We start from the raw sequence: 71,340 nt of genomic DNA, 5'->3' as shown, positions 1-71,340 counted from the left end.
CAGAATGAGTATTTTCATATCCTTTGCATAGGACGGTCTCAGTCCTAATTTTCCTAAGGAATGGGCTTTGTAAAACAAGCGAGAGGCTTTAGAAGCAACCAATGAGGATTTTGGTTGGGCCTGAGCGTCTGAAACGCTATTTGAAGCAAGTTGGTGATTGCAGCATCACCTGAGGAGCCATCACCGTGATGGACGCCATCCATGGTGTCATGGATAGGGACTGTGCCAGCCCTAGGCTGGTGGTGGACAGCGGCGGTCACACTTAGTCCAAGAATCAACCTTTGATTCATGCTTCATTTCGCTCAAGAGAATGGATTTCCGTGTGAAGTCTTTTGTAGACGGATCATCATATCATGACTAGGATGACCTATCATGTCGTGACAAAACCAATATGTGTCTAAATCCAAGAGATCTTCTCTCATAACTTTATTGGATTTAATAGCTCGAATAGTGACATAAAGTCCACTAGAGAGACACATAAACTTCTCTAAGATGCGCCTTTATTCGCAATCATTAGAGGTATTGTGAAGGAACTCATTTCTGTTCTTTACATGCGTTTTCGCATGGAATCCGTTGGCTATTCATAGATGCGATTCGCCCTAGGAGCGTAAGGAGTTTTGCGACAGTAATCAAGGTGCCTTTTGACAAGGGGAACTTGGGCTATTCCATGTCCTTGAATCAATACTGATGGCCCAGCCATCGTAGTCACAAAGTCATATGCTCAGAATCAAAATGGAGTCATAAAGAAAAGAAATCAACTTTTATTAATAAGCCAAACGGAATTGCATCATTGTTTCTTTGACCAAGGAAAATCTAATCCAATAAACTAGCTAATGCAAAACAATAGCGGTCATCCAACTTCTTTCGGTAATTCCAATGAAAATGTGACCAGTTGAGTAGAGAGATGTCGGTGGAGAAAAGCTCGCTTAAGTACCACTTATCTCAAAACCTTCATAGAAATCACATTTACATTGAGTACGCCTACTTTGAAGAACGACTAATACCATTGGCATCTACTACAAAAATAATATGGCAATTGCCTACATCTTGGAAAATAAAAAGACTTAATCAAAATCGCCAGTTTCTGGGTCTTGATCCTTGTAGTCTTCCACCCTTAAATCGAGATCGCCATCTTGATCTTCTTGTTCCATGTAATTTGCCTCCCTTGCTTCACGATACGTCTTGTATGCGTTTGCAACGTTCTGGGGTGTTGTACATGCCTTTGCCCAATGTTCAGTTGATCCACATCGAAAACAAACATCATTATGGTCAGGCTCCCTTGATCGAGGCGCCTTTGGGGCACGATTTAGACGACCATTGCTCTTGGTGGCGTTACCACCATGGTCGGAGGCTCCGCCTCTCTCTTTCTTCACACGTTGACCTCCATGGTTCCATGCACTCCTCTCTTGGTGATTTCCTTCCTCTTTAGGGCGAGAATATGGACCAGAACGTCCAGAATTGTCCCTACTCTTAGGGTTTCGCTCCTCGTGTCCTCCCTTGGGGGCGCGACTATAATTAGACTCCGAAATAGGCTTGTTTCCCACGGATCTAGCATTATAGTTCTTCACAAGGATATTGTCGTGCTTCTCAGCTACGTTCATGGCGCCAATGAGCTCATGAAACCTTGTGATACGTCCTGCATTTACATCAATCCGATAATTCTTTGAAATCATCAGGGTAGAGACGAGGAAGGTAGAGAGAGTCTTCTCGATCAATATCGTATCAGTTATGGTTTTGTCACAAAACTCCATCAAAGACTTGATACGAAGAGCTTCCGAGTTATAATCAAGCACAGACTTGAAATCACAGAAGCGGAGGCTATGCCATCTCACTTCTAAATCAGGAAGCAGGGAGTCACGAACGTTGCCAAATCGCTGCTCAAGTTCTACCCATAGCTTTCTTGGGTCCTCCTCATTGAGGTATTCACTTTGGAGCGCGTCATTCATGTGCCTTGTCATGAGAATTATGGCTTTAGCTCGATTTGCTTCAAAAGAAGTCGCTTGCTCAATGGAGAGCACGTTCTGACTAGGCTCTTGGATGGTTTCCAGAAGTCCATCTGCCTTAAGATGTTGGCGCACATCTCGGACCCATCTATGGTATCCTGCTCCAGTTTTCTCCAGTGGAACAAAGTTCAACTTATTCAGGTTACTCATCCTGAAAAACAACACAAGATTAGGGTTAGTTTCGGAGTGAAAAAGGCTACCACGAAAAACTATAAAATTATTGAGCGTAGTCGCTTCCAAGAAAATCCGATTCCAAGAGGGGTTTTAGATTAGATCGAAACAATGATGGATGTGGTCGATCGTTTTTCTTCTCAACAAACTCTAAGTTTGGAGGACTCTACAAGCTCCAAGCTTGGAGTAAGCACGAACCCCCACAGTTCGGCTATTGGTCTCCCTTATGAAGAAGAAGGGAGGTTGGAAGTCCTCGAGAAAAAGAAGAAAAGAATAAAGAAAAACTTCAAAAACGGGAACTTTTAGAAAAGTTTACCTTGAAAAGTTGCCGGAAATCTTGACCTAAAAACTTGGTAGGAATAGTCGCCGAAAAAAGGTTGACCGGCATTGACCGGTGTTGCTGACGTGGCAGCGGTTGCTGACGTGGCAGGCTGACCGGACGCTGACTGTGGGCTGGACCTTTTTTGCTTCTGGGCTTCAGTTTGCTTCCTTCTGGGCCGAGGCTGGTCAAGTTTCTGGGCTGTGGGCTGCACCTCAGCTTCTGGGCCTAGGGCTGCGTCTGTTCCTGGGCTCGGTGATGAATATGCAGAAATCTGGCAGATGTTGACCGGCTAGGAACGTCAGAGGATTTACTGGTCGGTTCAGGGTCTTGATGGCCGGTTCCGGGATTCTGGGGTAAGGCTCCAGCTTTTGTCGAAAGATCACGGTGAAAAGTGGACGGAAAGAATGGGAACCAGGCAGGAATCCAAACGGATTCTTCTTGGGGCCAGTTCAGTCACTTCCAACGGCCGGTTCAGGTAGATTCCGGCCGGTTCTGGGGGTGGCGCCGCCGGTTCTGAGTTCCTGGAGTCTGTGGCTTCAAGGTGGATTGGTAGAGATTTCTGGGATTTGAGGGCTACGATTTTAAGGTTTCAGGGTTAGGGCTTTGTGCTGATAACGTGTTGTAGAGAAACTGAAATTGAGAGGAATTTGCTGTGTATTCTCATTGATAATAGGGGCCTCTTTATATAGAGGATTACAATGCATAGAGTCTGAATCATACAAGGAAAGATAATCTCTAGATTCTTCTAATTAAACCCTATTACCATTAGGTCAAGTAACCTAGAGTTTGGGCCAAACACAACTTAGAGTTTTACTTGAACAACTCATATAATTTGCAAACAAACTAATATCTTTATAATAAAACTTAGTCATTTCAATTATTTAATTATTCTATAAATCTTAATTACATGTCTATTTCATAATCAGACAACATAAATCTCTTATCCAATAAAAAAAAAATAAAACACAAGGGATTGAGTTTTAACAATTAATAACAAGAAAATAACATGAACTATTATGTTTTTTTTTCCTCTCTTTTAGCTATGCAAAAAAAAAAAAAAAAAAAAAAAAAACTGAATATTAATCTTTTTTCTTAATGTTAATTTTTTTTCTCTCCATTTTCTGTACCTCAAGATTAATTATTTAAATATTTTTTTAGTTTTTTTTAATTGCTAGCTCTTTTTTTTTTTTTGGCAAATATAATGGATAGACTTTTGAATTGGAAAGTCAAGAGAAAATAAATAAAATATTTTTTGGTATAATTATTGTCCTTAATAGTCATTTTATAGTAGGTTATATATGTCATTTAACAATTCATATCAAGTGAATAGATTTGGAGGTCCCAATATTGGTGGCGTGCAAATATAAAAATTGGAGGTTCAAAAATTGAAGGTATGAATAGAACTAAAAAAATTATCCTAAAAGATAATATAAATTATTAACTAAATCAATTTTATCCGCGACATAACACAAAGACTAATAAGACTTCTACCATAAAAAAAATGACAAGAGAGCTGATAGAGGGACAAAAAAGTAGGGGGAGTATATGAGGTGAAACGGCGATTATGATATGAATTTGGTTAGGCTATTGCCCTTGAGTTTGGACTGAAGCTCTAAGCAATTATGTGATGAAATAATTTAGCAACAGACAATTAAAGAGTTTTTTTTTTTTTTTGGTTACAAGGAGGCCTGAAAACAGAGAGAACAGGCAAATCCCACGAGGTTTAACACCAACCCTGCTGTATCTATTCCATCAAGATTATCCAGAATAGTATTGGTAGCATGAATGGGAGGGATTTCAAAGTATTCGTAATAATTGCGGCTAATGGATGAACTTTTCAAAGTATTCGTAATAATTCGTAATAATTGCGGCTAATGGATGAACTTTTCAAAGTATTCGTAATAATTTATTCGCAATAATTGCGGCTAATGGATGAACTTTTGCATCAGATGCATCGAACAGGAACAGGGCTACGTGACATTGTCTATAATAAGCCATCAGACTCAACCTCTAATTTGATATGGGACATTCCGAGGCTAATTTAACGCCAAAGTACAAGCCCCCAGGTTTCAGCATCACCAATTCCATCAACCAAGAATGTTAAGTTCTTTCAAATCAACTGAGAGTTATATTCCCTAGATGTAGTAGGTCGGATCAATTGTGTACTCGAAAATTGGCTGAAATCTCATGAGTAACGACATCTAGAATGGTTTTTGGACTACAGATGATTTGATGATACACAAATCCAACTACCAGAAACTTCTACTTGCAACACAAATTAGACCTACTTTGTTTGAATCTATGAGCTGCCTGCAGATACTGGTACACTAGAATTGCCAATGAAGAGTACATCTATGTTGACGCACTACCCAAAATAAGAAGCCACCAAGGAAATTGTTATTGTTATTCCATGACGATGGTTTGTTCAGTGTACAAGGTGTATGAGGCTTTCAGAAGTATACAATAACACACACAGCCTCCAATTTTGATTCTATTACATGAAAGAAAATGGTCATGCCTTGCTATCAATTGTCATTGGAACTGGGTCGTGCTTGTGCATTTTTGCAAATATATTGCCATAGAACTGTGCATCCTTCTTGTTGTACTCTCTAATTTTCTCCTTCAGAAGCTTGTACTCCTGTTTCACGTCCTTGTTGTTTGGGTCTATCTCAAGGGCCTTCTTAATGTCCAGCTCTGCCAAGTCCAAATCAACAAGCTGGATATAGGCTTGTGCCCTTCTGTACAAGGCTTTCACATTCCGACTGTCAAGTTCCAGGACCTGCATTTCACAATTTCCACACGTTTAGGAATTTAGAGGTTTAAGTAAAAAAACCCCTGCACTATCTGTAAATGGCAAAGCACACCACTATCAAGTTCATATATCAGCAAAGATTACCTTTGTACAGAGCTTTTCAGCATCTTTGTACTGTTTAAGCTTAAGCTTGCATGCAGCATCATTCAGATTGCAGGTAATCTTCAGTACCTTCGCCTGCTGCTTCTCTTCATCACTGAAGCTTGAGTCATAATCTATATATCTCACAGCCTGGCACCAAAAAGGGAATCTTGTAATCTGATCCGAATGATAAAACTGGTAGTTATTACCAGAACCGGTAGACAACATTATGCATACATACCTTTTCATATCTCTTTGAGGCCCTTTCATATTTGGCAGCCTTAAAGAGAGCGTTGCCTTCTTCCTTCTTCTTACTAGCCGCTTCAATTTTTTCTTGTGTGTTCATGTCCCAAGATTCCTTCTCCTGCAACCATTGAAGTAAGGTTTAGTCCGGTGTTTTCACATCCAGGACCTCCAAACTATGTAGGAAACATCTATCTTACCTTCACAAAGGAGACCAGCTCCACCTCATAATACACAGTTGAATTTGCAGGGACAATGGCCAATTCTTGTGCAGAATCAGATGACCCAAAAGCATATTCAGGTTGAATGGTGACCAGAGCCACCTCCCCTTTCTTCATGCTCTGCACCGCTCTATCAAGTCCATCAATAACTTGCTCTGCACAAGTAATTTCATTTTCAATTGCCATATTTTAACTCAAAATCGGTTCTAAAATGCATTCACAATCAAGACTAGTTGTTACCTTCATCTGTCTTGAATTCAAATGGCTCATTATCATGTCCCTTCTTCATAAAGATAGTGCCATCCTGTAACTTCCCAACAAGTTTCACTGATAGAGACAAGAACAAATACAAAGACTTTTTGAGTCCTACAAACATCAAGAAATCTAGCATAACTCACATTTTTAATATATTCTTCCACAATTTACCTTGAACTACCGCCCCATCATTAGGACGCTCATATCCCTCTCCCTCCTTTAAGGCCTTTTTTAGGACCTTCTTGTCCTTTGTAACATCTGAAACTGTCTTCCACGAGACCAACTCTAGGGTTATCCCAAGGGTAGCATTTGGAGGCACTGCACCTTCTTCACCAGCAGCTGGTCTTCCGGCCTCACCAAATCCATCTGTCACAATAACGCAGTTGAGATATGGCAACAAATAAACAACCAATAATAAGCAAGAATAGTAGAGCAGTACTCACATTGTGGTTTTACGGTCAAATGGACCTTTTCATTTTTCTTCATTGTTTTCACAGCTTTTGCCAAGGCTGGGCAGAAATAGCCTGCAAGCAGAGAACCAGACTAATTACACAAAGAAACAATTCACGTAACACAAGGAAATGCGTCACTGGCAGGCTAGGAAACATACCATCTTCAACAGTAAACTCCACCCCGTCAGATTTTGAAACAAGAGTCCCATCTTCAAGGCGAGCCTCATACTTAACTGAGATGACAAGAAAAAGAATCCAATGAGTTCCAATTCATTCATCAACATGTGGATTAACAAGAGAGAAAACATCATGGATAGACAATGTACCAAATACTTCATCAAGGTCTTTCGGATTCTCCCATTTCTCCCCTTCAGTAAGAATTTTCTTTATAACTCCGCCATCCTTGCATATGTCCTTGACACTAGTCCAGGAAAGCAACTCCACATCAAACTGGAGTGTGGCATTGGGAGGAATAGTTGGAGGGGATCCAGACTCGCCATAAGCCAACTCAGGTGGTATGGTGAAAATTGCATTCTCACCCTTCTTCATGGTCTTAATACCCTCATCCCATCCCTTGATCACTTGTCCTGCAATCAGTAAGCATTAACAGACCAAAGGATTCAATCATGAATGAAATATCTCACAACTTGTCCTGCAATCAGTAAGCATTAACAGACCAAATTGAATTGCAGACCCATCATCAGGCAAGACTTATCGAAAATGGTAACGAATTACTGACCTTGTCCAAGGCTGAACTTGAAAGGCGTCCCCCGATCACGGCTGGAATCAAACTTGGTGCCATCAAGCAAAGTCCCAGTGTAATGAACTGTAAAAACAACACCAACCCATCAATCACCACCAACAAACCCAAACAACAGAAACACTCGTCTGGCGAACCCACACGTACCTTCAACCTCGTCGCCGGAGCCAGGCGTCTCCCACCCTTCACCTTGCTTGAGCAGCTTCTTCTTCAGCCCATTTTTCCCAATCTCCTTCTCTTCGCCGACCTTGAGCGGGCCTGGGCTGATCGCGTCGTCGTCGTCGTCTTCCTCAGGGAGGTCCATGTCAACGTCTTCGGGGTTGGCGCCGGTTGGGAAATCAAAGTCGTCTTCCATGGCAAAACGGGAATTTAAGAGAGCGAGGATTTGAGAGAAATGAAACGCAGAGATCAGTGGATATTGGATTGGATTTGTTGGTGGGGAGAAAAAGAGTGTGAGAATGGGTTTTTATAGGCGGGAGAGTGAGTGTCTGGAGAGTTCTGAAACAAGAGAGAGTCCGGATGGTTCCAGAAATCTCTCCATTTTTGACGCACGCTCTTTTTATAGGTTCTCTCTGCCTTGGACAAAATCCAACTTCCCTTACCTTTTTTTAAATACTAAAATGGAACAATAAAATCTCTTCAACTATATTTTTTTACCTTTTTTTTTTTTTTTTTTAGCCAAGAAGTCCATGAAAATAAATAAGGAAATAATTCTTGGTCTTAAAATATGAAAATATCATCTTTGTCTTAGTATCGTTTGATATTTTGTAAGTAGGAAATTGTGAGTGCGACTCACGAAATACTAATAGTTGTATTTCTCTGTTGTTGATGTAATCAAAAAATTAAAAGATCATCTTTGTTATCCTTCGGTCTACTTGTAATGCTAGGTTCATGATTTCAGCTAGAGTCCATTACTTAAAACCTATTTTGACACGAATTGCAGGCTTCAAACCATGTATTGATAAGTTTGCCAAATCCGCATCAAACTTCTAGATGTCTTGTTTCATAATTTCCCGGCCTACGTTGGCGAGTGATGAGATAGTAGTTTTCCCTTCGTCTCAATTCAGGCAAAACCTGCTCTGCTACCACCTAACGCAATGCAAGCTATACATAAAAAGATAGACGAGCGTCTAACCATGCAAGACTAATAGGTGAGATCTTTTGAATTGTTATTGAATTGTTGATACAACCGCAATGAAAATAAATCTGAACTTCAAATGACTTGGGATTTTTCTATTTAGATTAAACTTTAATTTGCGTTGTCTTTGAGTAATATGTGTCGTTCTCTAGCATTACATTTACCAAAGTGTGGTCGTTAGGTCGTTTCTGGGTTTGGAGATCATATGTAAAGAAGATATAGAGCAATGGCCAGTAGCTTATAGTGAGAACGATGTACGTCCCTGACGATAGTGTCCTTGATGTAGACTACAGGTACTGCTTGTTAGATTGGTTTTATTGGTCACTCTCCTCTATCCAAGTTTGTAGGATTAAATATTGAGATCAATGACGTCTCTCTCGCTCTACCTAAAATCCCAAATGCATAAAACTATTAAAAATGAGGAAAAGACGATGAAAAGGAAGGACTCCTGGATGCCATTCTGGTAAAAAGGTAAACCACCAACATGAACACTGTAGCATCAACACCAACATCAAATCCACGCACAATTTTTGGTCTTTTTTCTTTTTATTTTATTCATTGAAATGCTTTTCTCACCTATGGAGAAGAAGAAACAAACTGTCTGGGTATCCTAAAGAGATCCACTCCTTCAAACGGAGAAGTCCACTCCCCGGAACCAGCAGCTGATGCATCAGCATTAGCACCTCCATCCTGCAAACCCACAAGGGTAACACCATTCATGTTCGAGGAAGCCGGTCTCATTGCAGATTGAGCACCCAAACCAGTAGTTTTTGAATCATAAAAGTTGGTATTGCCCTTCATAGCAGAAGGCATCCCTGTCCACAACCCATTAGGTCTGGTAGAGGGCGTCACACCTCTATCCAAACTCCAGTCTATGTTGGTGTAATCTAAGTGCCTAAATGAGCCACCGCCAGCACTCCAATCTACTGGAGAAGATGCCCCTGATGAGCCAGCTGACCCCAACCCGGAGAATAGTCCGAGGGAGGAAGCAGCAGCAAGTGTTTGAGATGCACCTGCTCTATTCCACAAATTATTCCCTCGAATTGTTCCAGGAGAATCCCCAGGGCCACCAGGAATAAAATGCTGATGTTGCTGTTGCTGTTGTTGCTGCTGCTGTTGCTGCTGTTGATACTGAAACTGGTGGTACATCTGATTTGAGCCCAAATTGCTAGTGCTGAGGCTTGTACTGCTTGGAATCTGAGGCAAAAACCCGCTCGACCTCATAAGTTCGACACTAGTAGAAGGATACCAATTGGTGGCAGTTCCAGGAGGTGATGAGCTCATGCTAGTAGCGGGAACCTGCTTCGTATTGACAGATTGAGGACGCTGCATCATGATAACTGGTTCCCTCACTGTTCCAGGCTGAAGGTTCTTTAACTCACCTCCAACAGCTACATAACGTGCCTCCGTCTTGACCGGTGGAGATGATGCCTGCAAAGGGGACGCCAAAGAATAGGAAACTGAAGGATTTGATCCGGCACTTGACCACCTTCTATCAGCTGGAACTGGAGTCGGTTGGCCTTTCGCCCACTCCAACTTTGGCTGTCCTCTCTTCAAAGGCTGCAGAGGTTTGTTTGCAGAATCTACAGGCCCTCCAACTGTAGCTCCTTGTTTAGTGTAGTTAAAGTCCTTATCATCCCTTCTTTGTTGTATTGTAGGAGGATTAGATTTTACTTGTGGCCTCAAGTTCTGATTAACAGTGACTGGAACCTTGCCATTACTAGCAGTTGGAGGATCACCAGTTTCTTCTGGCTTAGGTGAAATCGAAGGTGGGTCTTGCTTTGCTACTCTTAAGCTTTCAGCAGCCTTATGAAGATCACCGTCACAGGCTACAATAGCTCTTTCAACCTCCTGTTTCGAGCACTTAAACCTTACTTCCAGATCTGCAATCTGAGCAAGCTCTTCTGATATGTCAATTTTCAAATTACTCCCACCAACGTTTTGATCTCTTGGCTTACCTGAATCTGAAGCATCTTCCAAAAGCCATGATACTGATTCCTCTACTCGGCCTTCATTCTGTATGAGAGCCTCTGTTGCCTCGTCATGTTCAAAACCCATTGCCACCAGCTGTTGAGCAAGTGCCTCAAGTTTTCTCGACATAAGATAACCACTACATCGTTCATGCAACTCTTGGGCTCGCCGCTCTTTCTGACGCTGATGCTTCCTCTCATTCTTCTGACGGATTTTCTCTCGCTTGTCGTTGTCAGCTCCCGGTACTGTTTCTGGCTTAACAGGAGGATTAGATGTTTTATCTTTATGTTCTTCCGACTCACCAGACCAGCTACCATTATTTGAAACAGAATCATACTCAGCTCCAGCAGCCACCGAGCCCCCAGAATGGTCATCTGTTTCATCTATATTCCGAAATCGACTATTACTATGAACAGCCGATGCAGACGATGTTGGTGACAATTCAAGGGTATGGAATGTCCCTAGAAGCGGATTGTATGCACTAGCCGGAATCCCACTCCCTGCATTAGCAGCCCCTGACGAAGGCTTTAAAGCAGGCACCGGGGCTTCTTTCCCCGACTTCTTGTCCTTTGATTTGGATTTTGAAGTCGCTGGAGACATCTTCTCGAAATTCAAAACCAAAGAAAATTGAATAATTCCTGCAGCGTTTAGATATAGCATTTATCTATTCAGTACAACACAAATTTGAATTCGCACCATATATTAAACCCTAAAGCAGCATTTCGATACCGAACTATCTATAGTGTATAGAATCGCAAACATAAACATGTGAATTACACAATTTTAAGGCCCATTGTCCAATTTCTTGAACATTTAGGCACAATTAAAACCAAAATGACAGATTCTCATGCGCAATTCAAGAACACAGGGCCAGAAAAAACGAAATACAAAACTGGGCGAGACAACCGAATCAAACCCATGAAATTCCTCCTTAATTCGAATTGGCATAGATATTCCAGTCATGAACAAATCTTGATTTACACGGGTCAAATCGAAAAAACAAAATCTTGACCCAAAAACAATCAACTAAGCCAAAAAAAAAACTCGATTTCTTCCGCCGAAACGTTACAGACCCAAATCAGAGAAGAGAGGAAGTAATTCAATCCCATCAAGAATTGAAACGACAGAACAAAAAAGGAATTAGAAGAATTGAGGCGCCTACCTGTGTTGGGTGATCGCTGTGGATCTCACGGCCGGTTCGGTTTTGGGTGTAGAAGATTGAAATGAATGCAAGCACACAAAGGCAATTGTGCTGTTGAATGATTGAAGGCGAATCAGGGACGATAGAGAAAGAGAGAGAGAGAGAGAGAGAGCGCAGCGGTTTGGACGAGATGAGTTAGGGTTCGGATTTTTGGTTTTTTATTTTTATTTTTATTTTTTTGGCGATAGTTAGGGTTAAGAGATTTGAGGACTTTTAAACTTTGGGAATGATTTCGAATTCCACATCCGCACCCCCGTTTCGGACATTTTTATTTTTATTTTTTTTTTATTTTCTTTTTAATTAAAAAAAAAATCTATTTAGTATCTTATTTTTTTTGTTACAACAAAGCTATTTAAGTAATATAATCTAGCTGGATTTGTCCCAAAATAATCCAAACACCAAACTGACATTTATTATATCTTTTCCAAGTCAGAAAATTGAAGACTTTGATAATCATGAAGACAAAATTCATCTCTCTTATGCAAAATGACTTTGCCTGCGCGAAATATCTATGATAATGAGATTGCAGAATTTGAAACAGTACAATGTATAAGACAGAAATCGGGTTCCAAGGAAGCAAGTCTAATCCTGAAATTGTACACCACCAAGGCGTATGATTGGATTGAGTGGGATTTTTTGGAGGCAGTACTACTTAAGGTAGGCTTTTATGAGATTTGGGTAAGGCTGATTCTGCAGTGTATTAAATCTACATCATAGGAAGGGCAACCAACTGGTTTCTTCAAACCTACTTGGGATCTAAGGTAGGGTGATCCCTTGTCGCCCTACTTGTTTGTGTCGTGCTCGGAGGGATTGTCTAGTTTGTTATCTTATGCAGATATGGTTGGAACATTCATGGAATTCAAGTTGTAATCGAGATCTTATCTAAACACCACCAAACATGTTGTGGTGGCACCATGTGCATCAAAGCAAGAGTTGGATGGAAGGAGAACTAGCTAGCTATGGGTATCTAGTAAATAGAAATTTAAGTTTACTGGGGCACAGAAAAAGAAATAATAATATCAAAACATACAAAATGTTTAAATATAATTTCTATCTAATTACAATGGTAATTGTGCTCACCCAAGAGCCTAAGACCCAAGTGAGGCCCAACCTTCAGCTGTTATGCTCTTGAGATGTAGATTGTTTCTTTTCATGAGCGTCATTTAGGCTGACCAACAATGGCAGGGAGAGACAAAAATGAAATGTATAAGAAGCTTCAGGAATGGCTTAATACTTAGTGGGGTGGTAGAGTAAATTCCTTTCCAAAGCTGGGAAGGCAACTTAATTTGATCAAAGCAATAGCCCAATCAATCCCTACATATACTATGAGTATCTTTCGCTTACCCAAAGGAGTTTAGAAAGCTTTCTAGTAAAAAATTACCTGATCTTGGTGGGGAAAATGGGGAGATAAAAGGGGAATTCATTAGTGCAGTTAGGAGAAATTGTGTAGTAGCAGAAAATGGGATCGAGGTCTGGGTTTCACTGATCTGGAAGTCTTCAATCAAGCACTGCTAGCAAATCATTTTGGAGATTAATGCATCAACCTCATTCTCTAGTTGGTAGATTATTGAGAGAAAAATATTTTCCTCAATCAGACTGGATGAGTGCTTAGGTTGGTGACACGCTAAAAACAAGCGCGCAATTTAACCCTGCAAAATGTAGTTGTCAGTATAGAATAAGTAGGGATCGTTCAAGTCGGGGATTGAGGATACACCTGTAATTGCATAAACAAATAAAGAATTAATATAATTATAAAGTATTATTTACAAAAATAAAACAAAGAATAGAAATATATACTAGTTGTTTTGAGTGGAGTTTGTGGTGGTGGTAGTGTGGCTCCATAAGTGCTGTACTCGGCTTGGGCGTGTAAGACTGCTTCATTCATGACGTGGTCATATGTGGCGTTTGGACAATTGCAGTTAAGGCTAGGTGGTATAAAAAACTTGCCTTGAGGAGTCCTTGCTTGAAGGCCGCCAGCGCCATTGTTTTGTCAAGATCCCGACATCTTGATGTGGCGGTCCGCCATCTTGTTACAAATGACTTCAACGACTCGTCAATACCTTGGTTGATGCTGAATAGTTGACTGGAGTTGTGATACCCGTCTGTCATGAGGATGAATCGTGATAGAAACGCATTTGACAGAGCTGAGAATGAGTCTATGGAACAAGGCGGGCACTCGAAAAACTAACTTATTGCCTCTCTATCCAACGTTTCGCTGAATAGGTGACAAAGAGTTGCGTCATCAAACCCTTTGTTATTGGTTACCTTTTTGAACATATCCATGTGCACGAATGGATCTGTTGAGCCGCCAAATTGGGCTATCTTGGGAGTTTTTGCATATGTGAGCCTGACGGTTTGCAAAATTCCAGTGGTAAATGGGTCTGGTCGTGCCGCAAAGAGTGGATTCTGCGTTGGCGGTAGGGTGCCTGTTTCAGCTCTAAATAACCTTTCTTCTAGTTCCTGCATTTTTTCTATATCAAGGTGGTGGCGTCAACAGTAGGCCTAGGGATAGGTTGATTTGGCGCCATTATTTGTTGTCGGGGCGCTGGTATGTTTCTTGTTCCCCTCTGCTGGCCGGCGCTGAACGAGTTATCATATTGCGGATGTGAGTCCGCTACCTGCTCTTGCACCAATTGTGGCGGTGGTGCCGACCCTAATCCCGCCAGCTCAGTTGGGTTTAGAGCGACACCCATTGGGATTATTAGTATTGGTGTTGCTCTTGTCCCTGTGCTTGGACTGAGCCTTGCGCTTTGTGAGTGCTCACTTTGGGTTGGTCGTGCGTTTGTTCCTAGCGCCTTTTTTAGCTCGTCAAATTTTGACAATAGCGTCGCCACTTGATTTTGAGCTTCCGCCTTTTCTTTTCTCTCTTTTTCCCGCTCTCTATTTGCGTTGTGTAAATCTGCCAAGGCTATCCAACATAGCGGCGAGATCTCGGCCTTGTGTTTGGCGGCTCATGCCGGTTTGATTTTCCACAACAGATTGTGTTGGGAGCACCTCGGGGGTGTTGAGGTTTTGACCGTCAGCGTTGATTGGTGTGGTGAACAATTCGCGGTTGACGGCGGTTGTTGGATTGGTAGGGTTTGGCTGAGGGTTGACGGGTCGATTTGCTTGATCCTCAATGTCATCGCCGCTACCGCTAGCCATGGTAGATTATGGGGGATGACTCTTAGTTCAAAGATTCCCACAGACGGCGCCAATGTTAATGCTCAGAATACCGCCACTTGATGTCGGCTTCCGGTAACTAAGACTTAGAGTCAAATCTTTCGATTATCCGATATATGATGATGTTGTGGAATCCCGCTATCTGTCAAGAGAAATACAGAGGCGTCAAAAGGGGAGACTGCGGTTGGCGGTCTTCGCTCCTCCGATGCTAAAGTTAGACAATGTATTTATATTGACAAAGTAGCGGTTTGTGGCTATTAAATGCGTAATGAATGAAGAGAGAGAAGTAGACCTTTTATAGGTGAAATAGTGAGTTGCCTCACTCTTGTTTTTGATGTGGGACTGATATACATCAGTTTGCTGAGTTTTGGTCCTTTCTACAGAGATGACTTTGGGTGGCGCGTGTCGGGGCTTCGAGGTGTATTTCGGCCTGGTGCTGGCTTGTCGGTGAAGGTTGTCTTGCTGTGTTCCTAGGGGTCATACAGTTAAAGTCACTCCGGCAAAGTGATATGATTAAGTATGAGTGCTGATTATGGCCGGCATATGTCATGTACGTATGTACACTAGTAAACACAAATAAAGGGGTTTTAGGATTATAAAATCGAAAATTAAAATAAATAAAATAAAGAAAATGTAAAAAAACATATACAAGGGTCGAATGCAAGGAACAAAGATAAAACCACAACCATATGCAAGAAATCCAGTTACAATTCTTATAGTTGATTATCTATGTCATGAGAAAGAAGTTGACTATGTGAAACGTTAAAAAGTAAACGATTTCCCATATTTTACTTTCCTTCAATATTTAATCTAAGTGAAAGCACCTAAATTAAACATATTAAACATGCAATCATAGTCTAGAAAACTAGCTAATCAAGAACACATTCAACGCATGAAGAACAAAGAAAGAATGTCAACCAAAGTGCACAACCTAGTATGAAAAAGTTCATTTATTTGCAATCCTCCTTAATTGATTTCGACTTTTGTCCAAAGCCTTTACTACTTATGATTTAGGTTCACAAAACTATTAGGTGAATTGTTTACTAAATCAAGCTCCAATTACATGCATATATCCTAAGTTGGCCACCAAAGAACACATACATATAAAAGTTTTCTATAATCCAAAATCAATTAAGCAATCTCACATAAGCAACATAGAAATCAACATATAGAAATCACAATTTTATTATCAAAACATATAAACGGGCTTTAAACTTTGCCCATAATGTCATGTTAGCTAGATTCATAGTTTATGAAATCAAACAAAGAAAACAAAAGAAAATGATGAAATACACCGTGAAAGATGAATGACAAAGCCTTGAGAAGAAGAATTTGAAGATCCTTGAAAGCAAGCAATCTTCTAGGGATGACACAAGGGTGGATGACGGCTAGGATCTTGATATATTGCATGGCTTCTTCTCCTCCTTGCTTGAAGACATAGACTATGAAGACTAGAGAATGGAACAGATTTTTGGTGTGTGAAAAGAATGAAAGAATTGGTGAAGTCGTGAATGAAACGTCCCAATGATGCTCCTATTTATAGGAGACGGCAGTTTAGTCTCCAAGCCTTCAAAATTCATCATTTTATTTTCTAGGATTTATCTGATTGATCCACACAGCTTCAACCAATCAGATAAATCCATGTCAGCAATCATGCATCATCCAACCAATGAGAAGCCTTCAAAATAGCACTTTGATTCTAGGGAAATTATTGTTGCCAAAATTACATGATTATTTTCTGATTTATCTCCTTAATTTTGGCTAAGGATGGAGTGTGGAGCTCAAGGAATGTATCTGGACCTATTTTCAACCTTTTTGTTTGTTGTAATCCCTTGAAATTCTCCAGGATAAGTTCAAAACGTCACCTTCTTGAATCTTCTTTTATTTTCACGGGAAATCATGTATTTATCCCCCAAAAATACTTCTTTTCACGTGCCAAAAGCCCTAAAGTAATTAGGTTACTTCAATTGCCGAAAATCCCAAAATATTCTAGAAGTAATGGCTTCCTAATACTATTTAGTTTTCATTAATTTCATCAATCTTTTGTGTACCGAGAGTTTGAATCCAAGTTTGGCCAATACAACAAAAGTTCATGGATTAAAATTAAACGCGATTGATGGTTGCTGGAGGTGAAATCCGAATTGGAGAAGTCAACACCAGCAACTCGCAATGTGCTCAGTAGGATTTGCTGGGAAAATGAGCAACAATATAGAAAAAGACGTCATAAACTATGAAGTGATCGACGCTAGTGACAATGCATTAGACCCAAAACCAGAAACCTTGAGATATGGAGCTACCATGTTGAAAAAAAATGGATCGGAAGGAAAAAAAATGGATCACATTCCAGAGGGACATGAAAATTAAGCTCGAGAAACCACTACTCATTAGTAGCTTTACTGCCATTGACGGAAGAGGTGCTAACTGTGATGCCCTGGAAATTCGTAATTATTTTCTGAGGATTTTCCGAAATTAATTTTATGGTTATTGGACGGTTTCGTGGCTCGTGGACGGAGCGGAAATGTTTCGGATGAATTTTTATTCGAAAAGTGTGGACTTAGGGGGGTTCAAGGTTGAATTTTAATACATTGAGATTCTCCGAAAACTTCCTTCACGAAAGTTATAGAGCGCATCGATATGAGTTCCTAGATATGTGGAACGTGGAAATCGGAGTTCGTATGAGAAAGTTATGAGCGTTTGAATACTATTTTCATTTGGGCTTCCATTTCCGGAAACCAGAAAACTCTCCGTTCTCTCACCTCACCCACGACTGACCCGAACCCGGTATTCCGACCCTGTCGGAACTACTTTTTCCGGCGGCCTCTACCGGTGAAACTCTCCAGATCAGTTCGCCTCCTTGCTCCGGTCGTCCCTCTGGCATCCTCTTGCGGCGATTCTCGGTGGTGGCGGCGCTAGAAGGCGGCAAAAAATTGTGCAGTCGGACCCGATCGGTTCTCCGATCTCCGTCGTCGGCAAGGCTTCAAACAAAGCTTGGGGAGCTCGCAGCAACCTCCTTGATCGATCATTGGTGGTTGTTTGGATCGATTCACGTGAAACTTGGTTCAACTCGGATTGAACAGTAATCCACGGCTTGCGAGGTAGTTTTCGACCCTTTATGCTTAATTTCTGACTTCGTGCTAGTTATGGAAATGGTTAAGCATGCTGAGATGAACATCTTTGATGTTGGAAGTTTTGTGAAATATTGAGTTTTGGCCGGCGGCGGTGCGCCACCGCCTATGGCGGCGTTCCGATCATGTAAGGGACTGTTTCTTGTATTATATATCATCTACTCGTCGATACGAGTGTTTTGATATATAATATGCAATTTTTGGAGATCGTATGAATATATTGTGATTTTTACAGTTTCGGATCGTTTGATGATTCGATCCGTGAGGATTTGAGCGTCCGATCGACTTGTGATTTTGACATATCGATCGTATAAGTATTCCGGAGACATTGGGTGGTCTTGGATGTGGTTTCGCCTTAATTGGCGTCACTTTGGGAATTTTGGTTCGATTAGGGTTTCGAACGTTATTCCTTGTGTTTCATTGACTGAATCAAGGCTGTACTTTCATTAGGTACTTGACGAAGTATTCTTGGACGGTTAGTTGGTGGTTAGGCTATTTTGTTCTGTATTGAAGACGCAGCGGGAATTTCGAGGTGAGTAATCTCACAAGGTTCATTTACGAACGGAATTACCTTTATTGTTTTGAGAGTTATTGATTTAACTGCAAACTATAGTTGGTATTAGTAGGCATTCCTGAGCGGATGACTACGTATATATATATTTACGTGAAATATATATGGGTTGGTGGATTTTGTTGATTTATGAAAACAATATGCATGAATGATGCTTTTTATTTTTTTGTGTTGTGGCTTTTCGGAAAACAAATGATTGTGGAAATGTTGATTTCGATTTGTTTTGAAAAGTGTTGAGATTTGTGTAACATTTTGGGTCCAGTGCGACTCCTTTAATGTTTTATTCCAAGGGACTGAAAAGTTCGAGGAATGAAGGTCTATGACCTTGGGCAGAATATCAGGTAATCACGTCTTTGGCCGGACGAGTGGTTACGTTTTCAGTTAGAGCTCTAGTTTGTCTGCCATTGAAATTTATGGGGTAACGGTGCGAGGTTATATCTAAACTCATGAATTTGTGTTTTTAGGGAACAAGGTGTGAGTTGCTTCCTTATTAACGGTTTTTAAGGGTGTTTGGACCCAAAATGAGCATTTTGGCTTGACAAGGCACGTCTTGGAGAAATTGAGCCAATGTCAGTGGCTCAAGCTATATATTGTCGACAAGTTCGAAATATATATATTTAGAGGCTAAATAAAGCCTACTATGGAATCATGAAAAGTCAACTATAGCACATTTTCCTACTTCGGTTAGGAGAAACCGAGCTAAACAAGGAAGGAGGGGTGGCAGACTGACCAAATGAATTCGAAATGAGTTGAAACTCTGTAGATCCATTCTAGACAGCCCAAGAATCATTTCTTATGAAGAGTGCCAGAGCTAGCTTTGAGTGGAAGGCCTTCAAATAATCAGTCTAATTTTCTGCAGAAGCAAAACTGGAAAACTGGACCTGTAAGAGGTCCAGCAGCATTTCCGGCCCAACCACATGGAAATAAATTCTGAAATTTTACCACAACAATCTACATTCATGGTGGATCATTTCATATGAAGAAGTCATGGTCAAAATCTGAATGCTTGGTGGAGATATAGCTGCAGTAAAATTGGTGCAGTGATCACACTCTAAGTCCTAGTCTCCTCAGGAGCCGACTATCAGTGCCACCAAACCCTCTGTCAAAGTGCTTCGGTCCTAGTCTCCTCAGGAGCCGACTGTAGTACCGCGACCACAACGGTTACGGAACCAGCCAAGCAAGGGTAACGCCCTAGCAACCCAGCCAAGCTAAAGTCACGCTTTAGCAAGTACTTCTCTCTACTTCCCGGTGATTTCGCTCTGTTTAACCTACAACGTTAAGTATCGACTTGGTGACACAAGACAAAGTCCTCCAGCACGAGGCACAAAGAATCCTGCGACGAGGTTGGTGCTCTCCTCGTCTACAGTCGCTCAAAAGAAGTCAGGTCAAGGGACACCCCAACGACCGCACCCGAACGGTGCTGGCACGCCCGCGCAGAAAAGAGACTGTTGACCAGCTGCAACAAAATTGGAGCCAAACATTTTGGCACGCCCAGTGGGACATCATGGTGAAAGTGGTCACAATCATGGCCAACTTAATTATCAATTAAGTTGTGGTCTAGAGAAGCCAATCTGTGGCTTTATGAATCAATTCAACTTGAAGATCTTCATATATGCTTCAAGGCCAGCAAGTGGCTTTGAGACTTGTGAGGAAGGATTTGGTGACCCCAAATTCAATCTCAATGCGGAGCCAATATACGATGAGTATGACGATAATTATAATTTAATTATTGGTTCAAAAAATCATATGCAGGAGTTTAAGTTCTTTGAGGCTCTTGATCATGAGAATTTAGGCCAACAAGTGGTCATCTATAATAGCCAATCTGTGGCTAATTCTACAAAGACCATGGTCTATGACATGGTTGTTGGCGACAAAGCTGATCTTGGGACATTTTCATCTCCAAAAGTGCAATTGAAGATCATGCTTCGCCAACCAACAAAGATACTTGGGGGGCAAGATTACTCCTCCTACGAGCCAAATTTCTTCCAAGTTTTTGACGCGAAGTATCTTTGTTCTTTTTCTACAAGCTCTCAGAAGAGAAGTTTTCATGCTAGAAATTTTGATACATCGGAGCTTGGAGTGAAGCATAGATGGCCTCCCCCGTGACCTTTTAGAGGTTAGCCAAGCGTGTCGTTGCTAGCTCCTTTCTTTGTTTTTTAATTTCCTGTCAATTTTCAGTTTTTTACTTTTATTTTCGTCATTTATCAAAAAAAAAAAAAAAAATAGAAAAAGAAAAATACAAAAAGAGTTTCAAATTTGTGTGTCGCGGAGGATGCAAAAATTGTGTTCTTGCCTAAACAATGGCTTGAACTTTCTGATATACTTAGAGGGCATTGGTTTTGGCCTGGGCACATATACAAGAGGCATTTAATATGCCTAATATGGAATCAGTCAAGTAATTTCAATCAAGCCAATAAAAGTGGATTTGGAGCAACAACATTATAAGAGCAGTGCTGATTCAAGACCTCTTCAGTCAAGACGAAGACCTTTGACTTCGAGGTCTGGGGGGCAATGTTTGGACCCAAAATGAGCATTTTGGCTTGACAAGGCACGTCTTGGAGAAATTGAGCCAATGTCAGTGGCTCAAGCTATATATTGTCGACAAGTTTGAAATATATATATTTAGAGGCTAAATAAAGCCTACTATGGAATCATGAAAAGTCAACTATAGCACATTTTCCTACTTCGGTTAGGAGAAACCGAGCTAAACAAGGAAGGAGGGGTGGCAGACTGACCAAATGAATTCGAAATGAGCTGAAACTCTGCAGATCCATTCTAGACAGCCCAAGAATCATTTCTTATGAAGAGTGCCAGAGCTAGCTTTGAGTGGAAGGCCTTCAAATAATCAGTCTAATTTTCTGCAGAAGCAAAACTGGAAAACTGGACCTGTAAGAGGTCCAGCAGCATTTCCGGCCCAACCACATGGAAATAAATTCTGAAATTTTACCACAACAATCTACATTCATGGTGGATCATTTCATATGAAGAAGTCATGGTCAAAATCTGAATGCTTGGTGGAGATATAGCTGCAGAAAAATTGGTGCAGTAAGTGCTTAAACCTAACATTCCATTAGTGTTTAAGTGCTTGAACCTAACAATTCCATAAACTCATAAGTGCTCCATAAACTCATAAGTGCTCCATCATGATCCCATTAAGTGCTCCATTATGATTTGTTTAAATGCCAAATAGTGTTGCTTGGTAGCCTATAAATAGAGGCTACAACATAAAACACTCATTCATACATCAAAACATCTCTAAGATGATCTAAGTTCTCTCTAGAGCAAACCTCTCTAAGAGCAACTCCTTTCCTTCTCTTTCTCTTATCGGTGATCACACTCTAAGTCCTAGTCTCCTCAAGAGCTGACTATCAGTGCCACCAAACCCTCTGTCAACGTACTTCGGTCCTAGTCTCCTCAGGAGCCGATTGTAGTACCGCGACCACAACGGTTACAGAACTAGCCAAGCAAGGGTAACGCCCTCGCAACCCAGCGAAGCTAAAGTCACGCTTTAGCAAGTTCTCCCCACTTCCCGGTGATTTTCGCTCTGCTCGATCTACGACGTCGAGTATCGATTTGGTGACGCAGAAGATTAGCAAAAGTCCTCACCACGAGGCATAAAGAATCCCACGACGAGGTTGGTGCTCTCCTCGTCCACAGTCGTTTGAAAGAAGTCAGGTCAAGGGACACCCCCGACGACCGCACCCGACGGTGCTGGCACGCCCGCGCAGAAAAGAGACTGTTGACCAGCTGCAACAAAATTGGAGCCAAACAAAGGGGACAAGGTGTGAGTTGCTTTCCTTATTAAAAATTGATAGAAATCAAGGTGTGAGTTGCTTTCTATGTTACATTTGATAGAAACCAAGGAGTGAGTTGCTTTCTATGTTACATGCTTTTAAGGAAAACAAGGTGTGAGTTGCTTTCCTTATTTCGTGATTTGAATTGGAAATCAAGGTGTGAGTTGCTTTCCTTATTTTGTGGATTTGAAAGAAAACAAGGTGTGAGTTGCTTTCTTTAGTTGGTATTTAAAAAATCAAGGTGTGAGTTGTTTTCCTTAGTTTTGGCGTGAGTTGTTTGGTGGTGGTTATGAGTTACTCATACGGGCTTGCAAAAGCTTACCGGGTTTGTTGTGTGACAACCCGGTACACTATTCAACGGTGTAGGGGTTAATCCTGCATGTTAGGATAATCGGGGTTGAAGTGGAGGTAGCGCATTTGCATCTTTACGGTAGGAAGCCATTTTTGTGACTTTACCGTTGATAAGGACTTCCGTTGTATAGTTAACTCTGAGCAGCATTTAAGTTTTATTTTGTTGTTGACAATTTAATTTGTAAGCTTATGTAATATATGACTCTGTGGAGCGGGTCAATATTGACACAGTGGGTTCAGGGCATCAATATGTAATTGGTTTAAAAGGGAAAAAGTTTACAGGTATTTTGTATTGATGGCTGAACAATCACGCATATATAATTATGGGATTGTATATCAATTTTTATTTGTGTTAAAAATTAGGGGCGTGACACTAACATCCATATTGCTGATTTGCTGGTAACGCTTGCTTGAAGGTATTTAGGGAAACTAATTTGATTATTCATGGCCTTCGGATCCACCATTGCAAGTCACAACCATCGAGTTTAGTTATGGGTCCAAATGGATTAATATTACTAGGTGGGGTTGATGGAGATGCATTAAGGTTGGTTACCGCATCAAATACATTGTATGAGTGTGAGGATGGTCTTCTCGATGTCACTCGTGGATCAACCAATGTCACCATCACCAACAATTGGTTTAGAGACCAGGACAAGGTAATGCTCCTTGGTCACGATGATGGATACTTTCAGGATAAGAACATGAAAGTAACTGTTGTCTACAATTATTTTGGATCAAAATGCAACCAAAGAATGCCAAGGTATGTAACCAATTCTTTTGCTTTGTAATAAAATACAAGTATTCTTAAGGAAATTGATTTTTTTTTTTTAAGAAGCAAAAGGAATCACATTGTTGCAGGATTCGCCGTGGTTATGCACATGTAGTGAACAACATATACAAAGAATGGTCACAATATGCCATTGGGGGAAGTATGAATCCTAGTGTTAAGAGTGAAGCCAACCTCTTCATTGTTCCAAAATAAAACAAAGAGGTAAAAACTCTAGCGATTATGCATGTTATATGTGCTTAATTACATATAATATGTAATGCAATATACTTTATATTCCAACAGGTCACTTGGAGAAAAGACAGTGACAACTTCTCCTGCAACTTTTATTCTATAGGAGACAAATTTAAAAATGGGGCATCTTTCATTCATACTAGCCTAGGTGGAGCTGAACCACACTATAACAGCCAACAGAATTTTCGAGTTGTTGATGCCAACTCTGTCAGGTTGTTGACAAGGGCATCGGGTGCTCTAACATGCACCAAGAAATCTAGATGTTAAAGCTAAACTCTGTATATGCTTATATCAAGTCTTATTTATAATGTTTTAGCAAATACTATGATAAGCAAAATAGACTGGCTAGTCACGTGTTCAAAACTCACTGACATCAGGGATGATTGGTGGAAAAATAAATAAATAAAATATTAGTTTGTTAACAATGACTTCTTGTCCTGAAAAGGAAAATGAAATGAAAAAAAATGCACTATGTAATGAAGAAAAATGTTATGCTTCACCTGAGCATGTTATTAATTTCTTTCTGCATTATTCTTTATTGTTGGAACCTGCATGACTATCTTATACTTAACAAGCATTCATTTAAGTTTACACCAATTCAACTCTCAGGCTCGACCCTGAGAATTCAAAAGCTCAAGGCAAACTAAATTAACGGGGCTTGGAAGTTCGTACCTTTCAATACATTTACTAAGCGATATAAAAAAAGAATTACTTAAATAAACATAAAATAAAGATTTCATTGCATAAGATCAAATTTAGTTCAATCAATACTTTACAAAACGGAAAAAAAAAAAAAATCAATATTTCAAATAATTATGTAATTTATGAGTGAACATATTTTAAAGTATGACTTGTCTTACACTTTTATATGTGAAGGTACTTATTAAACTTACATAATTAGAGGAACACTCTAGAGCTAACCGGTTTACTTTGTATTAAGAAGTTAACCATCTTTTAGACCAACTTTTAGGTCACATATCGGCATCTCCATTGTTCAGTTTTCAGATCCCTATGAGTAGATTACTTCTGCAAATTTTCAGCCAAATTGATGATCGTTTAGGTACTGAACTAGATCAAATCAATGGACGAACTGAATCTATCCAACCTGAACCGTTCATGTTCGTAATTAGTAAATCACGATTATGAATACCCAAACAATCATTAATTTGGCTGAAAATTTGTAAAAGTGATATACTTATAGGGACCTAAAAACTGAACTATGCGGATGCCGATATGTGACATAAAGATGGTTAGCTTCTTAATACAAAACTAACAGGTTAGCTCTAGAGCACTCCTTTACATAATTAATTGATAAATTAAAGGGAGTTTCTATTCATACCTCCAAAATTAGTATTTGGACCGCCCCACTTAATAGACCTCCAACTTATTTTTACAAAAAACCAATATGCTATCTACACCTCCCTAATTTTCCCAAAATGCCTATCGTCTAATAAAATCAATAAAAGTCTTTTTTTTTTCTAATTCTATTCATACCTCCAAAATCGGTAATGGACCTCTTTCAAATTTTGAACAATTCACAATCCTATTTTACCTTTGAACAAAAAAAAAAAAAATAAATAAAATAAATCCTCCAGGTGGTAGTCTCTCTCTTTCACATAATTTTGTCGCTTCTATTATGTTTCTTTCATCCATACGTATTTTTTAGTCTTTCTTCCAAAATTCTAACTATCATAGTTTGGCTTTTGTTTCAGTTTGGTTTCTGTTACTGTTATGCTTTCTTGCTTTGTTTTTCTCTTTCCGACCTTCTGGCCTCTGTGTACTGCTATTGTATTACCCAAAAAAAAAAAAAAAAAGTCTACCATGCTCTCGAGTCTATGAAACTACAATACAAGAGAATTGAAGTGGAAACAAAGAAATCCAACAATCAGATAGTTAAATAGCATAATAGCACCAGCCTTTCAGGCCATACCAAGTTAATCGAAAAGCCTACAATTATAAAAGAGTAATTAAACAAAATGCCATTCAAAGTAAGATCAAACACAATTAGATATCCTGGACTCTCTAAGGACAAATACTAATCATTCTTCCCAATGGCCTGCACACAGAAAACATGGTGCCAAATCGAACCATTTAATCAAACCAAAAACCAAATTTCCAAGTTTATGAAGTGGATACTTCTAGTTTTGAGTACAGTAGTACTAATCGAGAACATCATACCATGTAATCAAGATCCAGAACCAAAATTCCAATTTTCTCAAGTGGATGCTTCTAGGTTTTAGTAGTACTAATCGAGAAACCAGAGTTAGACATTGGTATGATACAATGGTCAGTGATTTTAGAGTTTATGTTGTAGGAGAAGGTTTTCTCCAAGTTGAAAACTACTAGAGATAAGAAGAGATCTTTTTTTTTTCCTCCCTTCTTTTATGTCTTTATTGGTAATTTAACATGAGTTGACAAAATCAATTATTACTTGAAAAAAGAGAGAGGTCCAAATACTAATTTTGGAGGTATGAATAGAACCTCCCAAAATTAAAACAATAAAAAAAATTTCTTATTGTAACAACTTGATAGGGAACTAAATTGATTAAGGTGAAAAATTAAATAACATCATAAATACATACTACAATAGATCAAAACTAAACTAAATGGGGATTTAATTAGAAAATAGCCCAAATTTTTTTTTTTTTGAGAATGAGCCCAAATAACCCTAGAAAAAAATTAATTGATCGAACAAAATAAAGTAGTAAATGCCCATATCTATCTTTTTTTTTTCTCTCACATTTCTCTTTTTTGTATTTTGGGCTGGATAACTTAGTTTTTTTTTTTTTTTTCGAGGCCCCATTGCATTAGAAGCCTTAGGCTTGGGCCCAGTCCACGTAGTCCCAAGGCTAGGCCTGTCAACTCTTGTCTGTTATTAGTCTAGTAGAAAAACTCGAAAACTCAGAAAATCAAATCGAATCTCACTAGACCGGTCAGTTTGGGTTAGTTCTTAGTACAAAATATAAGCATACGGTCTGGTCTGGTCTTGATTTCAAAAATAACCAATTTGGTCCTGGGCCTTAATTATACTTGGACCTTACGTATTTCAATTTTACAAGTTTTTTGGGTAAGTAATACAAAATGTGTACAATTGACCACAACAAATCCAAAAGTTGTCTAACCTTATCGAGACTACTCAACATCCCCTTATTTCGACCTTTTTTCAATTTTTCTCAATTTTTTTACTCTTCTCTGGTTTTTGAAACTCTATCTCTGTTTCTTCATTAGTTCATGTGAAATTGTTCATCAGTTCATCCATCTAGTCAATTTCTACACTCCTATGCTCAATTATTTCATCAATTCATCAGTTTTATAATTTTTCATTGAACAACTTTAAAATCGATAATTTGCTCCCTTCAAAATCTTAAGCTTCAAAAGTGGAGGCACGATCACTATCAAATAAAAAAAATATCATATGTTCATATATTAGCATAACAAAAGAGCTTAAATTGGAAATGAGTATGAATACTTAGTTATTTGATAATAGTTTGGCAACATTGTTTGTTAGAGGGGTATAACATGAATAAAGTGATTGAGGTGGGTGATTGGGAATTTGTGAATTAGGAGTGACAAGTGAGATTGAGTCGGTGTAAGTAGATGTGGTGTCGCCTAGGAGTGAAAGTGAACTATTATAAGAAGTAGTGGGATAAAAGAGCGAGTCTTCGAGGTAGATAATGTATTAGATGATAATGGTAATTTAGAGGTAGGGGCGAGTGCCGAAAAATAGATGAAATTAGTGGGGAAGATAATGGATCGGTTGAAAGATAGGTAACTGTGGTGGTAATCATGGTAGGTGCAGATGCAGAGTTTGGGAGTGGGAGGACAGTGATCCAATGAGCATAGAAATAGATGTTCGATGATCCGAATGACTCTGATACCAGTAGTTATGAACACTCAATCATATTGTAAAATGAAGACATCCAAAAACAAGAAGAGAGAAAGTGACTCTTGGTGGCATCTATTACAGATGCATTTAAGTAGGAAGATTAAAGGACAACAATAGACCAAATACCTCATAATATTTTGATTACCAATGAGTAGCAAAATACCATAGACCCTAGTAACAAGTTGAATAAGCGGATATGTCAAGAGAGCTGCCTTCATTGTTACTGCCTCTGGTGGTGACGACATTACACTGCGTTTGACAAAATGACATTTTGGTGGAAAGTTGTCAAAATATTCTATCTTATAGTTTGTGGCTAATTAGAATCATGATTAACTTTTTAAGATTTCCATTAATTTTTTTCTTTTTAAAATGATATTTAGTAAACTGATGCCTGAATTGTTGTTTTTCTGTGTTGGTATGCCGGACACAATATCATTTTCACCCTATAAATTTAGATAGTCACTTCCTCTTTCAAACACTTTCTCTGATTGCAAATTGCCCACCGAATCGATGAACATCGCGACACTTCTCCTGTCTCGCCACGGTCTCACTGTTTCTCTCTACAACAAACAGACTCGAATCACTACATTTCGTCACCTAGCCCAACATTACTAATATCCGCATATTCAAATCTAAACACAACCAAATCCAATCGTTACCAATTTACGCATTGAGCGGTGATTTGAGTTACGTCAATAAATAGAAAGTTTTTTTTTCCCTTTTGCGTAAAGGAGTGAGTATGTAACGATTCTCAAAAGTAACTAGGGGTATATATCAAATTTAGTAGTCTACAATTATTTTCATTTATTCCTCTATATCTATACAAATATAGAAAAAAAAAAAGAAAAAGGAAAAGACAGTCGTGTTCATGGATGGAGCAGTAGGAAAGGAAAACTGGTTGTCATAGAAGACCCTCTCTCTCTCTGTCTCTCTCGTACAACCTTAGGATCTTCCTCTTATAATAAAACACAAAAGCGTTAACATTCCCGATTCAACCTTCGAAACTCCCAACACCTATAAACCATACCCACCTCCAATTTCTGCGTCTCTCTCTTTCTCTTCCCTTCTCTCTGAATTGCTGGTGACCCCTTTTCTCTCTCCTTTCTCACGGGGGTCGTCGAGTCTCCTCTCTTCTCCCCCCAAAAAAAAAAAAAAAAAAAAGAAAAAAAAAAATAAATCCAAATCCAATCCAATTCCCCCAATCCAATCCTCCGATCAAAACCCTCGGGAATTGTGCAATGTCGGAGATGGCGAACACCGACCCTGAGGGGATCGACGGAGTCCGCATGACGTGGAACGTCTGGCCCCGCACAAAAGTCGAGGCCAGCAAGTGCGTGATCCCACTCGCCGCCTGCATCGCCCCGATCCGCTTCCACACCGACATCCCCACGCTCCCCTACGCGCCTCTCCGCTGCAAGACCTGCTCCGCCGTCCTCAACGCCTTCTCGCGCGTCGACTTCAACGCCAAGATCTGGATCTGCCCTTTCTGCTACCAGCGCAACCACTTCCCTCCCCACTACTCTATGATCTCCGAGACCAACCTCCCCGGCGAGCTCTACCCTCAGTACACCACCGTCCAGTACTCCCTTCCCCCCGATTCGACGCCGCACTCGCTGCCGGCGCCGGTCTTCGTCTTCGTGCTCGACACGTGTATGATCGAGGAGGAGATGGGGTATGTCAAATCGGCGCTGAAGCAGGCGATTGGGCTGCTGCCGGAGAATGCTTTGGTTGGGTTCATCTCGTTCGGGACTCAGGTGCAGGTGCATGAATTGGGGTTCCCCGAATTGAGCAAGGTCTATGTGTTTAGGGGGACTAAGGAGATTTCCAAGGATCAGATTCTGGAGCAATTGGGCCTGGTTAGTTCCGGCCGGAGGCCCGGTCCTGTTGGAGGAGGGTACAACCAGCCAAAGGGGCTGCAGAATGGGTTTCCTAATTCGGGGGTCACCCGATTTCTCTTGCCCGCTTCGGAATGCGAATGCACGCTCGATGCGGTGAGTTTGGGGTTTGGATGGATTGATTCATTGGTTTTTGTGTGGATTTGATTTAGATGGTTGTCAATGGTCGAGTTGTGATCCAATGTGTGTTGTGAATTTCAGTTGTTGGATGAATTGCAAAGCGACCAGTGGCCTGTGCCGCCTGGTAATAGGTCGTCAAGGTGTACCGGAGTGGCCGTGAGTGTTGCAGCCGGTTTGCTTGGGGCTTGTGTGGCTGGAACTGGGGCACGGATTGTAGCCTTGGTTGGTGGTCCGTGTACTGAAGGGCCAGGAGCGGTAAATGCTTTATCATTCTGGTTATTATTTTATAATTTGTACAGTACATTACACATTTTAAGTATACTTTATCATTTCAATCCCTAATTTTAGAGATCCCATTCTCCTAGTTTATTGAGATATGTATTTCGTGATAGGCTTCAGTAATCACACCCGGAGTGGAATAATTATAATTGAAATATGATGTATGCCCGCTGTGCAAATAATTTTTATTTTCTTTTATTGATTCCCGTCTCATTTGTAGTAAGTTTTAAACTTAGGATGGCATGTTGTGTTCTTTGTATCTGTCGTACACGACCAAAACCTTTCCTGGATGTCTTCTCTCTTCGATACTTTAATTTAGTTGTTAAGAAGGCATGGTCAATCTTCTTGTTTGAAGTCTTATTAATCTGCCTTGTGTTTTAGTCGGCAACCTCCAACAATTCACAGTACATTTGATAACTGTTTTCAATTTGTCTACCAAGTCTTTTTAGTTTTTAATTGGTCCCGGACTTCGAGTCTGTTATTTAAGCAATCCAATTCTCAAGTGTCAGATTAACTTAAATTATATGATTTTTTTATATGCAATTTCAAAAATTTGTGCTGTCTGGTCCTAATTGCTACTTGACTCCACAAACCTTTTCTAAGACTTTTAAAGTAAATTATTTGCTTTATTGAGTTTTTTATTTTTATTTTTTTTTCATCTTTATGTCTGGCTGGTCTTAATTCCTTTGCATATGTAACTTTGTGCATTACAGTTTAGTTAGGCATTTTGGACTTGGTGTCACTTGGTTATGTTATCTCTTAATTGATCAGTGGAATTTTCTTGCCTGGAAATATTAATATTTGAAATATGTTTTCCAAATTCTGGAAGATAAATGTATTGAATCTTGTCGATATTATGCAGATTGTTTCAAAAGATCTATCAGAACCAGTACGTTCCCATAAAGATCTGGATAAGGATGCAGCCCCATACTTTAAGAAAGCAGTCAAGTTTTATGATAGTCTTGCGAAGCAGCTAGTTAGCCAGGGTCATGTCTTAGACCTCTTCGCATCTGCACTTGATCAGGTTTGTCTTGGCCTGTCTTTTGATTCAGTTATTACTTCTGCATTGCAGGCTGAATTTCTAGTTTTGCATGTACACTACATGTGCAGACCGGCGTACCATTTTCATATTTGGTGAATTCTAAATAGTGCAACGGTTCGCTTATGTAGCTTGTTAGGCTTCTAGAGTAGCTGGTTGCCAAATTAGCATGAGGTTAAGGCTTTTAATGAACATCTGAAATTGATTTCTTGTGAAAGGGTTGAGAGAGGTGATGACCCTTCTCCCTCAAGGGTATATGAAATTAATAGCCAAAATATTTAGATTGGAATTGTATGTCCTTGATGAGCTTATGGCATTGATTTTCTTTATCAACAAGCAATAAAGCATCAGAGGTAGTTGTACATTGATCAAGATTTAAGGATTTATATTTGAATAACCAAGTTAAACAGTTAACTGTGATATTGCCAATTTCATGTTTATATTTCAGAAGCTATTCTTAGCATTTTTTTGTTTGATTTGATTTTTATTTCAAATTATGGTTCAAGGCTAAATAATATATCTTATGTCTATTTTAACTTGAGGAATTCAACTGTCTATTGATATTCAGATATTCATACTAGATCCTCTATAAAGTAGATAGGAAATATAGTATATGTATCAAAAAGTTGTTCTTTTAAAGAAGGGAGTGTTTTCTCACTTGCAGTCCCTTTTTCAGACTCCTATTTTCAACACTTTCTGCACTTGCACTCACAAGTACATACAAAAAACATGAATGTATATAAAAGGGAGTGCAAGTGTAAAAGATGTGAAAAAAAAAATGTCAGATTTGTTGACTGACAACCTTTCTTTTTTTGTTGTTGTATCATTTTTTTGCTTTGCCGATGCTTGAACAGTGAGGATCCCAATTTTTTTTTCCTCTCTCTCTCTTAATATGAACCTCTTGAGGGTCACTATGTCAAGTCCGGATATGTCTTTTGGGTTGTCCTCTTCAGCTGTTTAAAGTTATCTTGGCTTAGAATTTGAGAATATATCAGTTTTCATTCTCTTTAGAACTTTTACCTGGATTTACTTGACCATGCATTGACTTGAGGGAACTGTAATGTATAGGTTGGAGTTGCAGAAATGAAAGTTGCAATTGAAAAGACAGGTGGACTTGTTGTTCTGGCAGAAAGTTTTGGTCATTCTGTATTCAAAGATTCTTTCAGGCGTGTCTTTGAACAAGGGGAGCAGTCTCTTGGCCTTTGTTTTAAGTGAGTTCAACATTGTAAAATTTTCAAGTTTCTTTGTTCATATTTTGAGTTGTTGTCTGGGTAGTAGAATGTAATAGCATAGTTATGAGAATGATGCAGTTATATGGAATCCTGTTCTTTGATTTTGACTCTAAATGCATGTAGACCTTGCTGCTTAACTAAGATAAACTAGCCTCTTGTTGCGCACTCCGTGCGTGCCATTTGGCCTTTTGTTTCCTTAAATAGACTCAAATTATAACAAAAATAATGAAAAAAGAAAAAAAAAAAAGGTAGTTTTTTTTCCCTCACTTTTTGTTGTCAACTGCAGTTCTCCCTGTGTTACCGTTTTTTGATATAATATAAACCAGGGCATAATAGGAAGTTCAAAAATAACCATTCTAAGATATAGGCCCAAGTCAGTTTTTTTTTTTTTTGCATGATTTTTTTTTTTCGGTGTTGGGGGAAATAGTATTGGCAGAGAAAGGTAGCAGTGAAGTACTGAGGGATGCATTTTCTTGTCAGCACTATGATATGGTAAATAACTAGATCAGTGAAAGTCATTTAGTTGGTTTCTGTTTTGCTGTTGTTGGGTTTGAATTATCACAGGCAATTGCGGTTCACACTTGAATTTCTAGTTGTAGGACTGGTAGCTGTTGGAAATTTTTAATGTTCAATGCTTCATGCATGACACACATGAAAACAATCCCTATACCGCATTTCATCTCTTGTTCATCCTTCTATTGAATTTCGCTATTTATCTTTATTTGAACTCTACTCTACAAAATGTCAAGCTCATCCTGAAATTCTTTATTTCAGTGGCACCCTTGAGATAAACTGTTCAAAGGACATCAAAATTCAGGGGGTCATTGGACCTTGCACGTCATTGGAGAAGGTGGACAGTTTGATCACTTAGAAAGTGTTATTATTTGCGTATATGGTGTTATATTTAGATGTTTAAAATGAGTAGAAATGAGGCTTGCGCTTGTGGAATTTGATGTTAACTATCACATGCCTGGCAGAAAGGACCTGCTGTTGCCGATACTTCCATAGGAGAAGGGAATACAACAGCGTGGAAAATGTGTAGCCTTGACAGGAGTACTTGCTTGACAGTTTTCTTTGATTTATCATCAAGTGATCAGTCAAATACACCAGGAACAGTAAACCCACAATTGTATTTGCAGTTCCTTACAAGGTATGTCAGAAGATTACAAGAAGAGAGCATTATATGAGATCTTGGGTTACAAATGTATCTTGTTGACTGTTAATGTCTTCATCGCCTGAGTTTCATTTGCCTCGTGTTATTGTAGTTTTCAAAACCCTCAAGGTCAAATGATGCTTCGAGTAACAACAATTACTAGACGATGGATAGACAGTTCTGTTAGCTCAGAGGTTTGTACAGTATCTTTATCATTTTTGGACATATCGTTGTGAAGGAACTTGGCCTGTAAATTAGCAGGGTGTGGTGGAGCTTGGTTTTTTAAAGTACCTTTTTCTCTGGACTCCAATGTTGACGTTGCATGATTCTTTTCTGATATGGAATACACACGCACACACAAACATTTCCTACCAAGTCATGTTCTTTGTATATCTCGTTTTATGTAATTTGATGTCTTAAACTTTCCGTTAATTTTCCAGTATTCCTATGCTAAATCGATGTCTAAGCCTAATTTGGAACAATACATGTAAAGGGAGCATGCAAAATTGGCTTGTTACTCGTTTTAGCCATGTATTTTGCATAACAAGCTGATTTTTGGTTTTGTATGTTGATATTGTTTAATCGGTTTTGCATAAGTTGGAAACAGTGCATTTGAGATAGTATCAACCAATAAAGTTAGGTTCATCACCTTCAGATAATATAATATTCTCTCTTCCATACTGCAGTTAGCAAGTACTGAAAAAATTATTTAACTCTATGAAATCTTTCAGTTTTGCCAGTATGGACCATTTAAGTATGTTAGGTTTAGAGATGTAGTTCTGTTGATAAGTTTTTGCTGCTATCTGTCTAATGTTTTTATTATTATTATTATTTTTATAACAAGAATTTAAAACACATAAAGCTGCAACCTGTTTTGTGTGGTGTGCATATGGCAAAATAAGGCAAAATCATGCAGATTTCCCTTTTCTTGAGATGGTTAACATGGGAACTTTGACCTTTCAGGAATTGGTTCAAGGATTTGACCAAGAGACTGCTGCTGTAGTAATGGCAAGAAAAACATCTTTGAAAATGGAGACGGAGGTATTTTCCAATAACTCCATCTTCTGTTATTGTGCATGTGTTTGTCACAATTTTTACATAATGTATGATATAACTCTCCATTTTGGGATTAAATGGAGACAATGAAGCTTGGAGTTTCTAAAAATGAAAGATATACACTTCAAATAATTTTACTATACTTATTGATAAGTACTGATTCTAAATTGTTATACTCTTAAATTATTCTATTTTTGGAAGTTTGATAAGTTTCGTTTTTATAAGGAAAGTTATATGGTATTTCCCTTACGAATATATTCAGCTGCTATCCTCCTATTATCAATGCCATGTATTTTCTTGGTTCTTTACCAAGTTTAATTTGTTTGGTTTTCTACAACATTGCAAACACTAAATTCTCAAATTTGTTTGTTGTTTCATCCAGGAGTCATTTGATGCTACCCGATGGCTGGATCGGGGACTTATTCGTCTCTGTTCCAAATTTGGTGACTATCGGAAAGATGATCCAGCATCCTTTACTTTAAATCCATGTTTTTCATTATTCCCTCAATTTATGTTCAATCTCCGGCGCTCGCAATTTGTACAGGTAACCATGATTTTTCCCTCTTCTTTTATTCGTTTTGATATTGATTGTTTGTATGCACTATGTATTATATTTACCCTATTGGGATCTAAAATGGGGAGTTTGCAGGTTTTCAACAACAGTCCAGATGAAACTGCCTATTTTCGCATGCTGTTGAATCGGGAAAATATCACCAATGCTGCTGTCATGATTCAACCATCATTAATATCATACTCATTTAATTCTCTACCTCAGCCAGCATTGTTGGATGTTGCTTCCATTGCAGCTGACCGTATTCTGTTGTTGGATTCATATTTTAGTATAGTCATTTTCCATGGAATGACAATAGCACAGTGGCGTAACATGGGATACCAGAATCAGCCAGAACACCTGGTATGCGTGCCTAATGTTATGGTTCCCAGATTGGTTCCGTGCATATGTTGCAGTTGTTATAACTAATTATTGGCATATCTATATCTGTGTTTCAGGCATTTGCACAATTATTGCAAGCTCCTCATGATGATACACAGATGATCATTCGTGAACGTTTCCCTGTCCCTAGGTTGGTGGTTTGTGATCAGCATGGTTCCCAGGTTGGTATTGCTTGCATCTGCGTACTTGCCTAAAATCAAGTAGTGTTTCTCTGAACAAAATTAGAAATTTACAAAATTAGAAATTTTGTTGACTTACAGATGTAGTTATTGTACATTTCGGAAATAGTTTGACACTGCTGTATATTCATAAGGAGGACCTCTAACGAGGACCTTACGATAATGACCAAGCAAGGACTTTTAAATGAAATGGTTGTATGTGTTAAATTTTAGTCGATATTTAAATTCTTAACATACGGTTCTTGTAACTGTTCATTAAAAGTCCTACTTGGTCCTTATTGGAGAGACCCTTCATTTGAAAAAATATTTGTGTGTGTGTGTGTGTTGTAGATATTAATCATGGACTGTCTATGTTGTCTTATATTCTATTTATGCTCTGCAGGCAAGGTTCTTATTAGCAAAGTTGAACCCTTCGGCAACATACAACAATGCACATGAGATGGCTGCTGGATCAGATGTGATCTTCACAGATGATGTAAGTCTTCAGGTCTTTTTCGAGCATCTTCAGAGGCTGGCAGTGCAATCTTAGGAGCTGGATAGGGTTTCAGATTCTACAGTTATACTCGATTTTGGTGTGGGGAAATACAGTTGGTTTAAATTTTCTATCCCCTCTCATCCTCCTGTTTCGATCAAGTAGTTTTCCTTTCCCATGTATCTAACAAGAGGTCAGACCCCACATTCTTTTAATAAGGAAAAGCTCGCAACATTCTTTGGGGTGCAGTCTTTGATTGAACAGGGACACAAATGAAATGAGAGTTCGATATGTGGAAAGAAAGGTGGACGAGAGATGTAACTTATAGAGGCTAAACTGCGTCAGCAGTGTAGCCAGTCAGGAGGATATTTTGTGAGATTTATTTACTTTTTTTTCTGTAATCAACCAGGTCAGAACTCGGGAAGTATTGTCTTGTGTGTCTGAATTTTAAGTTATACTCATGAATTTGTGATGCTAGGTTGTATTTACTTTAAAATACATTAGGCCAAAAGAAATGTCTGGATCCATCCAGGTTGGAATTGAGTACCATCAATGTTATTGCATATGGCTGTAGAATGATTTTACGATATATGTTGCACTTGCTTTAAAGAGGCCACTCTCAATCATTTCCTTGGATTTAGTAATTTTCTTGTTGAGATTGCCCTATTCATTTCCTCAATATAAATTCTGTCACTATATGTTTTTCCTTTGTCATCTACATGCTCTTGTTTCTGATTTTCTTTTCAAGATCCCAATTTCGTATTGTACTGGTAATTTTTCTTTATATCATTTATGTAAATGTAAGCATATGAAAGTTCCCAAATATGCTATCCTAATACGAGTGAGGATTTGTTTTTTACCACTTCACACGTGGATATCCCAGTTATATAAGAAGGGAAACCTGAGATCTACATGAAATCTATTTTTTATTTATTTATCTGGTCATGGTTTTCACGAGTAGATTATTTTTTAAAAACCAAGCCAGATCCTGCTAATTTAAAGGCCAAGTTGTTTGACAATAAACTGTCCAAACATGATAAAAGATACTGAACAAACACTGACATACCTTGTAAAAAACTGCAAACACAATTGTTGGTTTACTGCTTCCTCAGAGAAATCAGGTGGCAGCCCTTGACCATCGAGGCAAATGGATGAATTTGAACCCGAGCCAAGCCCCAAATCACTCAAACAGCCTCCTCCCCGACTCTTTACTCTCAAGAGTAGCCAATCCCAATCCCTTACTCGAAAAGTTGATAAAACCATGAAGAGCCCATAAGTTTTCTCAAGAATTTGGTTCTAAAGGCGGCTATTTGCAGAATTGGAGTAAGAAATATATTCGATTTGAAGAGAGTTGGAGAGTTGTAGTTCGATTTAAAGAAAAGGAGTTTAAGGTATGATCATGCTTCGATCAACTTTCCTTGTTTTCTTTGTATGGTTTCCTGACTTTGATTGTTCATGATTGCCACGGCTTTACTATAGTTCTTTGATTTTGTTTTCGATCTACTGATATTTTAGGCGGTTGAAGGAAAAGAAGCGCATGATTGCGTTGAGCACTGGATTGTAGAAGCTTATATCGATCGATTACGTATCCAGGTATGCTCCAAGGCTCTGGTTTAGTATTCCAGTACTGATGTTGAGTGAAATCAATTAGTAATTTTGCGAATGAATACAGTTCCGAGTGTTGTTAACTTTTTTTTTTTTTTTGATCGAGTGTTGTTAACTTTATGAACACTCCTTTCAAAAAAAAAAAAAAAACTTTATGAACACTTGGATTTCGAACAAATAGGAAAATGTCCTTGGAGTTTTAAGTAAATGGAACTTAAGAAACTGCACCTTATTATGGAATTATAGAAATTGATAAACCATTGTATTGTAAGTTTTTATTGCCACAAGGGTCCCTAGATGAGACCACTAACGTAATATTTCATTATTTCATTTCTTGAATCACTAGGCATATAATTGACTAAATACTGGGAAGGACTTTCAATGAAATTATTGGACGGACTTTTAATGACCATGAAGGGGCGTGGTTATTCACAAATCATGGCAGGTACTTTTTTGGGGAAACAACCATAAGAAGAGAAATACATTGGAATCTCCGAACTAATATGACCTAACTATGATGCATTCATTTCTTTTCTCCCGAATGATACTGAAAACTCTCATTTGTTAGAACTCTTCGTTCATTGGAGGCTAGGTATTAAATTTTGAATTCCTCTATACAGAAGCAGAGCTATAAACTTCACTTTGAGAGGCCATATGGAGAATATCAGAATATTGGTCACTCTTGGAGAAACACATGATATGATTCTATATCATTATAGATCTATAACAGAGTTCTTGTAAGTTTCTAGGGGCAGTAGAGGCTCATCCATATCATTTGGGGTGCTCCACCCTTCCTATTGCCTTCTAAACATATAGGTTCAGATTCTGTTTTGTGGATCTTCCATTTCATTAATTGGTTACTTACAAGTGTAAATACTCTAATTTCTTCCAGCTGGTTGTGTATTATAATTGTACATACCTTGAAATTGTGTAGGCACAATGAGTTCTAGTACTAGTGGGACAACAAAGAAAGATCATGCTAATTTATAGATGTTCAATATATGCTTACATATACATGTTCTGTATATAAGACTAGTTCTATACATAAATACAACTAATTTATACGTAAGGCTTACGCCTTATGCCTCAAGGCGAACGCGTTGCTGAGGCTCTCCCGAAAACGCCTCGGCTACGCCTCAGCCTTTTATCTAAAAGTTGGTCAATGCAGCAAGGATTAATTTGTAAATAGCCTTTACAATTGGATGATGATATAAGCATACATAGAGCAAGTGAAAGTTGAAACAAGAAAAGCTAGATTTTGAAGCCAGCCTTAGTAACCTGAAAAAATCCAAATTATTGGCAAGCCTCGAGTATTTTCTGAGCTATAGAGTTCGATCATGACCTTCTGCTCCACTCCACCAAGAAATAACTAGAATGTTGTCAGATGAAGGAAGAGTGCTAATTAAGTTTCCCCGGTCTTGCATCGTGTGGGAATGTGCTAGTCTGCTCAGGCATGGGCTAAACATTTTAGCAGCTAGTAGAAACAAGCTTCTCCATTTGTATTGCTTGAAAGTGATCAATCTGATCTCACAATGAATATTGAAGAAAAAGACTGTTTCAGTAGGCCGGCTTTGGAAAAGTAAATATCTGTTTCACTCCGATAATGGTTTGATCTTCTATAAAGTCTTGCATATAAAGAAAATAACACATAAATTAACAAACTAAATGGAATCTGAATATGTCACATTGATGCCAGTTGAAGCATTGACCAAGTTTTAGTTTGGCTACCATTATAAACAAAACAAAACTATGATCTACTACGTGTAATGATCGTATGATCACCTAAAGGGAGTAGTCAACTGCAGAAGATCAATGTTTTTACATACATATGGTGGTGGATGCAAGAATTTTCTTTGTGGGACTGACATGATGAAGCAAATCATTTCTGTTTGGCTACGACCTAGTTTGGCTAGCAAACAGTCTCTTTTGCTGGTAATGATGCGCGGCGTGCCAACACCGTGGGGTGTGATCGTCCGGGATGTCCGTGACTTGACTTCTTCTTCAAGCCTGTGGACGAGGAGAGCACCAACCTTGTCACAAGGTTTTTTTTCTATGCCTTAATAGAATAAAGACTTTTGGCGTGATCTTCTGTGTCACAGTATCGATACTCAACGTTGTAGGTTGAGCAGAGCAAACACTAGGAAGGAGGAGAAAGCACGAAGGTTGCTAAAGCGTGACTCTAGCTTCGTTGGTTGTTGCTAAGGCGTAAACCCTAGCTTCGCTGGTTTCAACTTGGTTGAATGTTGCTATGGAGAGACTTTGGATAATCTGTGCGATTAGTTAATTGAGAGATTGTGTGTGTAGACTTGTATTTTGCTTATATAGACTACTTACTACAGATTCACCTTCCTAATATGAGTAAAATACCTTCAGATATATTTTAGGCCACAGTTATTGGCCTTGAATACAATCAAAACACTTATTAGTTTTGATAACATATCGTAAACAATAATTAATCGTTATTTGCCTTTGTCGTACCTATTTTCTAGGCAAGGTTAATTGCCTCTTGATAACCAAATCTTTGGATATGCACGTACTACATATATACATATCTTTGCAATCATCCTGTAGCTTAGTGGCACACTTAATTGATCTACCGTATGTATGATATACCCTAGTTAGTAAAAAACGGGATGCGTATAATTCGGCAAAGAAACGTACGTGTATTATTCGGTTTACCTAGTCTAACGATACGGTCAAATATTCGGTCAAAAAAACGCGATACGGCAAATTTATAAGTTTGAATTATACGTGTATAATTCGGCAAGTAATAGAAAAAACGGGTTCAAAAATACGGATATATAAAACACTATTTTTGTAAGAAAATAACTAATAATCTACTCTAAACTCTTGCTTTATTTTATATCATTTATGATATGTGATAAAACATGAAAAAAAGGATACGGCACCCAAGTAAAATATAATCAGGCACTTGAATTACAATACGCTATACAGAAGTTTTTCTTTAATTATACGCATACTGAAGTTTTATACGCGTTTTAATTAACTAGCGCTTTAATTTTTTTTTCAAATTCCAAGTATTTTTACTCCGTTTAAAACGGATATGTATAAAACGTGTTTTAAAAGGTCGAACTCAATAATAGGCGAAAAAACCCGAGTCTACAATTTCAATACGCCGTACTGAAGTTTTTTTCAATTATATGCATATTGAAGTTTTATACGCGTTTAATACGCGTATTAACTAACTAGGGTGGATACACACACACACACACACACACACACACACACACACTTACTTGATCTACTGTACGTACGCCCGTTCCAAAGCGGACGTCCTCACTTTGCTAAAGTGCGGACGGTGACGCGGCGGCGGCGGCTCGGGGCTTGGCGGACGGTTCTGGGCAGCGTTCGAGGTCGTCGGAGGTCGGAGTTGCAGGTTTCTGGGCTAACCTTGCTTGCATGTATATAGGTGTAGCTTGAATACCAATATCCTCCTATCTTGTACGACCTTGTTAATCATAGCACCATTAATCATCAAATCCTTGATAATTACTAGTGAATTAATAAATATCAAGATTTGCTTCAAGATTGTTTGGTCTCCAAGTAGGCTTTATTTAGCCTCTAAATAATATTTGCCGAACTTGTTGAAAATATATAGCTTTGGCTACATATACTGACTCGTTTTCTCTCGGAGACACCCTTTGTCAGGAAAAATGTTAATTTGGATTCAAACAATTTCAACAAGTTGTTCCCTCTTTGCTCCACAGAGAACAATACCGTATTTATTAAAATGTACTACTCTTGGATTGTTTTTTCCTCTTAAAAGTCAACTCCATGAACTTGGAGCTTAAAAGGCTCAAGTACAGCTTCGTTTTCGCCCTGCTTCATAATATAGTTGGCCAAATTATAGAGTTGGGGATTGCTTCCATTAATATGGATTTCGCATACTGGCCCAGGAACTAAATTAGGATGATGATAATGGACATATGAACTGGCCATTTCTCACTATGTCGACTGAGCAAGTACTTTTTCTCCTTCTCATCAACATCAAGTAGGAAATTGTCCAATTCAGGAACATGACCAGCATCTCTTATTCTTTTGTTTATTTTTTGCAACATCAACGCAATCTGGCTTTCTCTGTCTGCGCATCAGTATCACCGCCAGAGGTAAAGTCATGGATCATTCCATTAACTTCAATTGAACTTGATCCAGGCACCTTCCGGATCCCTCTCTCTTTTAAATGTAGCCTCACTTCTGCAACATCAGCACATTTCCCAGCTAATGCATATATGTTTGACAGAAGCATGAATACCAATCTTCTAAGTGGTCTATTTAGATATCTGCAAGTGAATGCCAGTACAGGGATCTCAATCTACAATAGTATCTTCACATTCTATATTGGTGAATTTGTACATATATCTTTCTCGATTGACGCAGACATGAATCAGTAAATCTACATGCAGAATTGTGATACTCAAGGTATTAATGTATTGGTATTCAAATTCAGGTATTTCAATCCTTCTCACTACCTCATAAACTCTTTGAGGAAGAATAAGTACAAGGACACTACAAAATAAGCTAATGTATGAATATCTATTGATTTTACTATGCTAATCTTCATAACCACTGCTATTTTTGAAACAATACCAGCTCTGATTACTTCCTTTTTGTGAGAGTCAGAGTACAAAAGCAAGGAAACAGAAAGATACAGACATATATTTGTAGATGATTGCAAATACTTGCATATAAATCATCTTTGAGAACTCAATTATGCCTTAGATATCGGCCTGATGATATTTGGAGCTTCGAATCAGGGAAGCACTAGTATCATGCCACTTGCCTATGGCTACGTCTTCCGCAAACTCTTGATCAACCATCCCACTAGACCACTGCAATAAAAAAGTCACGCAATCAGAGTTTTTCAAACAGATGAGAAACAGAAATTCCTCATCCTCTTTTTTAAAGTGCTAGCTAGAAGTACTAAGCATTCATACGAATCATATCTTATTTTGGTACTACGGTTGTTGGAGGGAAATTGGAACAGAATATACATTTGTGTATAGCTAGAAGGGGAATCACCGCTCATTGCTTGCTCTGCCCATCATAAGAGTCTCGCCAACGTCAAGGTATACAACTGTATTTTTGCTCGTAACCTTCCAACTACATAAGCAAGGGAACATTATACCAAAAGGTTAAGGGCTAATCATGTTTAATTTAAACCACTTGACCAGAGATCATACATTTGAAATAGGTAAAATCCATCAGTGGATAAATCTAGGTGGGGTTCATTTGATATAAACAGCACGAACTTGCTTGCATGAATCTACAACAGTACAACATATGCAGACTCCAAGAACAGTACTCACAACATCAATTCCATCCTTAGAAACAAAGAAAACCAACTTTTACTTCCTCAAGGTCAGCACATGCCTGCTGCATCACCTTAGCTGATACCAAAAAATCTACTTAAATTGATAGTTTCATATTCCATTACAACAATGACCATATGGACAATGCAATATCGTGTCTCTTAAACATGATATGTTTCAATAACTTGTAAACGATAAGATAAAGGCACTTGAGGATAGAAGTACTAGGAAAAGTATACCGGCACAAGTATAACCAAGGGAAATAGCACATACCTTTACTTCTAGCTTATTTGCAATAGTCTCAAATTCAGTCAGATCAGCATGTACCCGTTTTTCTCGAATCTGCAACAATTCCAAGTGAAAGTTTATAGTTCCCACTGCAAACAGAAGCAACAATCAAAATGTATAACATTAATCACCCAGAAACTTTATCACTGGATAATAGTAATCAAATTGTAAGTAACAAAGTGAAACCAAATATTAATACTGAATCATATCAACCAATTTGTGTGGACTATAGATTACCTTGGTTTGCAGTGCCTAGCTGACTGCCACCAATATTCTCCCACACAGTGGGATCAACTGATAATCAACAATGAAGATGAATATACCATTATTCTCATCATCATGTGGCCAATCTCTGCAGCACCATGACTGTTGATTCTATCTGTCCACAATAACACAAAGCATCTCGTTAAATGTTTGTTAAATTCTTAGACTGATTCAGATAAAACAGATTCTTGTATTTCTAGATGTGAACAGAATACAAGTTTTTTACGAATCCTACAGATTGGCTTCTAAGAAGCAGCCTCATCATAGATTCCCAGATAGTACACCAATGTCTGTCGTAGCACTTGAACCAAACAGCGATGGTTCTTCACTTCTTCTTGGTGGAGGAGGTTCGGAAAACGAAGAAATTGGCTCCTCTTGATGAAGATCTTCAATTGACGGCGAGGCTGCCTCTATCACAGCCTTCTGTATGGTTTAACGTTTGGTGGGAGCTCCGGAATTTCTCAGAGTCTCGTGCAACCCTCCAAGTAAAACAACCGCAAGTTGACACATTTGGTGAAGCAAGCAGGAAGACTAACAAAATTGTTTCCTGAGAGATCAAGGTACTCTAATGTTTCCCAGCAATCAAGAGTCGTGAGGAAATCACAATCTGATAAATTGCACCCTCTGATACTGAACCACTCTAGCTTGGGAAGTGATGGTGAGCTATCAACGACATTCAAAATGTTGGTATTTGTTGGAAATCTAACCAGTCTTGAGCACTCAGTAAGATCAAGCTTCTCTAAATTTTGCAACCCATAAATGCTGCACGGTAGAGTTGTAAGATTGTTGCAATCACTAAGATTCAACACTCTAAGACCAATCAGATTTCCAATTGACTGATCCAATTCTCTGATGTCACTGCCTGAAAGATAAAGTGATCTCATTGAATCCATCTTTATTGGAATTTTTGGAAATGTAGCAAGACTTGAGCAATTACTCGCATAAAGATACTTTAGATTGCGCAACTCATAAATGGTATACGGTAGAGTTCTAAGATTTCGACAATACTCTAGATTCAGCTCTTCTAGCCCAATCAGTTTTTTAACGGACGGATGCAATTCTTTCATGAAACTGAATGATAGATCAAAATTCCTTAAGGAATCCATCTCTTCCGTTACTTCTGAAAATCCCTCAAGCCTACTGCAACAGCTAATACACAGAGTTTCTAAGGATTTCAACTTGATTTCTCTAGGAAACATAATAAGGTTGTAGCATAAGTGAGTATTCAAGGTAACAAGCTTATCAAGCAATCCAACGGAATCAGGAACCTTAACTAAACTGCTACATCCAGATAGATTCAACTCTTTCAAGTTGGGGATTCCACTGAAGTCTGGGAGTTCTGTTAGAGATTCACAACCCCTTAAATTCATATATGTTAGCCTTAAAAAATTCTGTATGGCAAAAAAAAAGAAAAGGAAAAGATCAGCCAAGTGGAGGGCAGTAATTTACAACATAGTTATTTATTATTTATTTTTCAATTAAAAAAGTCTTGAAATAAAATGGATTATTAGATTAAAGTACCTTATGTCCCTCCCATAGTCGTGTGATTCCGCGGTTGTTAGGAATATTGAGCCTTACAAGTCTATTTGCATGAAAATCGGATGGAAGAGATTGCAACGGACTATCAGGCCAATCAAGCCACCTCAACTGGTTGGAGAGATAATCAATATCTCCAGAAAAATATTCATATTTCGTGTACTTCCCCATAGAAATATATCTAAGACTCTTCATCTTTGAGAAACATTTAGCATTCAAAGATATCGTAGATGATCGCAACGGGAGCTGGATGCCTATAACTTTTTTTGTTCCCTACAGTAAAAGAAGCAAGCATATAAGCATATTAACCTAGCACCATGTTGCAATTTCTATTTCAGACCAAAAAAAAAAAATAGACATAGCAATTTCTATTGGAAGCACAAGTAATATTGTTTCAATACGTATCTTCAAGGTTTCAATGAGAAATTATATTCAATATAAAATGCTTTCTAAATTGAAAAACACAAAACATCATTAATTTACTTACTGTATTATTTGTTAGAATGTGGTCGACATCTTCTTCAGTCCACACTCTGCTGCGTTTTCCGGGCTCACCAGGTGACTCTTGATACACTATGTCTTTACCCATTTCTTCTATCAAGTCATGCATCCAAATCTTATTTCCGTCTATTCGTATTAGAGCCTTTTCTTGGAGTTGTGCAATACCAGTCACTGATTTGAGGTCGTAGCAAGCTTCTAGTATTGGTTTCACAAGGTCTACATGCTCACCTTTAAAGAAACATGCGATATCAAGAAAATATCCTTTCAAATCTACTGCCAGAGCATCATAACTTATTTTGAGAACATTTCTTATCTTTATGTGGGGATCTTCTCCTTTACAACTATCTAATGTAGCTTCCCACTCATCTCTGCTTCTACGAAACAGATGAGAGCCTAAAACTGTCAAAGCTAACGGAAGGCCTCCGGCATAGCGCACTGCACGGTGTGCAAGTTCTAGATAATTGGCTGGAGGTCCATTTCTTTTGAATGCATTCAAGCTAAACAGCTCCAAAGCTTGATCATCATCTAACATTTTGACCTCGTATACTTCATCAACTTGATGAGCTGTTAGCGAACGCTTATCCCTTGTTGTTATAATAATTCTACTGCCCGGCCCAAAACAATCAAAGGATGGAGCTAAGTTCTGTAATTGGTTGGAATGACTGACGTCATCAAGGATTAAGAGAACTGTTTTATGTCGCATCCTTGCCTTTATTAAGCTGACTCCTTCATCAACACTGCGCACCTTCAAAGTTGAGTCCCTTAAAATATCAAACAGAAGTCTCTCTTGCAATTGGGCTAGGCCATTTGAATTAGATCTAACATCTGCCAAGAAACAACTACCTTCAAACTTATGGCGAGCTGAATTAAACATATGTTTCGCAATTGTTGTCTTTCCTATTCCTCCAGGTCCCCATATGCCTATCATGCGAATATTTTCCTTGGCATCTAAAACTCTGTTGACATTTTTCCTACAAGACTCTATTCCAATTGGATGTGCAGCTACTTGCAACACACATGAAGGGTTTACTACTCGGGCGGACAACTCCCCAACAATCTTTTTGATAAATTTAGCCTCATACCTATGAATTTAAAAGCATATATATGATATCAAATACTTCAAAAGTATATTAAATAGGCTAACTAATTAACTAGCAAGAGGGGGGTTAAAGACATACTCGCCATCCTTGAAAGGCCATCCAGACAAATCTGCTATTTCCGTAAGAGCTGCCTTCCATTTTTCCATGCTATCCTTGTATTTGCATTGATCAAGTTTAGCAAATGCGTCACCAAAAGCACCTCTTTGGTGTCGTACATCTGAGGGATCCACCTTGTAGAAAACTGGTCTAACCTCTTGTCCTTTTGATTTTCTGCATTCAAGTATCCTGACCAGTTCATTCAAACACCACCTTGATGATGCATAATTTTGAGACAAGACAATGATTGAAACTCTCGACTCCTCAATTGCTTTGAGGAGGTCTTGTGATATTTCTTCTCCTCTTCTAAGCCCCTCATCATCTATGAAGGTCTTAATTCCCCTCTCACACAAAGCGGTGTGCAAATGATCTGTAAAATTAAAGCGTGTATCCTCGCCTCGAAAACTCAGGAACACCTCGTATGTGTAATGAGTTTGGTGATCAGTAGAAGAACGTGGGAGAGAAGAAGATGATGAACTGACTGCTGCTTCAGGGGTCAGAGAAGCCATATTCTGCTTGCTTTGCTTTGCTCGATCTGTTGAATGTTGCCTTCCTATTGATCTAGTGTACAGGGGCGGATCCAGGATTACAAGCTCGGTGGGGCTTGAACTTCTTAACAAAGGAAAAAAGAAAGAAAGTAGAGAACAGCTTGTGTAATATGAGTAGAAAAGAAAGAAAATCATCCTAGTGTAAGCATACCTTTTGAAAGTGGCCCGGTTGATTTGTGCTATCGACAAGGTGAGCCGCCTTGCCGAAAAAGGTATGAACACCAGTGGCAATCACCACAGCTTCAATCTCTCCTTGTTTGCATGTAGAGCCCAAATACACAATGTCACCAGGGCCTTTGGTCACAGGAAGTGACTCACCGGTAAGTGCACCGGTAAGTGCAGACTGCAAATACCAAATGCAAAAAATTAGACTATAAATCCAAATAGCTCCATTCAATCATATAATCTTGCGAAAATGTGATTGTTAAATCACCTGATCAATTTTCAGTGGATCAAAGTCGAGGAGACGAGCATCTGCTGGAATAATATCCCCAAGCTTAATGCTGATTATATCACCAGGAACAACTGAACAAGAACGGAAGCATCCTCCTCAATCCACCTCCCATGATACACGCGCAGATTCAGCAAACCCAACCCACCCAAGAACTGGGATTTATCAGAATTAATTTGGAGATGAATTGGCCAATTGGGTTTTACTAGAATACCTCTTTAACATCCTAGATTCGGTGGAGTGACTGGAGTAAATATAACCCAGAAATTTCGAACACTGATCAAGGGCCGAGCCGCCGAAGAACCGAAGAAGTGAAGATCAGAATTCAGAAATCAGAAACTTCAAAAAAAAAGGAATATCCGAATATAAAGCCATAAAGGAGAAGAAGAAGAGAAGAAGACGGAGAGGGAGATAGAGATACCTGGAGCTGGAGGCTGGACCGCTGGAACTTCTTGGATTATTGCTTGACGTACGCAAAGAAATTATGTAGCGTATTTGGTGGGGATGATGTGAGTAATTTGGAGCACTTTGGGTTTACTTGATTGTCTGCTACACTCCTAGTCAATGGGTCAATAGCATAGTCACTATAGAAAATAGGCCATGAATTACGGAGATTGATTGTCGATCAAATGGCATCTTCTCTTTTTTTTTATTTTTTTATTTTTTTTATTTTAAGTTTTCTTATAGAAAATTGGCAATGAAAGAGATTGCATCGAAGATGAAATCGGCATCTTCCTTTTTTTCATTTCAAACATTTTAATGACAATTAGCAATGAAAAGAATTGCATTGTCGATCAAATCACAATCTTCCCTTCTTTTATTTTAAGTTTTTAATTAATACAAAATTGGCAATGAAAGAAATTGCATTGTCGATCAAATTGCCATCTTCCCTTTTTTTGTTTTTTGTTTTTTTGAGGGGAATGAATTAGCTTCATTGACGTCAAATGTCATTACATTCCGAGATTGTAAGGTCCGCCACACTTAGAAGAGCTACAGTGAAATAATTCAAAGAAAAAGAACCATGTTTGGCCTGTTGAGCGAGGGTATGAGCAACCCTATTTGCACTACGGTAAACATAACGAACCTGGGCATTGAAAGCAGCCTTCAACAACTCCTCAAGATCATGCACCAAGAAACCCAGCTTAGTCCCGGTCAAGCTAGAGCTCCCAATCGCATTAGCAAATCTTGGCAATTTGTTTCCACCATCAGGGGAACAAAATGATGGGCAACTGCCAGCTCGACCCCATACAACAAAGCAAGGAGCTCCTCGTGCCTAGCCGAGTTTGAAACCGAGACAGAGTGCCTGAATCCTCCTAGATAAGAGCCACTGGAATCTCGAAAGATCCCATCCATCCCAGTACAACCTATAACATTATCAAATGCAGCGTCAACATTAAGTTTCAACAAACCCACAGGAGGCTTCTTCCACAGCTCGTGCCTTACCGGTCTTGGTACATTTGTTGAATCATGAACTGCCTTATATTCCTCCCACCAACCTAGAGTAATGGGTACCACTTCGAAGGCAGGTTTAACATCCCCATCCCACACTTTTGCATTTCGATTCCTCCATGTAGCCCAAATAATCATCAAAAGCGTAGCAAAATTAGTGGAAGATTGGGAAAAAGAAGAGACTAACCAATCAATGATACTTGTTGCTTGATTTGAAGATTGAATATGAGCTAATTGAAGAAACGACTCTGCATGGCTGCAATCACGAAGGGCATGAAGGGGGGATTCAATTTCTTCATCACATAAGGGGCATTGGGTATCTAAATCAATACCACGTTCACTAAGCCTACTTCTCGTGGGAAGAGTATTTGAGGCCGCTCTCCATACACAGTTGCTTCCAAAGCATGGCACTAGGATTTGATGACCCTAGTAGCTCTTCCAAGACTCTGCTCCGTGCCACATGATATGCTGATTTAACGGTGAAGACACCTTTCTTGTCACCACTCCAAATCCAACAATCATTATGAACCTGAGCGCTAAGAGATAGTGCTACAATTTTCTGAACAATATGTGGAGGAAAACAACTCAGTAAGAATAGGAAAGTTCCACGTACCCGGAGACGATAAAAGATCAGAAACTAGCTGAGACCTCGGAGTATAGAAAGGCTGCAAATTCTCATCCAGTAACCAAGGATCATTCCAAATACTAGTGGACCTGCCATCCCCGATATGCCGTGGAATACCAGTCCTCAAAATATCCCGACCATGAATTATGCTACGCCATGCATATGAGGGAGACAACCCCAACTCAGCTTCCCAAAAATTACAATGAGGGAAATAAATTACTTTCAACAGTGTAAAAGTTAGCGAGAATGGATTTTGAATCAATCTCCATCCCTGCTTTGCTAGCATGGCTTAGCATGGCTAGGTTGACAGCAAATAAATGGTGAAAGCCCATACCTCCACAGGCTTTAGGTTTACAAAGTTCATCCCAAGCACGCCAGTGCATACCTCTCTTTTCATCAGAACTGCCCCACCAAAATTGGGCGCACAATTGATGAAGTTCCTGAATTAAACTTTGAGGAAGCAGATAACAATTCATAGTGTAAAGAGGCATTGCCTGAGCAATCACCTTTATTAGAATCTCACGCCCAGTAGCACTAAGCAATTTAGAACGCCAACCGGTAAGTTACTTAGACAAGTTGTCTTTGATGTAGCCAAAGGTGTCATGCTTAGAGCGTCCCACAACCGTAGGTACCCCTAAGTATTTCTCATGTTTCTCTACCAACTGAACACCAAGAGTAGCTGCCATATATTGTCTCATGTGGGGAAGAGCACTACCACTGAAAACCACATTACTTTTCTGTAGGTTGATCTGCTGCCCTGATGCCCTTTCATAAATGTTCAAAATATTGCGAATCAAAGAACAATCTGGGGAGAGGCATTAGAGTAGAGCATACTATCATCTGCAAACAAGAGATGACTAACAGAGGGAGGACCATCACACACACGTAGCCCTTGCCATTGTCCAGTAGCTACAGAATGAGAAATAAGAGCAGAAAGGCCTTCGGCACAAAGTAGAAAAAGATACGGTGAAATTGGGTCACCTTGTATTAATCCACAATGTGGTGTAACAAAACCTTTAGGAACTCCATTAATCAGAAAAGAGTACCTAACAGTAGATAGACAAAACATGATCAGCTCCACCCATGGCACATCAAACCCCAATTTGATCATGATCTTCTTTAAGAAATCTCATTCCAATCGATCATAAGCCTTGCTAATATCCAATTTAAGAGCCATAAAGCCTTCCTGTCCTCTACGCAACTTATACATATAATGAGCTAGCTCTGACGCAACCATAGTATTAGGTCCGGTTCTTGCCTGGCAAAGATTTGTTGAAAGTACCTAATCACTACCGCTTCAACTCCTCCCGGAGTTTCCTGCCATACCCCATTCTCATCGAATAAACCTTTGATTTTTTTTTTCTGTTTGCGATTCGAGGCTCGCCGGTGGAAGAATTTAGAATTTCTATCCCCTTCCTTGAGCCAAATGGCCCGAGATCTTTGCCTCTAGAATGTTTCGTCCATAGTCATCAGTTCATTCAGCCTTTGGGACAACCGAAGCTTTTCAGTCTGATCAGCAGGATCAAATGGTTTTTGCAGAAGCACATCCAGCTGCCTACGAACAGCCTCTAACTCTTCCCTTCGCCCCTTGAAAGTAGTCTGATCCCAGGCTAAAAGAAAGCTCCCCGTGTTTTTAACTTTCAGGCATAACTGCACCATCAGACCACCATCTTGTGGTATAGCCTAAGCTTCCTCCACCGCCTGTGAAAATGACTCATGAGAGCACCATATCTCTTCAAACCGGAACCTTCGTCTGCCACGAAAATGCACCGGTTGATCCTTCCGAACTTCCAACAATAAAGGCACATGATTTGATCTGCTTGGATGCAGATGAATAACTCTAGAGAATCCAAACTCTGACAGTCATGTAGGTGTAGATACACCCCTGTCAAGACGTTCCTTTGTGTGTGCGTCACTCCAAGTAAAGAGTCCCCCTGCGGCCCCTAAATATGCAAGATTGCAATCCAAAAGGGCTTGACGAAAGGCATCCATTTGTTGAAGACTCCGAATCCTTCCACCAGATTTCTCCCCTAACCCTAGGATCTCATTAAAATCACCTGCCACTACCCACTTCTTCGACGAACGTCTGGCCAAAGAACGAAGGAGATCCCAAGATAAATGGTGCTGACCCGTTTTCGGATGTCCGTAAAAGCCTGTGAGGCGCCATTGCACATCAGACGACCCCTTCCTATCAGCATCAATGAAAAAGTAGTCCACCATTCGTACAGAAATAGATACAGAATCATCCTATAGAAGAGCCAGTCCACCAGATCTCTCAACCAGATCAAAATGAGCAATGTTTGGTAGCCCCACAGCCTTAGGGAGAGATTGGTGTTGTTCTTTGGTGCAATGGGTTTCACTAAGAAAAACAACATGCACTTGGTGCTTCTGGATGAGAAGTTTGAGAGCATGGCGAGTCCTTCGATTCACTATACCTTGGCAATTCCAGATCAGGATATTCATGGTCGCAAGAAGACTGAAAGCCTTCTCCCTCTCCACCGTGTGCGGTGTATACAGAAACCCTAGAAACTAGGCGGTAACCTAGGTTTCAAAAGTTTCGCTCTACGAAGTTGTTTCAAATCCTGAGTCTCTTTCAATTATTGATTTGCCATCTTCCCTTTTTATTTAAGTTTTTGATAGAAAATCGGCAACAAAAGAGATTACACTGCTGATCAAATAGGCATCTTCCCTTTTCTTTTATTTTAAATTCTGGCATCATTTTGATCGTTTTTAAACTGACCCTAAATTCTCTTGTTTTTATGTTTGAATACTACGCAATATGAAAAGATAGGAAAAAAGTGATAATAGGAGTCACTTTTCTTCATATATAATAATTCTACTACAAGAGCAAAGCCCCTGTCCCCTGACCAAAGAATATTACTAGGTGGGGTTGTGATTCCCAATTATGATGTAAATTTGCATACGTACTATTTGGTTAAATATAGGGTTTTTGTCCATTTACTCCATCTCTAGGGATTTTTTCCCACTTACCTGTGATGCCCCGGAAATTCGTTATTATTTTCCGAGGATTTTTCGGAATTTAATTAGTGGTTATTGGAGGATTTTGTGGCTAGTGTTTCGGGCGAATAATTATTCAAGAAGCGTCATTTTGGGGGGGGGGGGGGGCACAAGATTTGACTTTTTATTCGTTGGGCATCTCTGAAAACTTCATTCACAAAAGTCATAGAGTGCGTCGATACAAGTTCGTAGACATGTGGAACGCGGAAATCGGAGTTCGTATGAGAAATTTATGAGCAATTGAAAATTTGGGAAATTTCTATAAATAGGAGAAATTCCGGGATTTTCATTAAATCCCAAAATTTTACATTTTCTCATTTTCTCCCCCAGATTCTCTCCGTTCTCTCTCCTCACCCCGTGCGACCCGACGATGACCCGACCCGGACCCATCTCGGTTTTCCGGCCACTAGCAGCGGTGGACCCGGCCTGGACCTACGGGCCTCAACTTCCATCATCGACCCCTAGTGTTGGTTTCACTGGTAGAGCACCCCAGAAGGAGATCGAAGGCTGCCTCAGTTGTACGATCGGGATCCGACATGTTTTCCGATTTCCGGCAACTTTCCGTCTAATTTCTTCACAGTTTTGGGTTCGCCTCCTCCTCTTGATCATCCCTATACCCGCCTTGAAGGACGATTTTGCGTGTGGAGTGAAAGATCAAGGTTTGACAATCAGCGGTGCACAACAAATTTGGAGCTTGATCAGACGGTAGAGATTGATCGATCTTGCAAGCGTGATCTAGGGCGATCTAGACCGATCTAGGCTTAGCTCCAGGTATGAAAGTTGCTCTGCTCTTCATGAAAAACATTTCTGGATGGCTTGATTGTTGTTGTGATTTTGAATTTGGTCCGGCGGTGATGTGTCACCGCCTCTGGTGGCGTTCCGGCCATGTAAGAGACAGTTTCTGGTTTTATATATCATCTACTCATCGATACGAGTGCTTTGATATATAGTACATAATTTTTGGAGATCAAATGAATATGTTATGATTTTACGGTTTCGAACCGTTCGATTATTCAATCCGTGAGGATTCGAGCGTTCGATCGACTTGTGGTTTTGGCATATCGATCATAGAAGTGTTTCAGAGACTGTGGGTGGTCTCGGATGAGGGTTCGCCTCAATTGGCGTTACTTTCAAGGTTGTTGTTCGATTAGGGGATTCGAACTTTAATCACTTGGTGATTCGTATACTGAATTGAGACCATTGGTGATTAGGTGCTTCTCAAGGTTATTTGGACGAGTTGTTGGTGGGAGTGTTAGTTTGGTTCTGTATAGAAGATGCAATAGGATTCTGAGGTGAGTAATCTCACAATGTTCATTTACGAACGAAGTTACCTTTATCGTTTTGAGAGTTATTTAGTTAACTGCAAACTATAGTTGGTATTAGTGGCATTCCTGAGTGAATGACCACGTGTGTATATATATATATATATATATATATATATATATATATATATATATATATATATATATATATATATATACATACGTGAAATATGTATATTCTTATGGGTTGATGGGTGAATTAAGCAATAGGGATTGATGGGTTTCATTCTATTGTTTTGAGGCTTCACTTTTTGGGAAACATTGTTTTAGGAATTGGGAATTTCTATTGTTTGAAAAGTGTCAAGATTTGGTGTGAGTTGCTTTAATGTGATTTGAACGTTTTGATCTAACGACCGGGGGTCGGAAGATCTGAGAGTCACAGGTGGTGATATCTCCTTTTGATTTGATTTAACATTTTGGGTCCAGAGCGACTTGCTTAATGTTTTGATCTGACGACCGGGGAGTTCTGATGATCGGAGGGTTCAAGCATAGTTCAAGTGGCTCGACTCGGCGCCATAGTTCAAGCATACCAAACCACCAGTTCAAACCTAACCGGTCGAGATAAGAATAGTTAATTCAAAAATTAATTAAATCTCTCCATTTGCTTGGCTCTAACCCTCACCCTCTTGAGTGAGGGTTCAAGCCAACGTTGCTTATTGTATTTTGCACAGAATTTTATTGTTATACTCTGATTAAACTGAAAAGAATCAATAAAAAAAAAGTCTAAGCCTCCTCGAGAACTACAACTTTTTTTCTTCTCTTTCTCTGTTGAGTCGTTTTCTTCTTCTTTGATTGTTCTTCTACTTCATCTACTCTTCGTCATCTTTAATTTTCTTCCTCCCAATTTCGTCACTTGGCTTACAGATCTAAGGTTTATGAACCTCAAGATCTATAGATATAAAGCTCATTAACCTTTAGATGAAAAAAAAACAGCATATTTTGTCACTGGATTTTCGCCAGATCATAAAATTCTGGCACTATACCGGTTACAATTATGGAAAACCGAAAACCTTCGGTTTGGTTTCAAGTGACGTCAAAAATGTTGGCAACCCAGCCCTAAAAAAAAAAAAAAAAAAAAAAAAACAGTAAAGTTGTAAATTTTTATTTCAATATTGCCCATTTTCTAACAAGGTAGCTGCATACTTTTGGGTCATGTAAAAAAATCCCAAGTTTGAATGCAGATTTTATCGCAATGATTATTTTCGGAGAAGTAAGGTATATTGCTTTATTGAAATAGTAAGTTGGATGTCCAATAACTAGAAAGATATTGTAACGTCCCGAACCTGAATTTACCCGTTTACTAGTCATTCGGACGGTAAACGACACTTACTCTCAGTTTTTACTTTGTTTCGATACTTTTAGTGGCCCTAAAAGTTGACTTTTTGTTCGGGTCAAAATTTGAGAAAATTTCCTTCATAAAAGTTGTAGAGGACGTTAAACCGAGTGCGTGGATATGTGGTACGTAAAAATTGGAGTTCGTATGTGAAAGTTATAAGCGAAATACTAAAGTTACTGTTCATATGGTAAGTTTCTATGAATAGCCAAGTTACTGTGGTAAGTTTCCATTTTTGGAAACCTACCGGTTTTTCTCTCTCTTGTCCCCCGATCTTTCTCCTCTTCGGCCCGATTTCTTATCCCTCCGATTTCTTCCTCCTCCGGCCACCCCACGATGGAATCCGGACATCATCTGGCTCGCCTCTTCACCCTTGTCACGTCTGTGGTGGTGTTTTGCAGCGATTTGGCCGGAAGAGCTCGATTTTGAGCTGTGAAGGTTACTGTAGCAGTTTGGAGTTTTCATCGATTTCCGGCGATTCCGGCCGTCTCCGGCCACCAAACCGGCGTCGAAGGTTCGGTTTTTGACATAGATCATTTCCCCTAAGGTCTTTCATTTCAATTTGCAGTGTAGAGGTCGAATTAACAATTTCAATTTCTAGGGTTCTTGGAATTTCTGGAAATTTTTGCACCGGCCGGTTTCAACTGTTTAAAGGTAAAATTGGAACTTGTTGTAGTTGTGAAAAATGTTGGGTCTGTTGAGTAGGTGGTGCTGCTAAAATTTGGTGGCCATTGGAGGTGGTGGCCGCCGGCGCGTGGGGCCCACGCGCTGCCACTTTTGGTGGCGCGTGGAGGCATGTAGGGCAGTGTTTTAATTTCAGTTCTTAGCCCATTAAATTGTATGATTGTTGTAGAGCTTGTATGTGAAGTTTGGTGAATTTTGGAGGAGTTTGGAATTATTTGTGAATTTCCGAAGTTTGAAGTTTTGTGATGGAATTGTTGGAAATCCGGCCGTCGGATTTTCCTCTTTTTCATTGTGGAATATGTAAATTGAGGAATTGGTGTTGTGGAAGAGATTTGGGTGGAATTTGAGAAGTAATGGAGATAGGGATTTTCGGGTTTCGTTTAGATTGGTATTTATTTTATCGGATTGCCGTTTACGGAAATATAATTGTGTACAGGGCAATGTTGCAAGCTACCGCTAGATGAAGGAACTCGTTTGCGTGGTCGCCCAATAGTACTGTGAGTGGACGTTTGATTTTGAATATTGATGCATGCATTTATTTCTCTAAAGTAATGCTTTATTTAATTATCATCTTTTATATTTTGAGCATATGATGATTTGCTACCGATAGTGATTTTGGTTTTCGGATTATAAAATGATTTCGGATTTGATTGGGTTTTGAGATTTATGAAATATTATAAAGTGATTTCGGGAATGAATTGTTTTCGGATTTAAATATTGTATTTGTACTCGTTGATTTGATAATTTTGAAGGGTTTTCGAAAATGGAAGTTTTGTCGAGGAAACGATTGATCTAATTATTCTTTTAGCGTGTGGGACACGCTGTCGATTTATATAACTTTCTACGAGAATTTCCGGGTACGGTTGGGAATCGTACCCGTGTTTTCTTTATTCGTGGGACTTATGGGGAAGCCTTACTGATTTTCAATTTTTTCGTATGATTTTTACCCACCATACCTGGGTCGTCATATTTATTGCTAGCTAGCCTATTAGTACTCCTCCCTGCTTACTATGTGTTCGTGGGTGAGTAAGAGCAGAGCATGGGATGCTCCAGAGTGTGGGACACTCCGACCCGAGCCTGGGAGGCTCCCTTCTTTCGTATGGTGAAACTTCTTCCCCATATTTTATCGTTGCTTGACTAGCGGGGCTAGTCCGATTTTCACTGTAACCAGCGGGGCTGGTCTTATCTTTTTGAGAAACAAGATTTCGGTTTTACGATCTAGTTTTTGAATGTTGTGACTAGCGAGGCTAGTCGATTTATCGTTTCGAAATTCTTGGATTTAAAGCTAAATGTGTTTTCTTATTGTTGCATGCATCAGATTTTTTTTTTTAGAGAATAAATGTGGGAAAGTATGAAATCCTTTTTCTTTTAAATTGTTTATTTTTATCCACTCACGCTAACGTTTTTCGTCTACTTTCCCCTGGGCCTTTCGGTTTCTAATGCCCAGTTTGCAGGCGTTATTAGTTGAGGTCGGGCGTACTTGGTTCGAGGCATAGTTGATGAATGGCTTCCGCACTTCTTTGTGGGCTCTGATCTATTGTGGGTTAGTGTTTTGGGTAGTCCACTTTAGGGGTGACTAGGCCAGTTCTCGGTAGAGTTATCTCTAAGGTGGGCCCCTCAGGGCCACCTCGGATTTCAGGGTGAAATCTGGGGCGGGTCCTGTCAGATATAGATACCAATTTTCGGAGGCATGAATAAACATTTTTAGTTGCTCTTACGAATCAATCATGCTTAAGTGTAGCATAAGCAGCATTACAAGTGGACAATGGCACAACACGTGACCAGCGTGTTTGCGTGTCAACCAACAACATGAGATATTTAAACATCCGCAAGTTGGTTGAATCAGTCCACAGGATCCCCATGGATTCTATGTAAAAACATAATGAGTATTTTCATATCCTTTGCATAGGACGGTCTCAGTTGTAATTTCCCTAAGGAACAGGCTTTGTAAATGAGCGAGAGGCTTTAGAAGCAACCAATGAGGATTTTGGTTGGGCCTGAGCGTCTGAAACGCTATTTGAAGCAAAGTCAATGATTGCAGCATCACCTAGGGCGCCATCACTAGAGGCAGCGGCGGCGGTCACACTTAGTCTAGGAATCAACTTTTGATTCATACTTCAATTCGCTCGAGAGAAAGGATGTCCATGTGAAGTCTTTAGTAGACGGATCATCATATCATGACTAGGATGACCTATCCTGTCGTGACAAAGCCAATATGTGTCTAAATCCAAGAGATCTTCTCTCATAACTTTATTGGATTTAATAGCTCGAATAGTGAAATAGAGTCCACTAGAGAGACACATAAACTTCTCTAAGATGCACCTTTGTTCGCAATCGTTAGAGGTATTGCAAAGGAACTCATTTTCGTTCTCTACATGTGTTTTCGCATGGAATCCGTTGGCTATTCATAGGTGCGATTTGCCCTAGGAGCGTAGAGAGTTTATGTGACAGTAATTAAGGTGTCATGTGGCAGGGGGAACTTGGGTTATTCCATGTCCTTGAATTAATACTGATGACCCAGCCATCGTAGTCACAAAGTAATATGCTCAGAATCAAAATGGAGTCATAATGAAAAGGACTCGAAATTTTATTCATAAGCCAACAGAGTTACATTATTGTCTCTTTGATCAAAGAAAATCTAAAAATGCTAGCTAATGAAAAACAATGGTAGTCGTCTAACTTCTTTCGGTAACTCCAGAATAAATGTGACCAGGTGAGTAGAGAGATGTCGGTGGAGCAAGGTTCGCTTCAGTACCACTAATCTCAGAACCTTCCTAGACATCACACTTACTTTGGGTGAGCCTACTTTGAAGAAAGACTAAACCCTTGACATCTACTACAAAAATATATGGCAATTGCCTATTACATCTCTTGGAAAATAAAAAGACTTAATCAAAATCGCCAGTCTCTGGATCTTGGCCTTTGAAGTCTTCAACCCTTAGAGCGAGATCATCATCTTGATCTTCTTACTCCATGTAATTTGCTTCCCTTGCTTCACGATACGTCTTGTACGTGTTAGCAACATTCAGGGGTGCATTACATGCTTTAGCCCAATGTTTGGACGCTCCACACCGAAGACAAGCATCATCATGGGGACGGCTATGATCCTTGGTGGAGCCACCACCATAGCTGGAGGCTCTGCCTCTCTCTCTCTTCACACATTGACCTCTACGGTTCCGTGCACGCCTATCTTGGCGGTTTCCTTAGGGTTTCGCTCCTAGCGTCCTCCCTTAGGGGCGCGACTATAATTAGACTCCGGAATTGGATTTTCTCCCATGGGTTTAGAGTTATAGTTCTTCACAAGTATGTTGTCGTGCTTTTCAGCTACATTCATGGCTCCAATAAGCTCATGAAATCTTGTGATGCGTCCGTCATTGACATCAATCTGATAGTTCTTGGCTATCATCAATGCAGAGACGGGGAAAGTAGAGAGAGTCTTCTCGATCAATATCGTATCAGTGATTTTCTGCCCACAGAATTCCATCAAAGACTTGATACGAAGTGCTTTCGAATTATTGTCAAGTACAGACTTGAAATCACATAAGCGGAGGCTATGCCATCTCACTTCTAAATCAGGAAGCAGGGAGTCATGAAGTTGCCAAAACGCTGCTCGAGTTCTACCCACAGTTTTCTTGGGTCTTCCTCATTGAGGTACTCATTCTGGAGCGTGTCATTCATGTGCCTTGTCATGAGAATTATGGCTTTAGCTTCATTGGCCTCTCTCGTAGCTCTATTCGCTTCAAAAGCGGCAGCTTGTTAAGGAGTAAGCATGCACATTTTGACTTGGCTCTTGGATCGTACTTAGGATCCCATCAGCCTTAAGATGCTGGCGCACATCACGGACCCACTTGTGGTATCCTGTGCCTGTTGTCTCTAGTGGAGTGAAGCTCAACTTGTTCAGGTTACTCATCTTGAAAAACAACAAAAGATTAGGGTTAGTTTCGGAGCGAAAAGGCTACCACGAAAACAATAAAAATTTCTGAGCGTAGTCGCTTCCAAGAAATTAGGAATTTCCGAGCGTAGTCACTTCCAAGAAATTTGATTCCAAGAGGGGTTGGATTAGATCGAAACAATGATGTTTGTGGTCGATCGTTTCATCTCAACAAACTCTTTGGAGAACTCTACAAGCTCCAAGCTTGGAGTGAGCACCAACCCCCACAGTTCAGCTTAATTTGGTCTCCTCTATGATGAAGAAAGGGGGGTAGAAGAAGGGAGTTTGCATGTCCCCGAAAAAAGAAGAGAAATTGAAATAAAAAATCAAAAACGGGAACTTTTAGAAAAAAATACCTTGAAATAGGTCGCCGGAAAATTTGGCCGGAAAAGTGGCCGGCGGTGACCTGTCGCTGGGGCTACTGACGTGGCACCGGCTGATGACATGGCACTGACTGTTGCAGACGTGGCAGGTGCTAACGTGGCAGATGCTTCAGTGGGCCTTTGGGCTTCTGTCCCTTTCTTTCTCCTTTTTTTCTTCTGGGCCAAAAGCTTCCTTCCTTTTCCTCTGGGCTAGGCTTCGTTCTTTTTTTTTTTTTTCTAGGCTCATCTGGAACAGAGATGGAATAAAACTGGAATAGCAGGTGGCGGTTCAAGATGCAGTAGCTTCTGGTGGGCGGTTCGGGTGTCTTTTGGCCGGTTCCGAGAATATTTTTTTCGGTTCTCGGAATCTGGACTCAAGGCTCTGGTGGTGACAAAATATGGTGGTCAAAGGTGGACTGGAAGGGTGCGAACCGGACAAGGGATTTTCTACTTCTTCTAGTGGCCGGTTCGGTGTTTTTCCGGCCGGTTCTTGGGGTGGCGCCGCCGGTTCTGGATTCCTGGAGTTAAGAGCTTCAAGGTGGGCGGCGGAGGTTTCTGGGATTTGAAGGCTACGAATTTAGGGTTTCAGGGTTAGGGCTTCGTGCTGATAACGTGTTTAAAGAAAACTAAAATTGGGAGAGAATTGAGTCGTGCTTTCATTGATAATAGGGGCCTCTTTATATAGAGGATTACAAGACATAGAATCAGAGTTGTACAAGGAAAGATAATCAAACAATTAATCAGATATCTATGAATATCTCTAATTCTAAATCCTATTACAACTAGGTCAAGTAACCTACACATATTCTGGTTTTATTTCAACAGAACTATCTCAATTAAGCTCGATAAATTTTCCGCGGCTCACAAGTACCTTCCAGACAATATTCCGGTCGGCAGTACCCTCCAGAATATATATTCCGATCGACAGTACCCTTTGATACGTTATCTGGTACCCTTCAGATGTCATGTGATAGTTAGTCGCCAGTACCCTCTAACTATCCCCTCATAGTATTCCGGTCGGTAGTACCATTCGATGCGTCATCTGGCCAACAATACCCTCTAGACGACATGAGATAGTTAGACGGCAGTACCCTTTAACTATCACAACTTTTGAAGGGGATATGCAGTTTAAGATATCAATCTATTTTGAGATTTCTAAAGGGGAGTGAAATTTGCACTCCCACTCTTATTTTAAAATATTTTTATATGTTCTCCTCATATGTATTTCCATTATTACCCGTACATATCACAACTTCTTTCTTGAACTAACAACGGAAAAAGTTTCTGACTCTTTCCTTGTCTCTCCTCTCTAGAAAAATGATTTCCCTTCTTTGTTTTGATTTTAGTTTCATCACTCTCATCTATCTCTCATGTATAAATAACAAAGAAAATGAAAGTCCTAAGATGATTAATTCTTCCTCTGAATTTGGCGTTTGTGTAGTGTCTTCCATTTTCTAAGTTGCATCTGGTCTACCATTATAGGCTCTTCTTATTCTGGGAAGTTAAGCTAGCTCTTCGGGTTGCTCTCGAAGCTGACCACGTTAAAGGTGCTGGGTCTTGTTCATGAAGGATCCTTGTAGAAATTTGAGCAAGGACAACGTTCTCCATCTGTCTCTTGGTTTTACAATCCAACAATCTTTGTCTATTTTGATCAATTTGCTTCTCTAGTATGATGAATTTCTATTGTGATTGAAAACTAAGAAGGAAAATAACAAAACCCAGAAAACAAAATCAAATTTAGAAGATTTTGTGGTTCAAATAAGTGTACAATCTGGGCATCAGATTTGGTATCATGTCCTGCTTCATTTGACAACGAATCTGGGCGTTTTCTTTTTGGAGAGGTTGATGATAAGTTAATATAGCAGATTCATATTTCTAAACCAATAGTCAATATAAAAGACATGTCATTTCGGTTTTGCTTCCCTTGAAACTTTTTTTTCATTTCAGCTACCTATTTAGGGACAGAGATGATTTTAGCCAAATATAAATCCACAATGTATTTTCTTTAAAACGACTTCAAATATCAAATATGGATTGCAAGACGAGGTCAATTAATGATCATCCATCTTGCAAGTGCATATCTCTTTTTCTTTTCGCCAGAAGTTTATTCTCCCAGAGAACCAGAGACCACAACTCAGGGGCGGAGGGAGGCAGGGGCCCACTGGGTCCCGTGCCCCACTCATATTTTCAGAAAAAAATTAATATATGTATATAGTTTAATATTATAATAATATCATATTTGTATTATAGATTTTTATATTATTTTTTCTCAACTTAATCTGAAGAGACTTTTTTTTTTTTTTATGGGATTGTTTGAGGAGGCACACGTTTGAACTTTTAGTAATATTATATAATATTTTTTTTTCCTAAATTTCTTTGACATCAATAATAGAATTTGTTACGATTAAAGATTCATATTTCTTTTTACTTACAGAATTTTAAATTCAATAAAAAATTTCTAAAAATATATAAGACAAATTTGTGACATATAGTTCATACCAAAAAAGATGTGACACATATTCACCAATGTACTTACTTTTGTTGTTAGCATTGATTGTATTAGTTGCGACTGCAAGTGTAGAAATAGTATTTTTTGCTATGAACATTGTAAAGACTCGTTTACGCAGTCGAATGGGTGACAAGTTTATGAATGATTGCTTGATTTCATATATTGAGAAAGACATTTTTACTAGTATAGATAATGAGGCTATCATGCAACGATTTCAAAATATGAAATCTCGTCGAGGACAAATCATTGTAATAAAAAGAAATTACATTTAAAGATTTTGTATGTTTTTATATTTTTATTTTTTTGTGTGCCCCAGTAAACCTAAATTCCTGGCTCCGCCACTGCCGCAACTCGCAATGGTTTCCAAATTGGATTCAATTCTTATCATGATAACTACTTCAGAGGATATGAAAATAAAGATTTAGAAAAATTTGCCGAAGAAAATAATTATTATTTTATGGGAAAACACTCTACTACAGTGCTACCTAGATTCCGCGAACCCAGATTTGAAATATAGAGAGAGTGTGTTTGTTGTGAAATCTGAGAATTTTAAGGGGCAAATGTGGAATATTAGACTGGAAAAATTAAAATGCATATAAAAAGTATTAAAGAAATGAAAAAGGAGTGCAGATTGTAATTTAGGGAGTGCAAATTTTACTCTCCTTTTTGAAATGATTTGGGAATGGTATTTAAAATGAGAAAATTTGCAGTATATTTCTAGATATCTTTATCAGAGGATTTGAAACGGATTTTGAGTTGATTTACGTATTCTTTTGAGATTTCAATACTAGATGTTAGTTAAGAGTATTTTCAAGAGACTTTACTGCATGATTGGTTTTATATGAAACATTACAATTTATTTTTATTTCCCTGAAATTATTTATTTTTCGTCCACTCATTGTAACGGTTTTTCTAAATGATTTTCCCTGGACCTTTTTATTTTTCGTGCCCAGTCTGCGCATAGGTTGATGTCGAGTGTGCGTAAGCAACTAAGCATTGATGTATAATGCCCACCACCTTCATCTCTGTTGTAGGTTATATGTGTTAACCTACTTGTATTTTATTTCAGTTCCTGATCTAGACTATTCTGATTGCCAAATTGCTATAGTTTGATAAATTGAGATTCGGGAATTGTGTTTAAGATTACCTTTATATTACATTGTGGGAGTTGAATGTTGAGGAGAGCATGTTGGTTTTTGGAGTTGGAATTCTTGAAAGTGTTTAAATGTTTCCACAGGTTTGGGAAGTCTACTTTTAGGCCTCGTTTGGTTCGCGGGAAGGAAAATAATTCATTTGTCTCTCCCATTGGAATGGAAATGAATTTTTCGAAAAACTTTCCATTCAAAATGTTTGGTTATATAAGGAAAGTTGTCCGGCAAGTTGTTAAAAAGTTTGTAATTAATGCAATAAAGTAATGTGTTATGAGTAACAATTGCATGGAAAGAGGGAGGAAAAGAGATCATTTGGAGTATGGAATTAACCATCTCCCCCCTATTTTCCTTTGCTTCATGAAAGTATTTCTTTTCTTTTTGCATCTTCAAACGCAAGAAATGAACAACTTTCTTTTCCCAATGATTAATTTATGCGAATCAAACGGGGCCTTAAGATATATTTTGCCAAATTTTAGATAGAGTTTCTCTTAAGGTAGGCCCCGCAGGCCCACTTCGAATTTCAAGGTGAAATCCGAGGCGGGTTCTTTCAATCACCGAGGTAATTTTTTTATCACAACTTCTTGTCTATATCCGTAGATAATAGGGGGATGATATACAATGATCATTCTGATCTTACATTTATTAATAAAAATATCTGCAACGATTATTCAAAAATAAGTAAATAACAAAAAGACCCGCAGCCTAGTTAATTATGAATATCAGTTTAACATTGGAGTCAACTATGGGTTGTCTATTTTCAGATCCGATCCAGAACCATGAAATACACCCATTTGTTCACACAAATTCCCCAGAGCTATTCGTCATTGTTTTAGTTATTGCCTACATCATATGAGTTGACGTCACTCATAACAGGATCTTTAGTTACTATTTGCTGATTTATTTCATGCATGTGCAAGATCATTACTGACGCGTTTGACATTTTACTTGTTAATCTTAAATTGACAGCTAATTAGAATAACAGTTAATTAAGAAATAAAGTTAATTAAAAACGTACTAAGATTAATAAAAGACTGTTCGATCGATGATCAGCGTCATTGTTTTGCTTATTGCTTACATCATACATTCATACGTTTTAAAGCTTAAGATCTAGATCTAACTATCATCTCTTGAGTCTCTGGAAGACCTGCAAAGTCGTTCAGTAATTATTATCGAGTGTTTCTAAATGGACCAAGCAAAAATCTAAATATATTCAGCAACTTATTTAAATTTAAAATATATAATAAACTCAATTAGTTTTTCCATTATTGCCCCATCGCTGAACACCCATTGAGTTTTTCTATTCTATACCCAGCAGTAACGTCACTAAGGATTGATTTATGTGGAGAGAAGTCTTAATAAATTTATTCTTGCCTCAATCAACTAGTGGAATCCATTATGCAATGAATATTTCTTCTTGATCTTGGGGTTAGAGACAACAAATCAATTCCATTGAGATGATTGCCTATTCAGCTGTGAAGATGATTTGTACCTTTCTCAACTCTTGAAAGAATTTCTCCTCTTTAATAATATATTCTTTTATTTTATTTAGATAATTAATTGAAAAACTCATCAAATATGTTTCAAACTGAAGCGTTCCCACCGGAACATGAATCTCGAACCCTAGAGTGCTGTTCCTAACTTATGAGAAGAGAAAGGGAATAAGAGGTTGCTGGGTTTGTTTTGTGTAGATGAGGGTATTTTGGGAAATTTATCTGCGTTTAATTAGATATTATTGGATAAAGACCCTTATTATCTGTTCTCTTTGGGTGTACGTAGCTGGCAAATGCATGAAAACTACCAGCAAACACAGTTAATTAGGGTTCCAACATTAAATTCACGTGTGTTGTTAACTTGTTATCTGGTTCTCAAAGTTCAATCCAAACCCTTCACGTGGAATAATCTTCAAACGGAGCCAACTCAGGGACTACATACAACCTAAATATGGCTATAAATATCCCTGTTGCAAGAGCAGCACCACTGCACCACCAACAGCAAACACAAGCCATTAACGATAAGCGTAGCATTCTTTGTTCTCTCCATCCCTGCCTTTAAGCCACCATCATCATGTTAGGCCTAGCATACAATGTGGCTACCAAGGTAGCCGCAGCAGTCCACGCTCCTCACAAAACCATTGATGAGGAGTTTAGCCTGTTTGCCATGTCTGACAAGCAGATCTTGCAGGAGATTTACACGACTCATGTCCATGCTGATGAGACCTTGGATGATGATTCTCTCTTCATCATTGTTGAGAATATCATCAAGCATGCAACCCAAAATGTTGATGAAATAGTGCAGGTATATAACTATATATTTCGTGATTATAATGTGTGCAAGAATGACCAATGATTTTTTAGTTGATAGAAAATGCCGTTTTTGTTCTTGTTTTGGTAGTGACTGCTACATTCTTGTGGTTGTTGCAGGGTATCCAAGTGCATGTGGACAACATAGAGGAGAAAAACCCCAAAGCCGGGTTTAGCGTACCATTGTGCACTCTAAAGGGAATCTCCTGCGAGGTCATTAGTCATTACTTGTGAAAATCCATAATTTTCACCATAAATATTGTAAATTGTTTTTATAGTTTCACAGTGACAATGTGACATATTTGAATTTTTCAGATGCAATGCAAGCCTCCTGGTGACGAAATCGCCCACAACACAACAGTGGCAATACTCAACAAGCTCTCAAAGTATTCATGGGAAGCAAAGGCATCACTGACCCTAGCTGCTTTTGCTATGGAATATGGTGAATTCTGGCTCCTTGCGCAGCTTCGCGAATCAGACCACCTTGCCAAATCAATTGCAATCCTCAAACGAGTCCCTGTTCTTCTCAAGCCAACGGAGCTGCAAAAGCGCAGGCAATCAATTCTTCAGCTTAACAATCTGATCAAGGACACACTACAAGTGATCGAATGCATCGACCAGTTCAATTAGTATTCCCGTTATCTCCCAAAAGAATTCCCCGGTTTGTCGATAGCATCGGAACATATTCCGGTTGATGTCTATTGGGCTATCATCACTGTTGTTGCTTGTGCCACTAAGATCACTATACTAACTAGTGATGAGTAAGTTCTTCTCCATCGTTTTACTGAATTATTTCACATCCATTTACAACAAATAATATTAAGTTATTAACCGTATGTAAATATGTTGTATTGTGTTGTTGGACATTGAATATTGAATACTATCATGTACCAGTTTATAATATTTACCCCCATTTAATTTATAGCTGGCAATTTAATTTATTATATTTACCAATGTTTTCAGGGACAAGGAGTTTGATCTAGCCCCCTATTCTCAAAAAATTCACTATGTCCTTAACAAGCTACCGATTCAGCTGAGAGGTTGCAAAACATATATTGGTGGGTTACTAGTTTAATTGAATTTAATTATATTCAATTGGTTGCCCTTGGAAATGATATGTTGAAGAGTTATTATTGCTGTATAATGCAGAGGAGGAAGAGACTTACATAAGGATCAAGAAATTGTTCCAAACGCCTACTGAAATTATGGAGGTTTTCAAGGGATTAATATTTACAAAGGATAATGTCCAGCCACTCGTCGATGGTTCAACTAAGCAAACGGTTTGCAAATCATCTCTAGTGACATCACTTCTCTACAAATTGTTACTACTATAGTGAAGTTTAATCGTGACTAATTGGTTTAACAGGTTAACATCAACATCCTAAGCAGGAAGAATGTGCTATTGTTCATTTCCAGTCTAGACATTACGGATGACGACATTTCGATTCTAAAACCGATCCACGAGTTCACAAAGAAAGACAATCAGTATAACATTGTCTGGATACCAATTGTGGAGCAATGGACTGATGACCTGAGAAAGAAGTTCGATATCCTGAAGAACAAGATGCCGTGGTTTACGGTGCAGTACCCTGGACCTATAGCAGGCATCAAGTACATCAAGAAGGACTGGAACTTCAAGGGTAGGCCTACGATGGTGGTGATGAACCCACATGGAAAGGTCGAACACCCTAACGCTGTCCACATGGTTCGGGTATGGGGAGTAAAGGCCTTCCCTTTCACAGAGACAAGAGAAGCAGAACTGTCACATTCTGATGGAGAACAATGGGTTTCCTCCGTTGTTAACGGAATCCACCCATCTCTGCCCACTTGGGTAATTTTCTTCTACCGATCAAAGTGCATATTTAAACTCACGAGTTACTATTTATTGCCTTTATTACTTTCTACCTCGCAGTGCATTACTGCATCAACACATTACATTAATGAATCAACTCCATGAAATGGTAGGACAACTAGTCGTACACTTATTCACGATCATCAGGTCTACCGCACGGAACTAGAAGTCAATCTCCATTAATTATTAATACAGTTTCGCTACATTCACATTTGTAACATTATTGAAAGACCATATTTATTGAATAATGAAGCAATTACACAATAGTTGAGGAAAAAGTTGTTGTCAACAATGACAATTAAATTTGTTATCCTCAAACAGATCAAAGAAAATAAGTACATCTTCTTCTATGGCGGTAAAGACAACGTATGGATTCAGAATTTTAAAAATAGAGCAACTGCCCTTGCAAAAGATCCAATCTTCAAGGAAGCAAAGATAGAATTGGTTTGCGTTGGAAAAGACAGCAAAGGAGAAGATGACCATGGCGTTCTAGGCCGCTTCTGGACCGGTGTAGAAAGCCTGTTCTTAACCACAGGCCAATGGCAGGTCGACTCGGTCAGTGAAGAAATCCAGAAGCTTCTCTCTTACAAAAACGAAAGTGGATGGGCAGTGCTTTGCAAAGGGTCGACTGTGTTGGTCACGGCTCATGGTGTCTCGGTGTTGAAGGTGGTAGAGGACTTTGAGAAATGGAAGGACCCTGTCAAGGAGAACGGGTTTGAGTTTTGTTTCACAACCTACTATGGGACGATTATTCAAGGTAGCCGTCAACCTTGCTGCCGTGTGGACATTCCGGGGTCTAACGGAAAGGTTCCAGATTCGATGAAGTGCCCTGATTGCCACCGTAGTATGGAGACTATTATCAGTTACAAGTGCTGCCACACTGACGGTCCTATTGCACATCATTAAGTGCTGGCTTAATTGGTGTTTTAAGTCCTTCAATACTAGTAATGATGGACTATGTTATGTTATCTTTCGCTAGAATAAAGAAGGGGGCATGGCCGATGCACTGTGATGCTTGGGCATTACCTAGCTAGACTTATGATTTGAATTTTCCTGCTATAGCTATATGGCTACTATGGTGGATGTTAATGTACGTTTTGAAAGAAATAAAACCAATGTATATTGGTGACTTTGTGGATTGTAAAATTATTTAAGGATTGTTCTGCCTGTTTGATTGAAACCAAATTTTTATTGCAAGTTGAGTGTGATAATTCTTTAGGGTTCTTGATCAAAAGCCCCAAAATAAGCTAAAATTATCTCACTTACCCCAACAACAGATTTTTATTCCTACTAACCCAAATTAAAGAGAAATGACTATTATGCCCTCTGCTTAATTAATAAATTACATACTGCCACTGGGTAATCACTTTCTCATCCCCGATCTCTCTCTCTCTCCTCTCTCTCTCTCTCCCCCCAACTGACCTCCAGCTCCGGCAACGTTCCAGCCCCTCCGGCGCTCGACCCAGCCCTTCCGGCGTTCGGCGCTTGACCCAAGCACTCTGGACCCAGCCTCTCCGAGGTACAACGTAGGCCTCCCGGCGTTCGACGTAGGCCCTCAGGCGTTCCAAGCCCACCAGCGCTCGACCCAACCCCTCCGGTGCTCGACGAGGGCTCTCCGGAGCTCGATCATGGTTCTCCAGCGTTGGACCAAGGTTCTCCGGTGTCGATGATGTCACGCCCCGAATTTTGAATAATCAATTCAAATCCGAAACATGAATAATAACAAATTACAACTAACATCCTGAATTTTTTTCTCACAAACAACCACACTTCACAACTCTCAAATTTACAATAACCCAAATCCTCAAGTTATTTATTACAGCACACTCCCACCAAATCAAATTGTAAGGCTCAAATGAGCTTAACTCGCCTCACTATTACAATTGCTGTAAAACTATAACCATTGCTCTAACCGCACGATCACCGTCCTGGTTCTCCTGTCCTGTAGGATTACCCGCTACACAATTTGAATAGTGTACCGGGAGTTGCAACAACACAAAACCCGGTAAGCTTTTTACAGCCAGTATGAGTAAACAAGAAAGAACTGTTGATTTATTAAATTACAATTCAAGTAAAATTCAACAGTATTACGTCTGCAAAGAGACATCAAACCACTCATGGAAAACCACAAGGAATACATTTTCACAATCCTCAAATCACAATACACCACACTGGTCCTGCAAACACCCAACCCACATAACACCACTCTGGTCCATCCCAATAACACGTTAGAGCTCTAACTGCCTCGTTACCTCTGACACCTTGGCCTAGGGTCAAGCAACGGCAAAAATACTTCGGTTAACACTATAACCGTCGCGCTTTGGACATCCCCGTCCTCAGCACCATATACTTCGGTTAATAATAAACCGTCGCACTTTGGACATCCCCGTCCTCGGTACACAACTTCGGTTAATAATAAACCGTCGCACTTTGGACATCCCCGTCCTCAGTACACAACTTCGGTTAATAATAAACCGTCGCACTTTGGACATCCCCGTCCTCAGTACACAAACACTCCGGTTATCCATAACCGTCAAACTTCGGACACCTCGTCCTCAGAATCCTACATTCTCCAACTCTATACATACTCCAATGTAAATCATAAATATTAACAAGCACTCATCAATCATGATCATCACATATAAATATGATAAGTCAAATTTCAATTCATAGTATTTTAATCATCCCAAATTCCACACTCTTCAATGTCACACCATTCCACATATAATCACGTAAATATATATATACGTAATCACCCACTCAGGAATGACCACTAATACCAACTATAGTTCACACAAGAAAATCGTGAAATTCATTTTGTATAATTAAAACCATTTTACTTACCTATGGACCGTAATTGATCAAGTCCATATGATTTTAAAACAAATATTTATCCCATAATATTTTCACACAATTACGACAAAATAAGGTAAATAAATTTATTCGGTTCGTAATATGAACCACGTGAGGTTTACTCACCTCTAAATTCCCGCTGCGTCTTCTTAACAGCTCAAAAACAACGATCCGAAATCGTTCACCAAATCAATCCATCAACCACCTAGTCAAACACGATCTTAACTTAGAAATCATTCATAGACCACACATATACAGAAATCCAACGGTCGGATTCTAATTTAATGATGATCCAACGGTCAGATCAAATTTATA

General features: G+C 39.2%; 4 protein-coding genes and 2 pseudogenes across 14 annotated transcripts; 3 read left to right on the top strand and 3 right to left on the bottom strand.

Annotated features, from left to right (window-relative positions):
• Window positions 1-4,871: 4,871 nt before the first annotated feature.
• LOC133710228 (peptidyl-prolyl cis-trans isomerase FKBP62-like) lies at window positions 4,872-7,772 on the bottom strand. Its single transcript, XM_062136242.1, has 11 exons — window positions 7,468-7,772; window positions 7,300-7,386; window positions 6,887-7,147; window positions 6,719-6,793; window positions 6,552-6,632; window positions 6,280-6,474; window positions 6,094-6,180; window positions 5,833-6,008; window positions 5,631-5,753; window positions 5,393-5,539; window positions 4,872-5,275 (listed from the first exon to the last, which is right to left on the bottom strand). Exons 1-11 carry the CDS (start codon window positions 7,673-7,675, stop codon window positions 5,009-5,011), a joined length of 1,707 nt encoding a protein of 568 aa, XP_061992226.1. The 5' UTR covers window positions 7,676-7,772; the 3' UTR covers window positions 4,872-5,008.
• A 1,120-nt stretch (window positions 7,773-8,892) lies between these two features.
• LOC133709423 (stress response protein NST1-like) lies at window positions 8,893-11,825 on the bottom strand. Its single transcript, XM_062135156.1, has 2 exons — window positions 11,592-11,825; window positions 8,893-11,067 (listed from the first exon to the last, which is right to left on the bottom strand). The coding sequence occupies exon 2, from the start codon at window positions 11,027-11,029 to the stop codon at window positions 9,035-9,037; it is 1,995 nt and encodes a 664-aa protein (XP_061991140.1). The 5' UTR covers window positions 11,030-11,067; window positions 11,592-11,825; the 3' UTR covers window positions 8,893-9,034.
• A 5,163-nt stretch (window positions 11,826-16,988) lies between these two features.
• Window positions 16,989-23,615, top strand: LOC133708319 (probable pectate lyase 4; annotated as a pseudogene).
• Window positions 23,616-28,443: 4,828 nt separating this feature from the next.
• LOC133708468 (protein transport protein SEC23 E-like) lies at window positions 28,444-36,540 on the top strand. Its single transcript, XM_062133941.1, has 12 exons — window positions 28,444-29,531; window positions 29,637-29,810; window positions 30,697-30,858; window positions 31,942-32,084; window positions 32,880-32,955; window positions 33,083-33,255; window positions 33,371-33,452; window positions 34,222-34,299; window positions 34,697-34,858; window positions 34,964-35,227; window positions 35,323-35,427; window positions 35,828-36,540. The coding sequence occupies exons 1-12, from the start codon at window positions 28,779-28,781 to the stop codon at window positions 35,972-35,974; spliced, it is 2,319 nt and encodes a 772-aa protein (XP_061989925.1). The 5' UTR covers window positions 28,444-28,778; the 3' UTR covers window positions 35,975-36,540.
• Window positions 36,541-41,948: 5,408 nt separating this feature from the next.
• On the bottom strand, window positions 41,949-48,194 carry LOC133708466 (disease resistance protein RPV1-like). Of its 11 annotated transcripts, none has more exons than XM_062133935.1 (10): window positions 48,058-48,194; window positions 47,619-47,912; window positions 46,620-47,528; window positions 45,428-46,523; window positions 44,926-45,213; window positions 43,378-44,795; window positions 43,126-43,229; window positions 42,724-42,930; window positions 42,535-42,643; window positions 41,949-42,372 (listed from the first exon to the last, which is right to left on the bottom strand). In XM_062133935.1, exons 3-6 carry the CDS (start codon window positions 47,318-47,320, stop codon window positions 43,866-43,868), a joined length of 3,015 nt encoding a protein of 1,004 aa, XP_061989919.1. In that variant the 5' UTR covers window positions 47,321-47,528; window positions 47,619-47,912; window positions 48,058-48,194; the 3' UTR covers window positions 41,949-42,372; window positions 42,535-42,643; window positions 42,724-42,930; window positions 43,126-43,229; window positions 43,378-43,865. The 11 variants fall into 11 exon arrangements, with proteins under 11 accessions (XP_061989919.1, XP_061989921.1, XP_061989920.1 ...); XM_062133937.1 differs by having other exon boundaries at window positions 42,563-42,643; XM_062133936.1 differs by having other exon boundaries at window positions 43,126-43,194.
• A 17,890-nt stretch (window positions 48,195-66,084) lies between these two features.
• On the top strand, window positions 66,085-69,346 carry LOC133712804 (protein SIEVE ELEMENT OCCLUSION B-like; annotated as a pseudogene).
• The last annotated feature ends 1,994 nt before the right edge of the window (window positions 69,347-71,340 follow it).

Source organism: Rosa rugosa, chromosome 5, assembly GCF_958449725.1.
Source record: "Rosa rugosa chromosome 5, drRosRugo1.1, whole genome shotgun sequence".
Lineage (NCBI taxonomy): Eukaryota > Viridiplantae > Streptophyta > Magnoliopsida > Rosales > Rosaceae > Rosa > Rosa rugosa.
This window is presented reverse-complemented; position numbering and strand designations above follow the sequence as displayed.

Coding starts and splice junctions, on each gene's coding strand:
- LOC133710228 (XM_062136242.1), bottom strand. CDS start 7,675: ATGGAAGACGACTTTGATTTCCCAACCGGCGCCAACCCCGAAGACGTT. Junction 7,387..7,467: donor CTCCGGCGACGAGGTTGAAG/GTACGTGTGGGT, acceptor TTGTTTTTACAG/TTCATTACACTGGGACTTTG. Junction 5,276..5,392: donor CTGAAAAGCTCTGTACAAAG/GTAATCTTTGCT, acceptor TGTGAAATGCAG/GTCCTGGAACTTGACAGTCG.
- LOC133709423 (XM_062135156.1), bottom strand. CDS start 11,029: ATGTCTCCAGCGACTTCAAAATCCAAATCAAAGGACAAGAAGTCGGGG.
- LOC133708468 (XM_062133941.1), top strand. CDS start 28,779: ATGTCGGAGATGGCGAACACCGACCCTGAGGGGATCGACGGAGTCCGC. Junction 29,532..29,636: donor GCGAATGCACGCTCGATGCG/GTGAGTTTGGGG, acceptor TGTGAATTTCAG/TTGTTGGATGAATTGCAAAG. Junction 32,085..32,879: donor TCTCTTGGCCTTTGTTTTAA/GTGAGTTCAACA, acceptor TCTTTATTTCAG/TGGCACCCTTGAGATAAACT.
- LOC133708466 (XM_062133935.1), bottom strand. CDS start 47,320: ATGATTTTCTTTCTTTTCTACTCATATTACACAAGCTGTTCTCTACTT. Junction 45,214..45,427: donor ACATTCTAACAAATAATACA/GTAAGTAAATTA, acceptor CTTTTACTGTAG/GGAACAAAAAAAGTTATAGG. Junction 44,796..44,925: donor GACTATGGGAGGGACATAAG/GTACTTTAATCT, acceptor TTTGCCATACAG/AATTTTTTAAGGCTAACATA.